Raw genomic sequence first — 72089 nt, 5'->3', positions numbered from 1 at the left:
ATGAAGATCGTGTGTTGATGGTTCTTTCTGGAATTGGAGCAAGCGAGAGAAAGCTTCGTTCAAAAGCATCTTTTGAAATTCTTGGCAGACAAGTGGAGCTGATGGTGGAATGTGGTTTGTTATATACTATCGTGACAAAGTGGATGTGAAAGAAAGAGTGGCCACTGTTTTCACTATTACCCAAAGACATTGATCTTAGGGGGTACCAGGGTGAGAGAATTGATGTGTTAGGTTATTTTTCTTCCCCCATTGAGTAAAAATCCAGGAAAGTGGCGGGGAAGATCTACGTGGCTGAAGATGGTCCATCAATTTTGGGATGGGGCATCAATTTGGTTGTGACATTATTAATGACACTCGTGCTCCTGGCCAGGTATTGTGAACAGTCACCTGGGGCGACAGGCGTTTCCTGGTTGCCGCCCCTAGACTCTGGAACACCCTTCCTGCACATATCCGAGCAAGTCCCTCCCTGTTCACATTCCGCAAACAGCTAAAGACGTGGTTATTTGACCAATAGCCTTGTATATCTTCTTTACCCCAGTTGCTGATCCATCCCTTAATTAGCGCCGCGCTCTACAAATGTCAATAAATAAATAAATAAATAAATAAATACCACCAAAACAGGTTTTGGGGAGATGGAAGATGTGTATAGTGAGAAGGCTGGAGAAATGAAGGGATATAGTCATAAAATTGTGTTAGACGATGGCACCATCCTGGTTAAATACAAATTGAGAAGAGTACCAGTAATTGCGAGGGATGAGGTAAAAAGAAATGTTAGAGGGCATGCACAGAGTAGGGGTCATTGAGCCTGCCAAGGCTTCCGAATGGGTCTCTCCCATGGTAATTACAAAGAAGAGTGATGGCAAACTTAGGTTCTGTGTGGACCTGTGCAGCTTAAACCAGCATGTAGTAACAGATACTTTTCCACTCCCCACTATCAACAAACTGTTGTTGTTGCTAACAGGTTGTAAGTACTTCTCCAAACTTGATTTGAAAAGTGCTTATCACTAAATTAAGTTGCACAAGGAGACTAAAAATCTCACTGCTTTTATCACCATGAAGAGTACCTTTCGCTTCACGAGGATAATCTTTGGACTGTCCTCCGCAGCCAGCATTTTTCTACGGATTATGTCTGCAATATTCAGGGGATTGGATAACATAAAATAAATCCTGGAGGAAATGTTTTTGGGGGGTTGATCCAGGAACACAACAACACTTTGTAGGAGGTCTTAGGTAGATTTAGGGAGGCAGGTCTTACATTGAGAAAGGATAAATGTAAGTTCCTGGTAGAAGAAATAGACTACCTTCTAGGCATGGTGTTCATCCCAGAATTAACTTGTTGGAAGTAATCAGAGCTGCACCTGTTCCCCATGATAAAGCCCAGTTGCGATCCTTCACGGATTGATTGAAGAAATATGCAAAATTTATAAATAATTTTGCAGGCAAAATGGGAGCTCTCAGAATGCTGTTGAGGAAGGAGTACACGTTTGGGTGGTGCATTGTTCAACAAAAATCATTTGATTTGATTAGGAAGGACATTCATGAAGCAGGTATTCTTGCACCTTTTGACACAAACATCTTAAAACATTTTTGACAGTTGATGCAAGTGCATGTGGTTTGGGGGCAGTTTTATCCCAGGTGCATGCACATTCTGAAAAAAATTGTAGTATTTGCCTCGCGCTCTTTGACCGAATGTGAGAGCAACTATTCTGTCAATGAGTGCAAAGCTCTGTCATTCGAGCATTTTAGGACCTTTCATGGGTTGTGAACGTCTGTATTTGTACTGACCACGAACCCTTGAGTATGGAGTGCTGGCGTTGCTGCTAAGGGCTCTGCTATGTTGGACAGTCTAGCTTCTAGGTTACAAGAATACTGTTACCAGGTCACACACATACCGGGGTGGAAGAATGCACAAGCTGACTGTCTTATCATGTTTGTCTATGAAGGATTCCAGGGAGAATAGGCATGGTGTTTCAGCTTGGGATCAGGATGGACCAGTGGCTTCTTTGGGGAATGTGAAAGAGTGCATTGACAGCTCATTTTCAGCGGATGAGTGGCACAAGTTCGTGGATCAGGATGTTGTTCTTAAGAGTGTTGAGCATGTGTTGGTATTCATATTAGACATTCCCCGCCCAGACCACATCACCGGACACCTAAAAGACCTCCACTGGCTTCCCGTCAACAAAAGAATTACATTCCGCCTTCTCACCCACACACACAAGGCCCTTTACAATCTAGGACCCGAATGCCTCAACACTCGACTGTCCTTCTACAAACCCACCAGACAACTAATATCGTCCAATCAAGCCCTCGCCGCTGTCCCGCGCATCCGAAAATCCACCATGGGTGGCAGATCCTTTTCCTTCCTTGCTGCCAAGACCTGGAACTCACTCCCCACTCACCTCCGATTTACTCAAAACCACATCTCCTTCAGAAAAGAATTTAAAACCTGGCTATTCGACAAATAATGAACCCCTTCTCCAAGCGCCTTGAGACCCTCTGGGTGAGCAGTGCGCTATACTAATGCCTGAACTTGAACTTGAACTTGAGCGGAGGGAGAGCACAGTAGAGTGAGACCCTTTGTGAAGATCTTGGATGAGTTGAGTCTGAGTGACACTAAAGTTCTCATGAGAAATGACAAATTTGTACCACCTGAAGGCTACAGGCCCAAGATTATTAAGTGGCTCATGAGGGTACTTGTTAAAACTATGAGGAGGGAACCGGTGAGAGAGAATTTTTGGTGGCCATGTATGGATGAGCAGATCACGTCCTGGGTGGTGGATTGCGAAGTGTGCAGGGAGAGCGAAAAAGGACTTAAGACTGGTTCCCATGCCATTCAGGGGCACATGGAGGATCCGGGTGCATCTTGGAGCACAGTGTGTTTAGATTTCATTGGGCCCATGCAGGGGGTTGAGGAAGAATAAAGAAACACACTGGTTTTAATGGATGTACACTCTAAATGGCTGATTGTCAAATTCATGCATGATGTAACTAAAAGGATTGTTGACCAGTTAAAGGTCATCCTTCAACAGGAAAGGTTACCTCGTGTCCTGGTTACCGAAAATGGCACACAACTCGTTTTGCATGAAATGAGATATTTTCTGGATAAGTGTGGTATTACCAACCATCGCACGGCAATATACAACCCTCTAGCCAATGGTATGGTGGAGCATACCAACCACTTAGTGAAGGGCAGCATGTTGATGGCTATACAGATAGGAAGAATATGCAGGCAATGGTGAGTGATATGGTGTGGGCCCCCTTCGTACTACTGTCCATAGTGTGACTGGGTTTTCTCCATTTGAGAAAATGTGTGGGAGGAAGCCAGGCACCAAACTGATACCAGCATGGCTCACATGTCCTAGTCATGAAGAAAACCAAGTAGAATTGGTCAGGGTTGATGATAAAGGTGTGTGTCCTTGTGACTAGGTCAAAGTTAGACATGGACGGCCTTGCAAGGGTTTACCTAAGTTCTGGGGCAGAAAATGTTTGACAAATATATGCTCCTGGATAACGGTAATAAATAGAACAAGCACAAACAGTTATTGTATTTGAAAGGGAAGTAGTGGGCAGTAAAGTGATCAAGCACGTGTGTGTCAGTCCTCGTGAAGGTTTGAATGGGTTCATGTGGAAGAGTGATGAGAAGTTGATTAGCAATAGGCATGGGGCCGTGGTGGGCTTGAAGAATGTGGAGCTGATGATGCTCCCACTCCTTTTCCTGATGACCTTTCTTCTCACAAGGGAGCCAGAGGTCTTCCCTCTTCTAGGTTTCGCAGACCTCCTCACTATTTGGAGGATTTTGTGAAAACGTGGTGAGGGCTATCATCTTTTTTTGTGTGAGTTTTTAGGCAGTGTAACTCCTTTTTGTTATAACTTTAGTAGAACTGTTGATGGTCATTTACTGCAATGTGTTTTGCTTCTGTGTTCTACCTTCTCCTTTTTGTTTTTCCTTGCCTTATTTATTTTGTTCTTTGTTGTTGGGTAGAAGGGAGGGGAATGTGTTATACTTGGTTTCTGTTTTGATTATGTTCTATTCAGGGCTACACGGTCCTTTCTTCATCTAATGTGCAATAGAACGTCGAAGATGCGTGATTCTACTGGAGTCAGTTACTCTGTGGCTGTCTCCGTATTGCTATGTGTTAATAAAGCATACTTTATTCCTTCAATGGCGTGAGAGTGTCACTACTACATACTGTCATCAATTTCCTATTAGCGAATTGTGAAGGTGAGTGCATCTCTAGCATTAAAGTTTGTTTTAAATTATGACACATACAGTTGGCATAAAGAGAACATAGTGGCAATGCCAACTATCCTTAATGGCAATGTGTGAAGAGCTCTATTGAGAGTTACCCAGGGAGATCTCCCTTCAGGGTAAACAGGGCAGGGCAAGTGCAGTTTGCTGGGTTGCGAACCTAATGTGTGAAGCTCCTCCCGGGACCGGAGGAAATGGTGGTGCTGCTGGCTGTGGTGGAATTGCAACTATTTTTCACATCACCCAAATCATAAGTCAATCAGTGGCATAGCAAGATGAGGCGGGGGTGCAATCTCCTATGCGGGCTGCGGTACCTGCAGTCTCGGTCGGGGTGCACACTCCAATCCCCTCTTCCATCAGCTGCCGCGGGGCAGAAAACAAAACAGAGATCTTGCTAGCACCCCGGCACTCATCAGTCCAGCCAAAATCAGTGACCGCTACGGGTGGCCAAAGGGTATGTAAAATTAAGATTTTCTTTTAGAGGCCTATGGTAAGTCTGTAATAAAAAAGATGATTTTGTTACCAACTCAATTTTACTTGATTTACCCCCATAAAAATAGAAGGCTCAGTCTGTGACCAGTTTTACCTCACATGAGCCATCTTGCCATGAAGATATACCACACAAATATAAGCATCTTGCTTGGAGAAACACTCCATGAGCTTCGAATGATAATTGGTCAACTAGCATTTACTGGCACTTAGACTGCCAGGTTTATGTATCCTTATGATTAGTCTCTTGCAACTCTAGAAATATGTTTGCAGAAACACAGTATAAACACAATCTGGAAAGAGGGGTGACTAGGAGCTCTTCAGAAAAACGAAAAGTCCTGTACCAATGCTCCCAAGGACATCGTCACTAACACTAAATGGTATCAGTTCCTAAAAGAGAAAGAAAGAGAACACTCTACAATCCGCTATGGTGTGAGTGAGTGCGATGATAGTCTCCAGAGAGAGATTGAGTGTATGTGAGTGGGAAAATTCCTCCTGTTCGTTCTTGTGCCCTCACACACCCTTGCGAGTGTAAAGCATCATCATCGGGCTATGCTCCTCATGGGGTGGTGCTGCAGTCACTCAAGGGCCCCACAAGAGGGCTCTCTGGCAGAGATCTTTTTAGGAGATGCCACACTTTTGCATGTGGGTGTGTGGGCCAGATGAGTGAGTGAAAGTGTTGATAAAATTACCTATTGGTACCCCGACAAATTTTAATGAGGAGTCCTCTAGGTAAGATTAAAAATGGGCGGAGCTGGAGATTCTCCTTAAACAAATAAAGGTAGGAACAAGTATGTTCCCGCTGCTCTCAACCCATAGAAAAATGTGCAGTGTTCACACATGTTTTGCGCAACAAGTGGGTCCCTAGTCGATCCCTGTTCACTTCATTAGGACCGTGAATCCGTTTTGTGAATATGGGAATCAGGGAAAGACACCCTATAAAACCACCATACCTATTATGAGGTCAGAAAAATGTCTCAGCGTGTGAGACACGTATTGTTCGTGTGCTCAAAACCCAAACCCTCCCCAAGGTGAAGTAGGCCTACGCCGACGAGTAACCGGGCTGAGAGTGGAAAGTGTGTAACCCTTGGTAAGGAGCCTGTAAACCTATCAGCCGATCAGGTTCGTCAGAAACACAGTACCATTACTTGCCAAATTCGGCATTCAGTTCTTTGTTTATTTTCAAACTCACTTACAAAGAATGAGAGGGACCCTCAAATGCCCAAAGGACTAGGGTTCTAGCAGAAAAACACAAAAGGTTGTCCTTTGGAAATAACCTGACAATAATTACACCTTGTCATCTCATTCACATCAGCATTCATCCACCCATGGAGATTGCTGTTCTGGTACGAAAAAAACATGCACTAGCACATAGACCTTATTTATAAATCTGCAAATTGGTTTAATAAAAAATATTTCTTCACAAAATTTCCGGATTTATACCATCTTTTTTAAGACTAAAAGGTTTTGTACTCTCAGCTCGTAGTCTATCTCCAATGCAACTACCCTCTGTTATGGGGAAACCATCGAAACGCGGCGACGCCTACATACCATAATACATCTAGTTTGGTGATGACAAATAGTAGTGTCTTTTTTATAACTCTCACTATTTTTGTTTATGGTGTTTTAATTTGTCAAATTTGCATATTAAATTGTCGAAGATTCTTTTGAATTTTGGTGTTACCACATACCATATCTTTCTTGAAGAAATATTTTTATTAAACTAATTTGCAGATTTATAAATAAGGTCTATGTGCTAGTGCATTGCTTTTTTGACCAGAACATCAATCTCCATGGGTGGATGAATGTTAATGTGAATGAGGTGACAAGGTGTAGTAATTGTCAGGTTATTCCCAAAGGACAACCGTTTGTGTTTTTCTACTTTCAAACTCCTCCTGAAGAAGGGTCTTATGACCAGTGCCTTACTTAAACCCGTCAACAACTGACAAAATGGCATAACTGGAAATTTTGTTTCTTACAAGAATAATGCACTTTTCTCTACTTCTCCTATTCACAGCCAACCATAAACAATAGTTATATATTGGTTCGCAGAAGACCTTAGAAATGGGTAATGGAAATAGAGAGAAAACGTCACTGTGCTGGACAAAGATGTCCACTCTGCAGGTTTTGACACCTGCTGGTTCATAGTTGATATCGGAAGACAAGATAGATGCCTTCAATGCATCTATTTGAATAGGGTCATCTACCATTCCCAGTGCCAGGAACCATGGTCCTCCGGGCTCCCACCACTACCTCGATCTAACCGACCACTTCCCTCAACTACAGCCATCACTCCACATGCTGCTGCCTCAACTCACTGCATCACATAACACAGAGGTAGAGTTCTACGGCACTTGCCCACACCCGCCCTGACAGCACTGTTGTGTCGTTCCTATAAATCTAAATAGGATCTGCATGTTTAGACAACATAAACTATGGGATTGGTGTCCAAACTGGTTCCAGAGACCCCCAACGGATATGCTCGCCGGTAGACCAGCTAGCTCACAGTACCACTATGAACTCCTCTTACCAAGGATCGAATAGTTTCTGGCAACTATCAAACATGACAACCCTGACCCCTCAGGGATCATGGAAACAGTACAGTACTTTTCGCTCAGTCACTCGTGCTTACTTTGTCTCAGAGAGATACACAGAATAATTGATGGGGATGCTTTCAATAAGTATTTATTGAACCAGCGTCATTCTAGTATAAAATAAATGTGCTGCAACAACCTTGAGACAGAAACAGATATATAAGCACCAGCAGAGTAAAGAAAAGGTAAAATTCTTCCATGGTGTTAAAACAATGAATATATGCAGGTATATGGATACATGACAGTAATAATGTGTACTCTTACAGTGCAAACCCTAACTACTTAAGTGTACCTATCATGTATGTAGGTGTAAAGCCAAAAATCCCCTGAGGATAAAGCCAACCTCATTACCTGATGTGGGAGAGGAAGGACCCCATGTTGGTGTCAAGAAGGACACACCGCGAGGGATGTCAGACCACTGCGTGGTGGAGTGTCTGCCTGCAGGAACCTCAGCGTCTCGCGTCATTGTGTCAGCATGGAAATCTTTTTCTCCTCTGGTTTGTCCAGAGAAGATGTAATGCTTATATACCCAAAAGGTACCCTCAGGGCTTCTACCAAGTAGTGTACTATGGGCTTGTCGGGCAAGGGTGGTGATAGAGGGGACCCTTATACAGAGTTATTATGCAGAGGATGATAATCCTGCTGTGATACTAAGAATCCTCATGCATAATACATGAGGCTAGTTTTCGGGAAAAAACACACAACAGTCATGTAGCACCAAACTACGTAAAAGGTCAGCACCAGACCCGTTATATAAAACAATAGTAGGACAGATGTAGGTAAAAGGTCGAGTAACTACCAAGGCCTATAATAGGAAATTCTCCTCATCCACCTGGACAGCATAATAATACATTCTAAAATATGTCTGTTTAAAAAAGGATAAAAAGCATTGCTAAAATGTGGGTATAAAAACATCTAAAAACACGGTATATGTTTAAAAAAAAAGTAAATGATGTAGCTGTAACAAAGCCTTGTGAGTCCTCTAGAAGGTCAATACACTGTGAGACCAACTGAGCATGCTGAAAGCCATAGTGCTCAGTGAGAGCAGGAGAGGAAAAATAAAACAAAAAAAATTATGTTTTTGAATTCCAGTTTTAGTTGTTTTCGAACACGGGCCAAATAGTTCCCAGCACACGGACAGCCAAATGTTTATGTTTTTTGCTGTGCGGCAGATGCAACATCACTGTTGCCTTCCTTCACCGACGACGGTCCCTGTAACACGTCTTGGATCAGGTCAACGGAGCAAAGGTAATCTTCTCCAGTTCTCACTGACATAGCTGAGGAAGCACTTGATGCCTGTAAGCCAGGTACAGAGCCAGTCTCCATTCCAACACAAGCTGAAGGATGCCGTCATCAGGATTGGAATACGTTGAGGATACTGCCCGACATGGGCCATTTCCAATTCCATCTCCTTGGAATTGGGGATGCCGATTGTGTAGCAGAAAAATTAAAATCAGGATACTCACTGCAGTAGCAAGATCAGCAGAAGCCCTCCAAAAATGCTTCCAAACAGGTAGTGCATTAAAGATTGAATAACTCTAAAAACTGAAATTTGCTTACTAGCCCAGAACCTATGGTCTTAATAGGTATACTATCCCACTGGTATCAGACATGTTAAAGATATGATGTACCATTTCTCCAAAATGGAGCGGGAAGTAAGTTCGGACTAGGGCCTATGGGCCAGATGCATCAAGCATCCATTTTGCGATTCCTTATTAGCGAAAAATAAGGAATCGCTAATAAGGAATAGCAAAATGGAATGCATCAAGCAATCACTATAAAAATAGCGATTCCTTAGAATTCCTTAATTGCGACTCGCAAAATGCGAGTCGCAATTAATGAATACCTCCCAATTCATTCCTATGGGCCTAGAGGCCCATAGGAATGAATGGGAAGACAATCTCAATTTGCGAATCGCAATTACTGAATTGCAAATTGAGATTGCGAGTTCAAGGCTGTAGGGGTGTCCAAAGGACACCCTGTTACACCCCTGAATTTGATCTGTGCACATATGTTGCGCACACACATGCCCTTAGGGCACGTGTGTGCGCAACATGAAACTTTGAAAAATGCACATAAGTGCATTTTTCAAAGTTTTTGCAAATTACCATGAAGTTGTACTTCGTGGTAATTTGCGTGCCCTATTAGCGAATTCGCTATTTTTGATACTTTCATGCATTGCATTTAAGGAATCTCAATTTGAGATTCCTTAAATGCAAACAATCGCAATTTAGCGAATTCTCTATTTGCGATTTTTGCATTTGGGATGATGCATCCCAAATGCAAAAATTGCACTCGCAAAGGGTCAGATTCTGAGAATCTGGCCCTTTTGCGAGCGCATTTCGCTTGATGCATCTGGACCTATATCTCAGCGGAAGACCTTACCACCTCGAGATCAAAAGTCTGAGTTAAGGTTAAGGCCGCCTCCTTATGAAAAAGTATGGCTTACAGTCTGCTCAGAGAATCAAACCATATAAGGGAAATTTTCAATGAAGGCCATGGCGCCTCCCAGACTGTGTGGGTCGGTGGAAACAATACTTGCATACAACAAATAACCCTGGAACTTACTGTGGTCAGATATGCGATGCCCGGATGCATCCCACAACAACCTTGATCATTCAAAATCAAATAACTCCAGTTTGAGAGTAGTTTAAACACTGGGGGGCATATTATCAAGAAACAGAGTTAAAATTATCGCTGCTTTAGCTGCTAAAGCGGCGATAATGGGCTTGATTATATGCCCTTGTGAATTCCAACAGAAGCCCATGCTCTGGTGTGAACATGGGCTTCTATGGGAATTCTCAGGCACAAAGCCCTACACACTGGAAAACCAGACTATCTGGTCGCCAAACTCAAGAGGGCCGGCCAGACAAGAAACCTCAGGAGCTCCAACTCCCTCCTTCTCATCCCCATGAGAACACGTAAACAAAAAACCGCTGCGAGGTCATTCGCTGGAAACGCGTCAAAAATCTGGAACTCCATCCCAGCAGATATCAGAACTATTCCATCCTTCACAAAATTAAAAAAAGACCTAAAAGCCCTCCTCCTCAACTGCTCGGTCCCGAATAGATAGGCGCCGCCTTCACGCTAAGCCTGACTCCATTGCTCTCGGACTTTACATCACGCAGATCAACCTCAGCCTGCTTCCAGACAAGTGTACATAAAATAAGGCTGCCTCAAGATTCTCGGACTACCTCAATAAAGCATTCAACGAGGCTACCTCAGAACTCAACCAGTACCTCAAGAAGCCTCAGCACTCTTGGACTGCCGAACTTTATGTTTAAGACTGCTCTACTATGTAACTAGTATGAAACACTGTTGTAAAGCGCTCCGATACCCCCGTCAGGTCAGCACTATATAAAACTCCAAAAATAAATAAATAAAGAAAACTGTGATTGCCCATGTTGTAGGATGGACAGATCCTGTTCCATTATATCAATAACAGAAGACACAATGTTGCCCAGTGAAAAAATCCTGGATGTTAGTGTGGTCATGCCATTGTCAACCACTGCCAAAGCCTTTTCAAGGTTAACACTGTCAATTTCATGCAACCTCTCCGCAGCCAAATTCATGTCATCTGATAGGGACAAGTGTTGTTTCACCTGGGACAGTGTTGAGGTTCTTAGTCACTCTGGGCATAGCTTCCTAACACTGTAGGATGTCACCATCCACGGATGTTCTCGTTGTACATAGCGTGGGTCAGGACTATGGATATTAAACCCTTCAGAGACACTCTTGAATCTTGATTGACACCTATTTGTGTCAATAGACCAAGCCAACCATCCCTTCCAATTGGGGTCTGAAGAATTGTATAAACCCCAATGTATATTATCATCAAATGTATTCTCACTACATGATGTATAATTTTGCCATCCCTCTAAGTGTGAAAGCATGGGAATCCGAGGTGGGTTCAAGTCCTTAATCCTGCTAGTCCAAGACAGGAAATTTGTTGCACTGTATCGTTCAGGAAGATAATTTGCTGTTGTATGATGCATGCTCTAAATAATGCCTCAGCTCCCTGAATTTGCAAATCTTTAGTCCCTCAGACAGATTTTGTGTCTACAGAGTCCCTCCAAAAGTTGAAACCTTGTAAAGATAGTAGGGAAATAAAGGAAGGTGTATATATCTGTTTCATGTTGGTGAGCATATTTTCTTCGCAGATGTAGTTGCAACCGTATAATAATATGAGATGAAGCTCGTAATATGGTCTGAAGCATTAAACCCAGAAAAATAAGCAAACGTTTGTGCAAATGTTTGCAAACTACCTTTTGGTGGTATTGAGCAATGTTCCCATTGATGGTTAGTAAAAACATTACATGGAATATTTGTGTTGTGCAAGAAACGAAGATAACAATACATGGTGTCAAAATCTAATGTGTCATCATACAATTCATTTTTTTTAAAAGCAGCACATTGTTGTAAATCAGACAGCATGCTATTCAAAGTTTCAAAGTCCCAATCATCAGAGAATGTACTGGAGGTGATGATATCAATTAAAGAAATTGTAAATACATGTGGTTTTTTCAAATGTTCAGTGGGACCAAATAAATCATAGGAAACGCTGTCCCAAACTATTCCTTCAAGAACCGGAGCTGCGGTAATATTAACAGAGGACAGGTCTCTCTTTCACGATGAGATGATGTATGACGTTTTAGGAGCAAGTTCATATGGCATACTGCGGAGTGTTCTGGGAGATAATGTCCATTCAGAAGCAGGAAAAAGACAGTCACTCCCCTATCCAGAGGTCAAGGAACAATACACCAATTGCAATCCAGAGCTTTAGCCAAGGGAGAAACAAAGTAAGTCATGTTCAGCCAAAGGTAGATGTTAGATACTTTTTCTTTGCAGGAAACAGAAGCTGGTTGTGACTCAGGTTCACTCGGATCCAGAGAGAATGTATTAAAATTGATAAAGTAGCCAGACACTGTTCGATCTATCTTTGGTAGCTCAGCAGGTTTTGTTGAACTGGCAGACAACTCGTTGTGAGACATATTCATAGAGATGTCTGTATTAGGTCGAATTGAAATCCCCGTTTCATTTTTATTTTGTTGTTTTTCAATTTCCACTGGTAGGAGTACCATTCCATTGTTGGCACTTTGTACATTCAAATCTTCAAACATTACTAGTCTTTCAGTCTGAACATCCTGTATGGTAGCAAGAGAAGATCGGTGACTACACAGTAGCCCACGCGTCCTGCTATTCAATATCGGCCACATAGTGTGGTTTGATCAGATCAATATAGACAAATCTCTTTTCTTTTTTTGCCGGCAAGAGGCAGAAGAAGTACTGTTCTTGTTCCTTCGACAGTCAGGACAGGTACAGGCAGTCCACAATTGAAGAACCGGGTTTTAGAACCCAGCGGCGCCAGGGGCACGCCCAATGTCTTCGGGTTCACCTGTCTTAGAATACAGAGACAGGGGTTACTTCTTGGTGACGTCAAAGATCAAATTTATTGGCTGCAACCAGGAACAGAAGTCTGCGAAGCACAACACGGGTGGTTCGTCAGAGACTGTACAATTTTAGTATTGCGAGACATCGTCTTTTATGCCAAAAATCACATTCCTGACTAGCATCAATTACTTACAAACTATCCAATCACACAGTGACATTGCAAAAAGTATCGCATAACGACAAGCCCACTTTCAGTTGTCCAGCCCACCATCAATTACAGGGTAAACCCAACAATCTTGCTCGGACAAGCCAGACAAACCCATAATAAAAGGACCTCAACCCAAACCATAAATAGGCCATAAAAGAAGGAACAGAAACAGATGAGAAGCAAGATAGAAGGGTGTGTGCATGTACCATAAACTCAGCAATGTCCTGCTCTTTGATCTCTATCTGACCAGCTGCCGAACAAGGAACTGGCTCAACAAGGTTAGCTTCGGGCAATGGAGTCATTTCACTCAGGTCACACAGAAGTCTTCTAAATGTGTATGTGTCCCAAAGACTCGCTCGGCCGTAGTCATTGGCCTATGTGAGGGCAACCACAAAATGGCTGCCAAACACAAAATGGAACCCGAAGGTTCAGAACGAAATCCCTGAATACGCAGTGAATCCATCAATCGAACATGATGAAAACACTCGTACATACCGCACTCATCATTTGCGGTCCGCTGATACCAAAATCGTCACGATACGACGACCTTTATTAAACGGGTTCAGAATCACGGAACCTCAGACCCTCCTTTTGCCCTTACATAGGCAATAAACTCAAACTCACGTCAGTCTGGATCAAGGTCTATATTCATCAGATCATCAAGATGTTTCTGTAGCATCATCCTATTAGTCAGTAACTCTCTCTGGACAGGTCTCCTTACACGAAGTAGCACAGAGGCCACATATAGCAGGAGCACACTGTACACAAAGACAGAACAGGAAAAGGATAGCTAAGATCATCCCAATGACCATCAGAATCTTCCATCCCCAGGTGGATAACAATCCCCAAAACCATCCCATTAACGACCAATCTCCTTCGTCCACATGTACAGACTCGGAGATCTTATGTAGCTTGGAAATGGCTTGGTAGACTGTCGGAGCGTTGTCTGGAATGAAAACGCCGCAGCTCGATTGAATCAATTTACATACCCCTCCTCTATCTGCAAGTATGATATCTAACGCAACTCTGTTCTGAAGAGTCATAAGGCGATCCGACTGGAGCTCAGCAGTCAAGTTACTAAGGGCACCGACAGTTTCGACTATGGTGGACTCAACCACTCTCGTCAGCTGTCGGATGTTCCTGCTGTTAGCCATAGGTCCCCAAAACGGCAGAAAACCCTTCAAGAAATCTCCTAATTCTTGTCCTGCAGTATCTTCCTTACTGAAGACACCTCTAACAACTCTCGTCTTGTGGTAATCTGCCGCAGCTGCATACGTAGGAGGCAACAGGAACGAGACAAAACATGTGCCAGAGAAATCAGGGGGCAACAATGTGTACGCTCTATCATAGCAGACAAAATAGGTACCCTTAGCTGCTAGAAACGATGGGGAAGTTTGGGACGCAAAAACATACGTCTCAGTGCAAACACTCTTCCCTAACTGAGCTCTCGGATTCTTGCCATTACCTTGCAGACAGTAATGACCCTGATGGGGTGCAATCTAAATTGGAGAGGATCTTTTCGCTCGCTGGTTTCCACTCAGACTAACTCCATATCCAGTAACGTTCCATCCAATATACGCTTGTGTCTCATCTCTTGGGATAGTCTCATAGGAATTAATTCCTCTAATCATATTGACTATACCCTTAACTAGAGCACTATTCTTTGGATTGTCCTTCACAGAACGTAGGGGGTAAACTTCACGAGCATAGATGAACATCGTTCTGTATGCCAACACAGAACCATTGTAGCTGAATGGCAGGACCAGGTAAGGAATACCTTTATCAGTAGTATGAGGCATAAGACCACACACCCAACAATTAGTCGTGTTCACTACTAGCTGGTGTTGGTGCAGAAGCTGAACAAAGGAGTTATTGACAAATTCCAATCTTCTAATGGCAGAGGGTGAAAAGAATGCGAAGAAACAGTAGGAGGAGGCATAGGTTGTGTAGTGGGTGTAAACGTCACTTTGAAAGAAAATATAATATATCCCATCAGAAACATCATTAAACTAAGTAGCATAAAAAGACATAATATTAAAAAACACTTTCTGCTCATTATTGTACACATTTTGCTCTTAAAGCTCATTCTTTCAACAGGTCTCTCCATCTCGAAACACTCCATCCTCTAACCATGCTGTTCGCTGCAGTTGGTTCGATTCACTCGGTGTACCTCTGAATGTCCTAGGGAATGCCCTAGAACAAACCAGAACCGTCGACCTTGTGTCTACACGGCAGTACGTTCTAAGTCTTTATACCGCGACCCTACAGCTGCACCCGGATGCGGTTCGAAAAACAAAAATCGGTCAAAACAGTTCCTTGGAGGAGAGAGCATAAATTCAAAAACAGCAAAGAAAAGAATTATTGTTTTATTAGTCCCACGACTCTTGGTCGCAAATTATAACGGCCTTTGCCAGGAAATGTCTGATCACGGAACAAAAGTTCAGGTTCAGTTGTATCCAGTCGAACTGACGGTGGCACAGCTTCTTGCAGAAGATCGTCACTTTCACGCTCAGAGTTTGTCCCAATTAAACGTGCATCTCTAAAAGGCAGAAAACGAGGCACGGTTTCAGTTTCAGAGTCTGGAATACCTTTCTGGACCCACTGGTCGTACGGCAGAGGCAAACGGGCCCTCTTACAATGTACGCCGTGGATTCAGTTCTTTTTACCGCGCACTCGCACTGCGGATCGCGTAGATAATAGCACCAAGTAAGGTCCGGTCCAGCTGAAAATTCTTAACCAGAACCCAGGAACCAGGATCGATGGCGTGTCCTGAATCTTCAGAAGCCTAAGGCAATGTATCATGAACCTGTTGGTGTAAAACACGCAATTTAGCCGTCAATTCGTAAAGATAGTCAAGCAATACAGGGTGCTCAATTTCGCTGAATTTGGTCGGCCTCGGCACTCCCCATATGTTTGCCGGGCAACCAAAAACAACTTCATAAGGACTAAGTCCCACTCGTGAATGTACAGTCATCCTTGTTGACAAAAGTGCTAACGGCAAAGCATCGGGCCATTGTAGACCGGAGCTCGCCTGAATCTTGGCTAGTTTTAACTTAAGGTTGCCATTATAGCATTCTACCAAACCAGCTGATTGGGGGTAATTTGCAGCATGGAACTTCTGTCGGATTCCTAAACCTTCACACACTCTCTTCATCACTTGACCCACAAATTCACTCCCATTGTCACTGCGGACCATTCTCGGCAAACCGAACCTAGGGACTAATTCCTTAACAAGGGCTTTAGCTGTGGACAAGGCAGTATTATCTTTCAGGGGATATGCTTCTACCCTTCTCGAAAAGGCACAACAACGACGAGCACGTATTTTAAGTTGTTGCACCTCTCCATGTGGATGAAATCTAATTGCAAAGCCTCAAACGGATACGTCGGAGGTGCAAAATGACCAGCTGGAGTTGGAGTTCCCTTACCGTGATTGTACATCAGACAAACCATACAATTCTTAACCAGATTCTCGGCACATTTAGGAATACCAGTATTTTGCCATACTGGAGCCAACAACTTACAAATCCCTTTCGCACTGATATGAGCCATTCCATGAGCCATCGTAACCACTGGAAGCACATACGCATCAGGTAACAACCATCGCTGATGCTCTGACAACTCAACCCAACAACCATTCAAATCCAATTTACCCATACTCTCTCTCCATTCATTCAACTCTTTCTCTGTAGCTTCAGCTTGAATTGACTTCACACTCTCTATCGTATCTTCACACATGCTTCTATGCGGAACCCATCTCGCCGGACCCGCAACATACATTCGACTCATCACATCTCTCGCCGTTTCTTTCGCAACTTCATCTGCAAATGCATTACCACGACCAACATCATCAGTAACTTTCTTATGTGCACTGCATTTCACGATCGCAACGGCAAAGTAAGTGACTCAAGAAGTTCATTCACCAACTGACCATGCTGAATCTTAGTTGCATGCGAAGTCAGGAACTCACGCTCTTTCCACAAACGTCCAAAACTATGAGCCACACCAAACGCAAACTGGCTATCAGTGTACACAGTCACTCATTTCCCTTTCGACAACACACACGCTCTTGTCAATGCAATCAACTCCGCTGCTTGCGCTGAATTATGTGGGATACGTGCAGCTTCAACAATCGTATGCAAAGTCGTAACAGCATATGCCGCAGTTATATCACCATTCGGAAGCTTGAAGCACGAACCATCAACCCATAAGGTACACTCACACTTTGGAAGAGGAGTGTCCCTAGGATCAATTCTCCCTTTCGTTTCCTCCTCTGTCCTAAGAAAGCAATCATGCTGTTCAGAAACATCTGTCTCTACTTAAATCGGCAACAACGTAGCTGGATTCAACATATTGCATCTCTTTATGTGCACAAGACTCGCTAAGAGTGTCAACTTGTAACCTGACAACCGAGCACTAGTTAAGTGCTGTGTCTTTGTCCTGTTCAACAAGGTATCCACTGCACGTGGAACCATTACAATCAACGTATTATCCATCACCAAACCAGCAGACTGTCGAATAGAGACAGCCGCTGCCGCTGTAGCTCTCAAACAACTCGGCAACGCTCTAGCTACCGGATCCAAAGTCGACGAGAAATATGCACATGGACGTTGCTTATCGCCAAACTGCTGTATCAAAACCGACAATGCACATCCCTCTCTCTCGTGAACATAGAGTGTAAAAGGCTTACTGTAGTCGGGAGTACCCAACACAGGAGCCGAACACAACGCATAACGCAATTCTGAAAAACTCTTCTGACATTCGTCAGTCCAAGGAATAGGATTCGGAGTATCCTTAACAGTAAGAGCTATCAAAGGTTTCGTAAGAAGCGAAAAATTTGGAATCCACTGTCTACAATACGATGTAAAACCCAGGAAAGCACGCACTTCTCTCTGTGTCGTTGGCACACTCATTTTTGCAATCGCTTGAATTAGTTCTGGGGTCAATCTTTTTCCCTCCTTCGATAAGAGATGACCTAAGTAGGTCAATTCTTGTCGACAATACTGCAACTTCGAAAGAGACACCTTATGATGGAAATCAGACAAATGACGTAATAACGACAAAGTAGCCTCTTTACAAATCTCTTCATTGTCAGCAGCAACTAACAAATCATCGACATACTGAATAAGAGCAGCACCATCAGGTAAGACAATCGTATCAAGCTGTGTTTTCAAAGCCTGACTATAAATGGATGGACTCTCACAATAGCCTTGAGGAGCGCGCTTGAACCGGAAATTTCGGCCTCCTAAAGAGAAGCCAAAAATATCTCTACTCTCCTCGGCAATCGGGATGCTGAAGAAAGCATTCTTCAAGTCAATCACCGAAAACCAGGTAGCAGAAGCTGGAATCAGAGTCAGTAAAGCAGTGATGTCTGGCACAACAGGGAAATGCGGAACTACAATCTTATTCACCTCACGTAGATCGATCACAAACCTATACACAGGCGGTTGAGAAGAATCAGTGCGTTTCAGAACAGGCAAAACCGGACTATTGCACACTTTACCTCTCGTTTCTTCAATCACACCTTTCTCAATCAGATCATAGATGATCGCTAAAAGCGCTCTTTCACCATCACTAGAAATCCGATATTGGGGAATACGTGGCAATCTAGCATTTGCTTTCAGCGTCACAACGTATGGCGGGATCTCCAAAAGACCCACATCATTAGGACCAGTAGCCCAAAGAGAATCAGGTAGAGAAGACAATTCTACTGGAAGTCGATCTTTAGACGACTACATCGGAGAGATCACTCTCTTAGCTAATGTAAGCTGTACTCCTGAAGGAGAACAATGTAGCGTTGCATACAATCTTTTCAACAAGTCTAATCCCAACAAGTTCTCACCACAACCTGTTGTCAGAATAAGGGGTGCTTCAAATTCACAAGGTCCAACAGACAGAGACAAAGGACTAGAAATCGGATTACTAACTGGGGCGCCAGAAAAACCTACTGAAACATTTGTGAAGCCAGACAAAGGTGCGCCAGGGAGTTTAGAGTGCATAATAGAACTCTTCGCAGCACCAGTATCCAACAGAAAAGGCTCTGACACACCTGATGTAATCACTTCAACATAAGGTTCACTCTGATCTACTGGAACTGAAACAACTCCCTCTCTTTGTCTATGGCTGTCCTAGCAATCATTACCATCCATATTCTCACCTTCGACATAGTAATCGTCCGCATAGTACTGAGTCGTCCTACCAGACGCACCATTCTGCTGATCAAAACTATTCATCGAATTCTGTGGAGGCAAGGAACGCGCATTCTGGGGGAACACACCACGTCCTCTACCTCTAGGAGCTTGCTGAACACCTCGACCTCTCACACCAGAAGCACCATTCGTGTGCTGCAACAGAACCGGACAACTATTCTTGAAATGACCCTCTTCTTTACAATACGCACACTGATTAGGGCATACAGGAAAACGCTGTTGAGAAGACTCGAACCTTTGCGAGTTTCTCTGATACTGCTGAGGTTGCTGATAATCACGCTGATTATTACGAGGCGGATACGCTTGCTGCAAAAGAACCTTCGTTTTCAACTCTTTAGTCTTCTTGTCGGCTCTATCTTTCTCATCCTTATCTCTATTCTCGTAGTCCTGTGCAGTAGCCAATATCTGTGCCAATGAAGAAACAGCCCAAGAACTCTCAGAATCCTTCAACTTAGTACACAAATCTGGAAGCAAGTTATGCACAAACTTATCTACAAACAATTGTTGACCACCTTCCGTACTCATGTCCTGACCACTATGGTCGATAAACGTCTCTTCAAACCTAGTGAAGAAATCAGACACACTTTTCGTCTTTCTTCTGCTTACATGCAGACAATTTGTGCCAGTTTAAACGCATAGACGAGGTACCTTCACGCTGCATTGCGCTCTGCGCTTTAATTGCCGCGCTGCTGGCTTTTAAACCTACCTATTTGCTATTTTAGTTTGAATCAGTTGTTTTTCCCTTGCTTTTAATCGGGACTTATTCTCCCCCTCACTCGCACTCTAATAGTTTGTGCACCGCTGTTTAGCGGGTTCGGTTCCTGGGGTGGGGAACTTTAGGCGCCATCTTAGGGTGGTTTGGGACAATCAGCGGGCGCCATTTGCGAGCGGTCTAGCGCTCGGGCTGCTTAGAGGGACGCTTACTTAAGGCGACCAGTTTAGTGGACAGCCGTGACGAGGTACCTTCACGCTGCATTGCGCTCTGCGCTTTAATTGCCGCGCTGCTGGCTTTTAAACCTACCTATTTGCTATTTTAGTTTGAATCAGTTGTTTTTCCCTTGCTTTTAATCGGGACTTATTCTCCCCCTAACTCGCACTCTAATCGTTTGTGCACCGCTGTTTAGCGGGTCCGGTTCCTGGGGTGGGGAACTTTAGGCGCCATCTTAGGGTTTTTTGGGACAATCAGCGGGCGCCATTTGCGAGCGGTCTAGCACTCCGGCTGCTTAGAGGGACGCTTACTTAAAGCTCCCCTCAACGCGCAGCGGTATCGCGCAGCGGGCGCGCCTTCCCTGCGTCGTGCCAGAGTCCTGCCCGTCTGCGCCCATCATCGCTAAGGAGGCGCGGGTCGCGGCAGGACTCTAAGCAATAGCCTTATCGCCATGACTTCGCCTATTATTACATATCAAAGGGAGGATCTGCTGGCCATTCGGGGTCGGACTATAAATTGTGAGCACCCGCCTGTGGACCCGTTATGTGGTCCTTACCGATGCATATGTGGAGGATGGACCTTAGATACCCCTTCCCTTATTCGATCGTTGGAGTTGCCATCTCAACATAAAAGAACGGTGGGACTGCGTGATCTTAGCATATGGAATTTAAATGTTAGATCACTGGTAAAGCATCATCAGGAGATATATGATCTCTTCAAAGATGAGTCTCCTGACCTGGTTTTCTTGACTAAAACTTGGCTGCAGGATACGGATACTTCCATCCTCAATTTTGCCTTCCCCCCAGAATACTCCATCTTCACACTTAATTGTGCTACGAGCGGGGGAGGCATTGTGATGGCCATCAAGTCGTGCTATCCGAGCGAGTGGACGGTCTAAAAACTCCCAGGATGTGAAAGTGCTCTTTTTAAAGTCTCGATCAGCCATCACTTTACCTTTTCTGGCTTGCTGGTATATCGCCCTCCGGGATGTGATTCTGCTTTCAGGGCTGCTCTCCCGGACTTAATTAGCACGGAGGCACTGGGATGTGCTAATTTTAATGTTCTCGGAGACCTCAATCTTCATTTTGATTGCCCGACCTCCCCTTCTATCAGTAGCATTTTGGCTGATTTTGACGCCTTGCAACTCTCCCAGCTGGTCATATCTCCTACTCACAGGGGTGGGCATATCCTTGACCCTTTTTTCACTAACTTAGAGGGAGTTAGGGCTCTATGCCCCACCCAGATTGCTTGGACAGACCATATGCTGGTGAAAATGATATGCCCCATATACGAACCTCCTTTTATACCTCAGGACAGAATAGCTCTCAGGCGACACTGGAACAAACTGAGACTGGAGGACTTTTACCATCTGTTGGAGGAGGCACCATTGGGGCCCTTCACTGATGTTGATCGCGGATATGATCTCTTCTGCGAGTGGATCACCCATGCCCTTGATTCTTTGATCCCCTTGGTATGGTCTAAGTGTCGATCGAAAGAGCCTAGCCCATGGTATGACAGTTCTCTAGCGCATCTCAAAAAAGCCTGTAGACAGGCTGAGAGGGTGTGGAGGAAATCGTTTGATCCTGAAATGAAGGCCTGCTACCTTGCTAAAATCAAAATTTACCATAGGGCGGTGTGTAGAACACGAGCAGCATTTTATGCCCAAGAGTTTCAGAATAGCTCGAATCCTTCGAAACTCATCTTTAAGGTGCTAAAGGGCCTGATGGCTAAGAGGGCAACGGCAGTGGAAATCTGTTCGGACTCCCATTGTGAGGGCCTGGCCTCCTTCTTCCTCGAGAAAGTCCAAGCCATCTATCGAACTTTCCCGCTGGGCTCCCCTATCTCGGAGCGGGTCAGTTGTACCTTGGGAGGATGTGAGTCTCTCACTACCCTGCCCTCCCTATCAATGGAGGCCTTTGATTCCTTGAGCCTCAAAATTAAGTCAGGATCTCCTGCTGATCCGATGAAACCGGCTCAGCTTAGGTGCTCTCTCTGATTAACCTGTCTCTTTCTTCAGGTGTAGTTCCCATTAGGTGGAAACAGGCTGTAGCTACACCTATCTTGAAGAAGGCTACCCTTGACCCCCTTAAACCCGAGAACTACTGCCCTATTTCCTTGCTTCCTTGGGCTACGAAAGTTGCTGAGGCCCATGTGAACGGAATTCTTGCAGACCATCTTACCAGGGCTAACATTCTTGATCCCACCCAGAATGGTTTCCGTGCAGGCCACAGCATGGAGACGGCCCTACTCTCTATGGTCGAGCCTCTGCGTTCTGTGCTTGATGCGGGTCGGACGGCGGCACTACTGCTATTAGATCTTAGTGCCGCGTTCGACAGTATCTCGCACAGGATCTTGCTCCAGCGCCTAGAAGAAGTAGGTGTCACGGGCTCCGCCTTATGTTGGTTTTGTTCCTTTCTTGCTGAACGGTCCTTTAAGGTTGCGATCCCGCCTGGCAAGTCTAAATCTTATCCGTTGGACCTGGGTGTCCCACAGGGCTCATCGTTAAGTCCCACTCTATTCAACCTTTACGTGAGGCCGCTGGCTGCGGTCGTCAAGCAATGGGGCTTGACAATGGTATCATACACAGACGATACGCAGCTGGCGGTCACGTTGAGTGGGAACTCAGATATGGAGGCTCCCAGGTTCCGTGATGGATTACGGGCAGTGGCCAACTGGATGAATTCCAACTGTCTCCAGTTAATTGCCAAGAAGACCGAGGTTATGGTGGTCGGCAAGCAGGCGGAGTTGTGGGGTGACAGGTGGTGGCCCCCTGAACTGGGTGTGACCCCCTCTCCAGCATCGGAGATAAAAAACCTAGGGGTTTGGCTCAATCCGACCCTCAGTTTCATTTGTCACACCAAGAAGGTGGCGGCTACCTGCTATGGCATCATCAGAGGCCTAAGACCTATCCTTAAATTTTTTGACGCACCCACCAGGCAACTGGTGGTTCAAGCGTCTGTGTTGTCCCGGCTGGATTATGCTAGCTCGCTCGGAACTCACCCGGCTGCAGCGAGTCCAAAATGCTGCAGCCAGAGTGGTGATAGGTCTGCCAAGGCGGTGTTCGGTCTCTAAATTGCTGCATTCTCTCCATTGGCTTCCTGTAAACCAGAGGATCAAATTCAAGGTACTATGCCTTGCGTTTAAAATCCTCAAGGGCACGTCTCCTCAAATTCTGGAGAACTTGCTGGTACCGTATGTACCCCCGCGAACCCTCAGATCTCTGGGCCAGAATTTGGCAGTGGTTCCGAGCTTCAGGCTGAGTAGAGCTGGTGGCCTCTCTTTTCGCTTGTTAGCGGCGAAGTGGTGGAACTCTCTTCCTCTTCACATCCGGGTTCTTGATGATCTTCTCCAGTTTAGACGCGCCTTCAAGACTATTTTATTTGTTTAGTTCTCTAATGTTTTCTGCTATTTCTCCTTTCTGGCCTTTTATCGGTGTTGTGTTTTGTGTACCTTGTTAAAGCGCCAGGACGCCCCTTTCGCTGGGGCAGCTGTGCGCGGTATATGTGTGAATAACATAACATAACATAACATAACATAACATAACATAACATAGCAGGCATGAAAGTCTTCATGTAATTAAGGATCCTACCAGGGAGTTCTGCAACTAAAGGCTCAGGTTTAGCACCACCAACTTGTCGGGTATCCCCGGCACCAATATTATTCCATGTATCACCTAACTCTTGCGCATGATCCGTATGACGAATCAATCCCCATAAAGGCTGTGGAACCACATTTCCAAACAACATGTCTATATCGGCTAGATTCATAACACATGAGTCTGCAGTCTGTGTTAATTCCTTATAGGACCCTGCAGGATTTTTATGTGGATCAGGCAAAGTCTGCTTAAAGGCCAAAACTTCAGCTCGCTTCCATGGAACATGTACCCAAACACGCTGAAAAAGAGCTGGTGCAGCTACAATACCAGCTTGAGCATTGGCCTGGACTACCGCAACTCCCTCTACGCCGGAACCACTGCCAAACTCCAGAAGAGACTCCAGCGGATCCAGAACGCCTCAGCAAGACTCATCCTCGACATCCCCCGACACAGCCACATCTCCGGACACCTGAGAGACCTGCACTGGCTCCCGGTCAACAAGAGAATCACCTTCCGTCTCCTCACCCACGCACACAAAGCCCTACACAACCAAGGCCCAAGATACCTCAACAGCCGCCTCAACTTCTACACTCTCACACGCCAGCTTCGATCGACCAGCCACGCCCTCGCCGCCATCACCCGCATCCGAAGAGCCACCACAGGAGGATGGTCCTTCTCCTACCTGCCCGCCAAGACTTGGAACTCCCTCCCGACTCACCTCCGCCTGACCCAAGACCACCTCGCCTTCAGGAGGCAGCTCAAGACCTGGCTGTTCGAGCAGCGGCGGACCCCCCCCCCCCCCCCAAGCTCCTTTAGACCCTCTGGGTGAGTAGTGCGCTATATAAATGCATTGATTGATTGATTGATTGATTGGCCTGAACGGCCTCTTTCCACACCCGAGGAACCTCTCTCATTGGGTATTGTCGTACTTTTCTCCTAACAGAAGGATCAGGTTCAAACAACGACTGAGAAGGAGACTTGCTCCTAAACGACAACAGTGTCGCAACTGCTCTTTCAACCTCGAAACCCACTATAGTTCCCGTCGCAAACTCGGACTTTACACGGAACAACTCAGACGGAGTCTGTCCCAAATCACCATCTTCCCATTCTTCACGAAGGAAAGTACACATCTTATCGAAAACATACCTCTGCTTCGGTGCCTCCCATTGACGGAAGACATCCATGACAGACTCTAAATTATATCTTAAAGAATGAGTAACCAATTTACGCGCTAAATGATCCAATACTTCCCGCTCATCGGGACCAGGCAGTTGGCTACGCAACCGGTTACGCGCTGAAATAGGGGTCATACTCAAGACCCAAAGAGAGGTGATAAAAGACCAGTAACAGTATCAGTCATTCTCTGTCAAACAGAAGGAGAAGTTGACAAAAGAACAGGAGACAAAGCAGACTGAGAGGAAACCAATGTAGGAACAGTAGCAGAAGAAGTAGCAAGTATAGGAGACAAAGTCGTAGGAATTGGAGACGAAACAGGTAGCAAAGTCGGCGGCCCTTGAGAAGGCTGCACCAGAGGAATAGGAGCCAACTGAAGAGGAGCTGGCTATTGTAGAATAACAGGAGGCAAAGCAACCGGAGGTTGCGCAACTAACGGTTGAGGAGGTACTGTAGCACTTTGCACATAAGGGGGTGGCGAACTCAACAAATGTGACATCAAAGGATCTTTCTCAAGGTCCTTCGTTGCACCTTGCTGATGAGGTGGCAAAGCTGAATAAAACGTATCAATCGCCATTTTACGTTGCCTGTGCAACTGCTCACTCGCTTGTTCTTCTTCATTATCTTTAAACTGTATAGCAGCTTGCATTATCGAGATACCTTTCTCTCTTTTATTTCTCTTTGCTAATTTAATTTCTTTCTGTTTGGCTTCCTTTCACTAAAGGCGGAAAGAGTCAAACATTGACAGCCGGGCTTTCTTCTTGAAAAGTTTAACTTCTAGATTATCTAAAATCTCCGTGTCATAACTACCATATTGGGGACACTTTAGGACACCGTCCTTCCTAGTGTATCTAATCCATACTTCATTATACGTAATGGGGCCCACGCCATGTTTCAAATAGAGCTCATAGGTCGGAGTTCCAATCGGAGGTACCGGACACGAGTCCTCCAATCGGGAATCCCTATTACAACCAAAACACAATATCTTTCCAAGTCTGCTAAGACCAGGCATCTTCGCTAACTAGACTAGCTTCAAACTTCAAAGGAATATCGAATACGATAGCCTCGCGAACACACGAGTCCCTCGGCTTTGGAGCTTGCAAGTCCCAAATCAAAGATCCCAAGGGATACCCAAAAACTAAGGACTGGGAGACGCTCCACTCATTCTTAACTGAAATATCGATGACGTCGCCAGAAGACCCGTCTATTGTCTCGCTCTACAAATCGTCAAAGGGCTCCAAGACAGGGCGACAGTCAGGGCAGCAGTCCTTCGTAGCCGTCAGAAAGCGGGGAACCTCGCAGCAAAGACTTTCGGACCACAATGACATACAGGGGTCGATGAAGTGGCAGGCCTTCCTCCAGAATTTTCACACGAAGCTCCTCACGATCTTCAGGCTTGGACCGGTACCGCTGAAGAACCGGGTTTTAGAACCCAGCGGCGCCAGGGGCACGCCCAATGTCTTCGGGTTCACCTGTCTTAGAATACAGAGACACGGTATACTTCTCGGTGACGTCAAAGATCAAATTTATTGGCTGCAACCAGGAACAGAAGTCTACGAAGCACAACACGGGTGGTTCGTCAGAGACTGTACAATTTTAGTATTGCGAGACATCGTCTTTTATGCCAAAAATCACATTCCTGACTAGCATCAATTACTTACAAACTATCCAATCACACAGTGACATTGCAAAAAGTATCGCATAACGACAAGCCCACTTTCAGTTGTCCAGCCCACCATCAATTCCAAGGAAAACCCAACAATCTTGCTCGGACAGGCCGGACAAACCCATAATAAAAGGACCTCAACCCAAACCATAAATAGGCCATAAAAGAAGGAACAGAAACAGATGAGAAGCAAGATAGAAGGGTGTGTGCATGTACCATAAACTCAGCAATGTCCTGCTCTTTGATCTCTATCTGACCAGCTGCCGAACAAGGAACTGGCTCAACAAGGTTAGCTTCGGGCAATGGAGTCAGTTCGCTCAGGTCACACAGAAGTCAGCTAAAGGTGTACGTGTCCCAAAGACTCGCTCAGCCATAGTCATCGGCCTATGTGAGGGCAACCACAAAATGGCTGCCGTACACAAAATGGAACCCGAAGGTTCAGAACAAAATCCCTGAATACGCAGTAAATCCATCAATCGAACATGATGAAAACACTCGTACATACCGCACTCATCATTTGCGGTCCGCTGATACCAAAATCGTCACGATACGACGACCTTTATTGAAAGGGTTCAGAATCACGGAACCTCACAATCTTTTCTCTGACCAGATCCCCACTCTTTGGGACCCATGCAGGTCTTTCCGAAACTGAGCTAACTTCCCCAGTGGCGGTGCGTTTTACTTGGACAGTGCTTTGTAGTACCCGGGATTCATTGAGTTCCTGAAAAACAACCAAACAATCATTGATGTCAAATGCTTTTTCATCTGCCACCGTGTTGCCACCATCAAGGTCAGGTACCCACATTCTCGTCCCAAACAGGACCTCATATGGAGTATGGCCTCCCAGGGAGCTTCTTGGCATGGTATTAAGTGCCTTCTGGAGCCCATATAGGTGATGGACCAACTGCCACCCGAGCCTAATACCCTTGCTGTTAAGGATTGCTTTAAGTCCCGGTTTTTCCTTTCCACAATCAAATTTCCCTTGGGATGATACAGAGAGGAGTACCACAACGCCACTCCCAAACTTTTCATGCTTCCTTATAAGCCCGAGAGCTGAACACAGGGCCACGGTCAGAATGTAATGTGCAAATTCAAGGTCTAATTAAGTTATAGAAAGGTTTCACTCTTTCTGCGTAATCCAATATGGTTTTTGAAGGTTGGAGCAGTGCACACTTTTCTAAAAGTTTGCTGCAAGGCTTTTTCCTTCATTTGAGAGCTAATGCCCCAAAGATAGGACATTGAGATGTGCAATTTTAGATTTTTTAATGTTAAATTTGTAGTCCTCTGAGGTTAACCCCAAAATATTGTCGCCATGGCCAAATGATCCAATAGTTCATCGTCCATCAGATAAATTTCATCTACATAGGACAATTCCTCCTCATAAAAACTTTGAAGTAAATCTGATACTCTTGCTGAGAAACAACCCTAGGCTGTTCTTATACCCTTGGGGGAGTCTACAAAATTGAGCCTGGGAGCCTAGGGCTGAGAATGTTGTCAAGTGTCTGCTCTCAGGTGCTATATTTTAGCAAAAGAATCCATTTAAGATATCTAGTGTTATTTTGTATTTTTTCCGCACAATGTTATTCATTATTGCGGCACTGTTTGCATTTTGCACTGCAAATGTTTTTGTGCATGTGTTCAAATGTCTGCCATCTAAAACTAGATGATATGACTTATCAGGTTTCATTACGGGAAACAAAGGATTATTCATGGAAGAGGTGCAATTCTCTATTACACCTTGGTATTCAAGTTGATCTAAAATATCCCTAACTTGTTTTTTCGCGTCTTGTTTTATAGGGTTTTGTACTTGTGGAGTTGGAGTATTTTTTACTAGGATTTCACGGTGAGGTGACTTGGCATCCCACCCTACACGATTGCGATATAATGCAGTAGCTAATGCTACCACCCACTCCTGCGTGTCTATGAATGTTTTAGTAATTCTGGAACGAGGTTGGAAATTCTGGTAAAATTACTGTTTCTCCCTTTGGGCAGTCCATAACAAACTCTGGCGGCCAATCTTTTTCTGCTAAAAGGATGCCGTATACAAAGGAAAGGTTCTCCCAAAAGAGACCTTTAACCTTCCTGGGTATGTCCCCCTTCATATGGAGTCTTATTTCATATAACAGGTGTCTCCACCGTGCTATGTTCATTCAACACTGCTGTCACAAGACATTCCATCAGGTTCTGGCGAGCTATTGTTACTTCTGCTGCACTGTCTAGCATTGTCAGAGCCCGTTCCCCATTCAGAAGTTGTGTCTTCAGCAGCCTGGGCATTTCTTTTTTTAAGACCTTCTACTTTCAACCATTTTAAATTGAGGTTTACTCTTTTTTTTGTCTTCTCTTTTGATATTATTGTCTGAAGTACAATGTGTGTTTCTTGGCTTGGCTCGCTCATCTGATCTGTGTTCTGCCCGTGCTTCCCTCTCAGAGTTTTTCAATCAACCTTGAAAGGAAAAAGATGAATGTGTGTCAGTATCTGGATACCTGTCAGGTTTTCTAATGTTATCACAGTTTATAAGGTTATACCTCCTGTCAGTAGTCTTTTGTTACGAGACCCACTCCGTGATTGTGATGCATTTTGCTTATTTTCGTTGTTGTTTATTATCCCATTTCTTTTTATAAGGATCTGGTGTTTGCTTAGTATTATCCTTTTCAGAGCACTTTTCAGGATTTCATATTCCTTGTGGTTTTATAGGTCTAGCTCCCAAGTTATCTCTACCTAATTCGGCGTATATCTCTTCAATAATTTTGATAAATCTTGCTTCTGTTGAGCAGGAGTACATTCCCTGAGGCATTGGCCGATAGCTACTGCTGCTGCCTTCCCTTTTATTTTTGCCAACATAATTGTAGATACCTGGGAAAATGTGCCTATTAATTTTATCCCTAAGTTTAGAGCAGGTTTTGCTCCATACTCATTCTGTATTTGGCAAACTACTTCGGGCGCTATTGAAAGGGTGCCATGAGTCCTGGTATGGATGGCAGCGAAGTCTGTACGCCAAGTGGTACAATCCTCTATTGTGGGAGCTATCCCCATTGGCAAGCAGATTGTCAATATTCTGTGTTTTTATGTGTGGCTCTGTGTGCAAACACTGCCTCTAATTGTGCCATTTTCTGTGCTATGCAGAATGGCATTCACTCACTTTTAGTGGGTGTTCTTTCCATATAACTGTGTTCAATGTTTGTGGGGTAGTTTTAGATGCAGTCCCTTGTAGTTGACATACTGGGGTCAACCTTGTGGGCTGAAGTGTGAGTGTTCTCATAACGAACTGTGTCAGATTTCTGTAAAATGTTATTATTTCTTTATGGTATGGACGTATTTGAAGTTGAAGTTAAAATATTTATTAAGCGCACATTTACCAAGCGGTTCCTTGGCGCTGTGGATGCAGACCCAAGTGGGCAGAGGGTGGCTGCTTACGACGGGAATGCTTGCAAGAAGAGTAGGGTCTTCAAGGCTTTGCGGAAGTCGAGGTAGGAGGGTGTGGATCTGATAGTGTAGGGGAGGGTGTTCCAGAAGGTGGGGGTGAGGAGGGAATACTTCACGCCCCCAGATTTTTTCTTCCTGAAGCGGGGTATGGTCAGGAGGGACTGGGTAGAAGAGCGCAACTCTCTACTGGGAGTATAAATATTGATTGCCGAATTGATGAAGGCTGGAGCAGTTCCAGCACGAGCTTGGAAGGTCGTGCAACCCATTTTAAATAGGGCGCGTTCCCGGATAGGGAGCCAGTGCAAGAATTTAAGTAGGGGGTGTCATGGTGGAATTTCGGGAGACCAAAAATAAGACGGGCTGCATGGTTTTGAACCATTTGAAGGCGTCGCAAGTCATAGGCGGGGACGCTGTTGTACAGGATGTTGCTGTAGTCGAGGCGTGACAAAACCATAGCCAGTAAAATCAGTTTGAGAGCAGAAAAGGAAAAGAACCGAGAGATCTTGTGAATAGTGCGGAGGACTAAAAAACAAGATGACGCCACTGAGCTGATCTGAGAGTGGAGGGTGAGGTGATTGTTGAGAGTGATCCCTAGTGCCTTAACTGAGGAAGAAGGTGAAGGGGGGGCACCCAGGGAGGAAGGCCAAAATATAGGGGTCCAGGGACTGGAGTTGCCACCTGTAAGAAGTAGTTCAGTTTTGTCTGGGTTTCATTTAAGGTGGTTACAGTTCATCCAGTCCCTGATGAAAATCATAACCGATTGAAAATTGTGAATAGACTCGGTAGAGAAAGAAAGTTTAAAAATAAGCTGGAGGTCATCGGCATAATTGAAGACCGTGACCTCCATCTGCTGTAAACCAAAAATGAGAGGAAAGATGTAAATATTAAAAAGGAGAGGGGAAAGGGAGGAGCCTTGAGGAATGCCACATTGGACCTTGTGAGGGAGTGCGGAAAAATTGGCCAGGTGGAAGGCCTGTGTGCGGCCGCTCAGAAAGGAGGTAAGCCAAGCCAGAGCATGTCCCCCGATGCCAGCCGCCTCGAAACGGGAAAGAAGGATGGAATGATCGACCGTGTCGAAGGCGGCGGACAAATCGGGGAGGACCAATGCCTGGGGCGTGTTGACATCCAGCCCCTCTCTGAGCTTGTCCATGACAGACAGAACTACCTTTTCCTTAGAATGAGATGGACGAAAGCCCGCCTGGCAGGGGGATAAGCAGCCGCTATCCTTCATAAAATCACTCAGGACTTTAGTGACGTGACTTTCAAGGACTTTACCCAAGTATGGGAGAAGGGAGATGGGGCGGTAATTAGGAAGGGAAGTAGGGTCAGCGCCAGGCTTCTTAAGGATGGGGATAATGATTGCTGATTTGTGGAGGGCAGGTACCGTGCACTGGGTCAGAGAGTCATTGAGGCAAGTGAGAGGGGGCAGGGGACAAGCCATAAATATCTCCCTTAAGATGTAAGCCGGGCAAATATCGGAGGGAGATCCTGATTTGATTATAGTGAGCAGGGCCAAAAAAGATTCTCTGGTCAGAGGAGGAATGTGATCCAGGTGGAACTGATTGAAAGGGGTTTGAGGGTCGATAAAGGATGGGGGGGGGGGGTGTAATGTTGGATTTAATGACAACTATTTTCTCAATGAAATACTCATTGAGAGAGTCGCAGAGGGTTTGGGAAGGGGAGGGTTTGAGGGTGGTTCTGTCTGAGGAAGCCAGCTCGTGGACAGTAGCAAATATTTCCCTGGGTTGATTTTCGGCTGAGAGGATTTTTGAGGAGAAATAGTTGGTCGCAAGCAATAGCAAACGTAAGTTTGCTATTAGCAATATGCCAACTTCTGGATGTGGTGTGTAAGCAGGCAGAATCGGAGAAGTCGCTCTGCCTCTGCTGAGTGGACTGAGTCTCACCTTTTCTGTGGTGTGTGGGACAGCACCTTGAAACCAATTTATATGATCTTGGTACGTGAGCGGAACTACTATGTTATCGTATGGACAGTATTCTTCTGGTATTTCATCTGGAGTATATGAATTAAATGTATTTGTGTGTGCATCTACAGATGGGAATTTAATCCATGAATAGAATACCTCTGTTCTGAATGACTAGTGCCTGAATCACAAATATTATGGCCCTACTAGTGCTGGGAGAACAAAATTGTCTAATTTTGCGGCAAGTGCATCTGAGACATTTTCTGAATGTATGTAGGTGTAAAGCCAAGAATCTCCTTAGGATAAAGACAACCCAATTACCTGATGTGGGAGAGCGAGGAACCACGTCTTGGTCTCGAGATGGACAACTCGTGAGGGATGTCAGATCACTGCGTGTTGGAATGTCTGCATGCAGGAACCTCAGTATCTCGTGTCAGCATGGAAGTCTTTTTTCTTTCTCCTCTGGTTTGCCCAGTGAAGATGTAGTGTTTATATACCCGAAAGTAACCGTCAGGGGTTCTACCTAGAAGGATACTATGGGCATGTCAGGCAAGGATGACGATACAGGTGAACCTTATACAGAGTTATTATGCAGAAGATGGTAATCTTGCTGTGATACTGAGAATCCTCATGCGTATTACATGAGGGCAGTTTTTTGAGAAAACCACACGGCAATCATGTCACCTAACTGGGTAAAAGGTCAGTGCCAGACCCGTTATGTAGAACAATGGTAGGACAGATGTAGGTAGAAGGTTGTGTAACTACTAGCCTATATTGGGATACATTGGGGTTCAGAACAGCACCCAACACCCCACTCTCTTGCACTCACACAGTCCCGCAACCTCTCACACAACACTCCTCAGTCGCATGCATGCCCCTCACTCTCGCTTACTCGCCAGAAATGCCACATGCTGTACGACACTACTTCAGACCTGCTTTTCCTCACAGAAACCTGGCTGAGCCCTGTATCAGCACCAGACATTACCACAACCCTCACCCAACTACAAGATCACCAGGTAAGACAGAGTTCACAAGCCCGTAGGCAGAAATGCCATCATCCACAAGAACACCATCAGCTGCACAATCTCCACAGACACATCCTCCTCCATCATGGAACACCCGTAGATGTGTTTTTCTCATCTACAGACCACCAGGACCACGCACCAACTTCACCAACTTCACTGACTTCATCATTGACTTTGTCACATCTCTTACCTTCAACTAGCTACTAATTCCTACCTAGAGACCTGAACTTAAGGTTGAAAGACCACACTGACACCAAATCAAAAGCACTTGGTTGCCTGAGCCTCACCCAGTGAGTGAAGGGACCTACCCATGTCGCTGCACACATCCTGGACTCTATTTTCACCACCTTCAACATCAGAAATGATGAGCCCACACCAGTCTCCTGGACAGACCATGCCCTTATCATGTTGAGTATCCCCATCCTGGTCAAATGCTCATGCACCACCCCAGATCAGCCCTCCAAAATTAAAATAGTATCATAGGCAGGGACTGAAACACATACCACCGACCCAAACACAGCAACAGCCTACTAAAGTTATCAAGAATTTCAACAATTGGATCACCTATTGCACCGACACACTGATCCCCTCAAACACAGTAATACAACAAAATCTAGACCCCAGGCTAGTTGATATACAGAGGAACTCAAACTGATGAAACACCACTGCAAATAACTTGAGCATGAATGGAGAATGAGCCAGGACAATACAGACAGCATCTTCAAATTTGCACTGAGACACTGCCATCAATTGATCCGCACCACCAAATGCTCAACTCTGGCAGATCGCATTGATGCCAGCACCACAAAAGCAAAGAGATCTTTGTCATTGGGAAGACTTTCATATCACTAGTGATCACCTCCAAATGGATCAACCACTCGCAGGACCGCTGCAATTATCTCTCTCAATTCTTTAACAACAAAATCACTGCCACTTACAGCAGCTTCAACCCACAACTGGACCGAACAGACCCCACCAAATGCCTCCCGATCTCATCTAAAAAACAATTGCTAACCACACTGCCCATCATCACTCCAGAAGAAAATGCTCCCACCATGAAGTCCATCCTCTGAGGACTCTCTATCCTCATTCTTCCACAACAAAATCGCCGACATACATAACAGTTCTGAAAACCAGTCCGAAGACCAGTCCACTCCACCCACCTCCGAACCAAAACCGCACTCTAACAACCTTTGCGCCTGGAACCCAATCACCACCGAAGACACTATCCGCCTGATGAACTCCATCCACTCAGGATCGCCAACCGACTCATGTCCCCACCACATTTTCAACAAAGCAGACTCCATCATCGCACCCCATCTCCGCGATGTCATCAACTGCTCCTTCAACTCCGCTACCTTACCGGAAAGCTGGAAACATGCCGAACTCAGCGCCCTTCTGAAGAAACCCACAGCAGACCCCACTGAACTTCAGAACTACCGCCCCATCTCGCTCCTCCCATTCCCTGCCATAGTCATTGAGAAAGCCGTCAATAGTCAGCTCGCCGCCTTCCTTGAATCCAACAAATCCCTCGACCTCTCACAGTCCGGCTTCCGAGCCAAACACAGCACCGAAACTGCCCTCATCGCAGCACCAGACGACATTCGAACTCTACTGGACAACGGAGAAACAGCCGCCCTCATCCTACTTGACATCTCCGCAGAATTCGACACAGTCTGTCATAGCACCCTCATACAACGCCTCAGCAATGTCGGAATACAAGGGAAAGCGTTGGACTGGATCATCTAGTTCCTCGCTGGAAGAACCCAAAGAGTCCACCTCCCCCCTTTTAGATCAGAGGCCACTGAAGTCATCTGCGGCGTACCACAAGTATCATCACTCAGTCCCACCCTCTTCAACGTATACATGAGTCCCCTCGCATCCATTGCGCGCCAACACAACCTCAACATCATCTCCTATGCAGACGACACCCAGCTGATCCTCTCCCTCACCAAAGACCCAAACACCGCCAAAACCAACTTACACGAAGGAATGAAAGAAGTAGCCGAGTGGATGAAGAACAGCCCTTTAAAACTAAACTCGGACAAAACGGAAGTCCTCATCCTAGGGTCATCCCCCTCTGCCTGGGACGACTCATGGTGGCCACCGGCCCTGGGAACCGCACCCATACCTACGGATCACGCACGTAACCTGGGCTTCATCCTGGACTCCTCCCTCTCGATGACCAGACAAGCCAACGCCGTCTCATCATCATGCTTGAACATACTTCGCATGCTCAAAAAAATCTTCCGGTGGATCCCCACCGAAACAAGAAAGACGGTCACCCACGCACTGGTCACCAGCCGACTGGATTACGGAAACACCCTCTACACCGGAACCACAGCCAACCTACAGAAAAAACTCCAACGCATCCAAAACGCCTCAGCCAGACTCATATTGGACATCCCTCGGCAAGCTCACATTTCCGGCCACCTGAAAGACCTCCATTGGCTCCCCGTCAACAAGAGAATAACGTTCCGTCTCTTCACCCACGCACACAAAGCCCTCTACGACCTAGGACCCGAATGCCTCAACACGCGACTGTCCTTCTACACCCCCTCCCGCCAACTACGATCGTCCAATCAAGCCCTCGCCGCAATTCCGCGCATCCATAAATCCACCATGGGGGGAAGATCCTTCTCCTACTTAGCGGCCAAAACCTGGAATTCTCTCCCCACCCACCTCCGCCTTACACAGAATCACCTCTCCTTCAGAAAGCAACTAAAAACGTGGATATTCGATAAGTAAAGCACCCCCCCTCCCTCAAGCGCCTTGAGACCCTCTGGGTGAGTAGAGCGCTATACAAATCTTTGAACTTGAACTTGAACTTGTCCCTACCATGCATACCTTGCCTACTCTAGAGGACTACACTCATTCAGCGCCATGCTCACACCCATTCTGAATGCCTCCACCTCTTTCATAACCTACCCAGGTACTTGGAACCATGAATCTGTCCTCTCGTTGCTGAAGAAACCCTCCGCTGACTTTTCCACACTTTCCAACTACAGGCCAATTGCCCTGTTACCATTCTAAGGTCTTAGAGAAAATCACCAACAGGCATCTCACTGAAGTCCTCAATGCCCACCAACTCCTCAACACCACTCAGTGTGGTTTTAGACCCAAACACAGCACAAAAATTGCCCTCATGGTTGCCATGGTTGACATTTGCATGACCTTAGACATAGAGGACATGATGGCCCTCCTCCTTTTAGACCTCTCTGCAGCATTTGACATGGTCTCCCACCCCATCCTCATCCAACATCAGAAGGATTTCAAAATCCAATGACGTACTCTGATGGATCTACTCCTTCTATACTGGAAGGACACAGTCAGTCAGACTGGTACCGTACACCTTCAATACCCAGACCTCATCTGCAGATTTCTGTAAGGATCCTATCTGAGTCTAACCCTCTTCAACACATACATAATCCCTCTAGTCAGCATTGTTCACTTTCACAATTTCAACATCCTCACCTATACTTACACCATGCAACTCATTCTTCCCCTATGAAAAAGACTCCCAGTATCTAGATCAAGTTCAATGTCTGCATGACTGACTGAAATCACTCACTTGCTGAGACCAACTGTCTGAAGTTTAACACTGACAAGAACAAAATTGTAATCTTCATGAAAAGAATTTCTCCATGGGACTCCACCTGGAGGGCAAGTGACCTAGGACCAACATCCCTGCACAACACCCACACCAAGAACCTCAGGTTCGTCATTCATCGACAGCAAACTCATCATGGTCACCCTAGCCAACCCCGTCTCTGCCTCATACTTTCATACCCTGATGATGCAGAGGCACATTTTAAAATGACTACCTATCATCAGCACCCACAAAACCATCACACAAACCCTGGTCAGAGGCAAGCTAGTCCACAGTAACACTCTCTATGCTGGGATCAACATCAAAAAATTTTCAGAAGGCTGCAGACCATTCAGAACTTGGCAGCCAAAATCACTCTAAACTTCCCATGCCGCACTGACATCACACCACACCTTTAGGCACTCCACTAGCTTCCCAGACACAGATGAGCAAAATTCAAACTCCTCACCCACATTTTCAAGGCACTGCAAAACACTGCCTCAGCATACCTCAGCAATCGCATCTACATCCACAAACCTTCCAGACAACTCTGCTCTTCTGGTCTCCTATTTGCACACACCCACATAAACGGAAAAACAGATCCTCCGATTGTCGAGCCTTCTCCTAGATCACTCCTAAATTGTAGAATTACCTACAGCCACTACACAAAAGAGCCTCCTCCTCACTTGAATTCCACAAGATGCTGAAGACATGTCTTTTCCAGCAGTCCCAAAATGCCATAGGTTTGGCTAGGCTTACACCTGCACAGCAACAGGATACCTTCCTGGGTTGCACTCTAGAAAATTATATCACATAAAGTAATGTAACATAACATAGCATAACACACAACACAATATAACATAACATTACATACCCCAGCTATAGCAATGCTATATATCCGCAGAATATCTATGTGCCTTAGACACTCTGGTTATTGATGGATCTCTCGTGTTCATGGAACTGAAACACAATTAGAATCTTTGTTAATTGTACGTACATTTTGTCATAAATTCAATCCCTTTACTGAAAATGTAAGTACCTTCTGTTGCATGAGTATACATTCTCTGTTTCTACTATTTATTAAAGTTGTTCCTTAACCCCTTCCATGCTGGTGACGAACCCCAGCCGTCATGCACTACGGTGCTCGTGTGCTGATGACGGCTGGGGTTCGTCATGACCCGCCCCTGTTCGTTTGTTTACCGCAGGGGGGCGGAATCGGGCCAGCAGGGAAGGGGTTAAACTGAATTATAAATAATGATTCATCAGTATTACATATTTCACACTGATCTCAATGAATATTCTTTTCCCTAAACAGATACCACTATCTTAAATACAATATATGCAATGTAAACATGTCAAGTCTTTATGACGGGGACATTTCCCATTCCTCACGGAACTTAGTACCCACAGTGCAACAAAAATATGGAAGACGCTCCATCAAGAAACGGTAAAATAGTATTTTATATATTGAAGTTTGTTTCCAAGATATAAGTAAATTCCTGAAAATATGCCTCTGTATTCAAAATATGCTTCCATAAGAAAATAAACAGTTCTTCAAGGTGTTCACAAAGCCTGACAACAAGGTCCAGGAAGCAGCAACATAGAGGCGTATTTATGGGCCCCTTATTAACCACTTATTTATGAGTTTTGGGCTGCCGGTGCGTCACATTTTGTGACGCACCAGTGGTGTAAAAAATTTGCCTTGTTGCACCATATTTACAAAGTGTCGCATCTAAGCAAATGTGTCACTTTGTAAACCCCTGTGCCACATTATACCTGCGCCAGGTATAATGTATGCAGGGGGGCGTTCCGATGCAAGAAAGGGTCATAGAAGAGACACAGTGAAATTTTTAGGATTTCACTGCGCCACTTCTAGGACTCAAATGTGTAAATATCTTATGCCTGCAGGCGTAAAACTGACGCAGGCACATTTCACATGGGACTTGCCCGTGTGTAATGACCCATTGCTAGAGTTGCGTCACTTTTGTGACACACTACAGTAATGCGTCATTTTTGCGCCTACAGATACATCAGAAATACTGATGTATCTGTAACTCCTTGCGACACGATGCATCATGCTGCAAATATTATGCATCATTGGTGTCGCAAGGAGGGCTCAATGACAGCGATGTGTCACTTTTCATAAATGAGACCCAAAGTGTCTTGATTGCTCACAAAGATCCTTTGAACCACAAGGAAACTTATAATTAATAATTTTTCAACCACAGTGAAAGTTCAGTGGACTCTTGGGGAGTGTAGTTTGCATTTGTTCCCCTTTATGAAGGATGCCCTTCCGAGATGCAAAGCCTTTCACCAAATGGCTATGACATTCCTTCGGAGAGCATTGCCAGCCTTTTGGACAAGAGGGTGTGGTTTGAAATAAGAAATTAACGGTAAATGGCAGCAGTAAATTGGGGGAAAATCCTACCCCAAGAGTACACTGAGCAAGGGTGAGCAGCTGTTCAAGCTTGCTATTCGTATTCTTTTGCATTTAACTTCATTTCTTAATGTGAAATGCAAGCCCTGTGTCCATTTTGGACACAAGGGGGCATTTTTATGAAAAGCAATAGTGCTAAACACAGGGGGGCATATTACCAACAACTAGCGATAATTATCGCTATGTTGGTTTGTCGGCCATATTTTTATCGCCGAGCTGCGGCGATTTTTATCGCTTAGGAACCTTGCTATTATCAAGGTTTATCTCCTAGGCGATAAAAATCGGCTGAAATGCATGAATATCGCTGAAAAGTCATCGATATTCATGCATTACCGAGCTAATGCTCTTAGCCATGTTATCCACCTACCATTGGATAACATGGCTAAGAACTGCTCTGGGGCAGGTGTTAGCTTTTGGAGATATTCTCGCTTAGCGCGAACATCTCCAAAAGTTGGTAATAGGAGATAGCGATGTTAGCGACTGTTTCCAGTCGCCAACATCTTGGCACGCCCACTTTGCATGTCATTAGTGATAAATATCACTGACATGCAAAGCGGGGCCCAAGATGGTCGCTATCTCCTACTAGCTGTCGCTAACTGGTGTTAGCGACAGCTAGGTAATAAGGAGATCATTTTATCTCCGCTTTCTTGGCTTTTAAAGCCAAAAAAGCAGAGATAAACCCCCTTGATTATATGCCCCAGAATTACTCTTCTCGTGTATTTCTGCATGATTAAGCCACACAGAATTACTTGAGTTATGCCTGCCCTTAGTGAAATGTCTATGAAATATTGGCAATGAATTTATCCCTCATTGATTGTTTTCTTTCTTTGCCTCAACATCGTCAATGCTTTATTGTTTTCCCATTAAATGAATGTCAAGCATGAATATTATGCCTGGGGTTTGAAGTAGTAATACATTGGATATAGGCCTTCTGTTTTACTTTTGAACATGGATACTTTTGCAAAAATCATTCACTGTGTCTGTCTTGTGTTTCGAAGTAAATACTGAGTGTAATTAAATATGATTAATTTATTAGTGAGCATTATGTGATCTTTACTCAAGCATCACGCCCTTTGATGAAGGTTACTTTTTAAAAAATGATCATGTCTGCTTCCACTTTAGATAAATCATGAACCTGATTTATCATATTTTATTCAAATAGGAGGTTGTTCCTGTACCTTTTCCTATGTGTAATTTGTCAGGATCATTTCATCAGGTTATATTGATATTCTGTTCCGAAGTTATTCTACCTTACCTGAGTAGAACTGCATCATCAATTGTTTTCTATATCGAGGAAGGTGTGGGGTGTTATTTCCAAGAGCAACTCCTCTGTTTCTCACCTGTTGAGATTTCAAGTCATCGCTTTATCTTTCACCTCCCCAGCTCTCACGGACGTCCAGATCTTCCGAGGCTCTGCCGGGAGCAACAACACTACCTGGTGTGGCGCAACCTTGTTTATTTTAAACTCAAAGACTGCTTTTAAAAACTTACTTCCTCCTGCTTTGGGGTCGCGCTCTAAACCTCGCTCACCCCTCGCCGCCACTTCTTGACCTTGGCTCCCGCCGTCGGAGCGCCTACGCTGATCGTTCCCTCCCCCCTCTGACGGGCAGGTCACTGGGGCGGGGACGGGCGTGGTCACCATCTTGGGCTGCTCGGTGGTTGGCGGGCCAGCTCCTCTGTCCCTCCCCCCCTGCCACGCCCCTACTACTTCCGGTGGCCTACTTTATGGCACTTCTATCCCCGTTCGCGACGGGCCGGGACCAGGGGCCATACTCCCTGCCCCTACACAGGCATACACATCTGCGCAATTACTCTCCTGCTCTGCTGATGTGCCCCTAGCTCACTCCCTCACGCAGCACCTCACTTCCTTAGGTATTTACGCCTCCCATCCTAGCCGGCCCACTTCTTTGAGGCCTATCCCTTCCCTGTCCTCCCTGGATTCTATGCACTCTACCACTACACCTTCACCTTCTCACATTGCCTCTGCCTGCCTTCTCAATACTCGCTCCGCAGGCAAGCACCAATTGCAATTATTCAATCTCCTTACCTCAGATTCCCCTGATTTTCTGTTTTTAACAGAAACCTGGTTCTCAGAGGCCTCACTCCCTGATGTCCTGGCCATCCTCCCCGACTCCTACTATGCCCTCCGGGCTGATCGCCCTGACGGCAGGATCGGAGGGGGTGTAGCCATGATTGTTCGGGCCAGTCTCCAATTCCAGCTTCTCCCTCAACCTTCTATAGCTGGAGTGGATTTTTTGGTTGCCCGTTCCACTAATCTTCCTGCCCCTCTGACAGTTGTCCTTGTGTACCGCCCCCCCCTGAGCATGCCTTTGTTTGTGGCCTCCCTGCAGGAACTCCTCGCTACTTTAGTAGTTAACAACTCCTCGGTTCTCCTGCTGGGAGATTTCAATTATTGGCCTGGTGACCCCAGGGAGGACTTGGCGTCCAAGGACTTCACGGCTACCCTCCTGTGCCTTAACCTCCGGTCTCATGTTTCTGCTCCCACCCATATTCTTGGCCATACTCTGGACCAAGTCTGGTCATCTCAGGATATTGTTTCTCCCCCTAGCATTCTTCCCTGCACCTGGTCCGATCACTCTCTTATTAATTTCACAATTAATCTCGGTTCCCTTCACAAGCCCTCTCGCCCCAAAAACGTTTCTGCTCGCAGCTGGAACCGCGTGGACCTCCTCTACCTCTCTCTTGCCCTTGCATCCTCCCCTCCTGATCTTAATGGTCTTCCTCTCGATTTCAAGGCCACCGCAGTCAGCAATTGGCTAGCTTCTGGATGCGATCAAGTTGCCCCTCTGAAAATAGTCAAGTCTATTCGCCCACACGAGGCCCACAGATGGTTCAACTCTGAACTTAGGGCTTTTAAATTGGAACTCAGACGCTCTGAGCGTCTTTGGCGTCGCAGTTACTGCCCCGATCTTAAGGCCAAATACAAACGTCTCCTCAACAACTATAAAAAAAGCCATTCTTGTGTCCAAGACGAAGTACTTCTCTGAGCAGGTAGCATTATCTGCCAATAAATCTAAAGAGATCTTTGCCTTGGTCTCTAATTTGGCTACCTCTGATCGTGCCTGCCCCAAGCTTATTCCCTCCCAGGCCCTCTGCTCTTCTCTAAACGACTTCTTTATCGAGAAGATCGTTAAAATAAATCCAACATTCCAATCACTCCCTTCTCTCCTCCTCATCCTGCCCCTTTTGTGTTCAATTCCTCCTTTTCTTCCTTCCCACCTATCACCGTGGATTCCTTCTTAGCTTTGCTTATTAAAGTCAAGTCTGGCTCCCCTTCCGATTGTGCCCCTGCTCGCGTTCTGAGAACCCTCTTTACCTCTTGCCCTACCACTCCTCTTTCCCTCCTTAATGCTTCTCTTTCAACTGGCTTGGTCCCTTCTTCATTTAAATCTGCGATTGTTTTTCCCATCCTTAAAAAACCTGGTCTTGACTCTTCTCTCCCTTCCAATTTCCGACCTATTTCTCTTCTTCCCTATCTTGCCAAAATTCTTGAAAGTTATGCCACTTCCTGTCTTTCCTCTTACATTGAGCAGAACCATCTCCTTGCTTCCCACCAAGCAGGCTTCCGCTCGGGCCACTCGACCGAGTCAGTGGTCCTTGCGGTTCTCGATGAGTTGAAGGCCAAGGCCGACACTAACTCTCCTCAAGCTTTGGTCCTCCTCGACCTGTCCGCTGCGTTTGACACGGTCGATCATACCATCCTTCTTGACCGTGTCAGTGCAGCGGGCATTTGGGGGCCGCTCTCTCCTGGATTACGTCCTTTCTCACGGGACGCTCACAAGCTGTTCACCTCCCTGGTTTTTCTGCCCCCCCCTTCCGGTGTCCTGTGGGGTTCCCCAAGGTTCCTCCCTTTCCCCTCTTCTCTTTAATCTTTATATTCGTCCCCTTATTGTCTCTCTTCTCGATCTGGGGGTCTCTGTGTATAACTACGCAGATGACCTCCAGCTCGTCTTCGATCTTCGATCTTTCCTCTTCTTCTCATTCTTTATCTTTTTTTCGCTCTACTCTGGTTTTCATTTCGGGGTGGATGGGCGCCAATCACCTCAAGCTCAATCCAGACAAGACTGAGCTTGTCTTGACCGGCGGCACATCCAGCCCTTGGTCCTCTGCTTTCTGGCCCCCTATTTTTGGTCCCCCTCCTACCCCTGTCCCCTCTGTCAAAACGCTGGGCATTAAGGTCAGCCATGACCTGTCTATGCACGGCCAGGTCAGTTCTGTAGTGTCCTCTTGCTTTCTCTCCCTCCGTCTTATTCGAAAAATCTCCCGCTTCTTTTCCCTTGATTCTCTCAAAATTATTATTTCGGCCCTCATCACTTCCCGCCTTGATTATGGAAATAGCTTGTTCGTGGGTATCCCTGCCTACGAAACCCGTCGCCTTCAAGCAATCCAAAATCAGGCTGCCCGACTTATTTTTCACTTTCCCAAAACTTACCATATCACTCCTGTCCTCAAATCCCTCCACTGGCTACCTGTTTTGCAGAGATCCCTGTTTAAACTAGGTTGCCTAGTCTTCCGGGCTGTTGATCGCTCTGCTCCGGCGTTCATCACCTCCCTGATCTCCTCTCACACCCCTGCCCGCACCCTCCGTTCATCTTCCTCTGCCCTCCTCACTGTTCCCCGCTTCCGTAAATCCCGCACTGGTGGAACCAGATTCTCTGTCCTTGCCCCCCGCTTTTGGAATTCCCTTCCTCTCTCCATTCGTTCTATCCCCATTTTTTCACACTTCCGTAAAGCGCTCAAAACATTCTTGTTTGCCCAGGCCTACCCCGCTTAACTTCCTCGGCCCTGTTGGTTCTGTTCAGTAGAGCTCAGCGCCAGGAAGCCGTTTGGCCACCGTGCGCTCTATAAATACCTTATTCATTCATTCATTCATTCATTCATTCATTCATTCATTCATTCACCTGTCCATACTTAATTTGAGCCCACAATTGCCTAGAAGGGGGTTGGGGGTCATAAACACAATTTTCCTCATCAAACTTTGACCCAAATCAAGAGAATGATAACACAAAAAGGGGAAAGAAGGAGCAAGAGAAAGACAGAAAACACTGAAAAAGAAAGTAGTGATCAGGAACAACATGAAAGGGTGAGATAAAGTGTCAGGGCGAGGGTTATTGGGGACTAAAGAGACATGATGGGGATTCAATATAATAAAGCTTGGTAAATAGCACCCCCGATATTCAATTATGCCTGCTGTGAGTTTCTGAGCAAAACTTTGGGCCCTGACACTTATTCTTTTAAAACATGAGCACTTCCCCTAATATATGTGTTGCTTTTCCTCAATTACACAAGCTAACCTGACCACTGACCCTGAATATCACTTCATGAATTGGACTCAAAAGGTTTGAATGCTTTCCATAATTATGCACTGATCCCAGTATTCATGAACAGAGACAGTCCAAATTTGCAGAAAGAAATGTGAAACTCCTCAGAAATCATGTATCTTTCTGTAAGGAATATGAGGTAAAATTTGCAATACTGATATTTTATGGTACTCTGATTGATTCTTTAAACACTTGCAAAAATAATTAGAAAAATACTGAATATTTAGGGAGCATTCTTATTGAAATATAAAGGGCTTTTTGTACTCCTCATACAGGTCTCTCCTCATCTACATTTTGTGAGTACTGATGTCAACATCTCCATCTCCACCGTACATCTCTCCTCACACACACCTATCAGGAGCCTTTCTATACCCTGATGCGAGGTTACCTGCGGCATCACATATCTTCTCCCAGAGTCTCCTGACATATTTGTACCTCAGAGAGCACATATGCTTGCTACATTCAGCTATAAGGGTACTGTGCTACTGGGTGACTAAGTTGGGTCACTTCCCTGGAACGCCGAAAAGGGGTTTCAGGGAATGGATCAGACTTTTTGTAATTTACTGGCCTCCTTTTTTCAAGATAAGGTTAAGTCGGTCTTTGATCTTGTTTCCTCAATCCTTTGGCTGATCATAAGGACTCCCAAAATAAGACCATAGAATGTCACGTTGATTCCCAACCCAGCAATAATGAAAGCAGTCCCATTTAACCTCTTTTTCTGAACTCTCCCAGGACCAAATTAAAATCATCCTCCTTCAAACTAAATCAGGCTCTCCACAGGAACCATGCCCACCGAAAATCACTCATCTAGTGGCTGACACTATTGCAGACTACCTAACAGATATTTTGAATCTCATGGTTATGTCAGGAAGATACCTTAGCATCTAGAAGATAGCGCATATTCTCCCTTTAATCAAAAAAGCCAACCTAAACCCGCTAGATCCAGGAAATCATCGTCCTATTTCCAGGTTCGCCCCTACCGGCGAAAATAATTGAGAAAGCTCTTAACTCATAACTGTCAGCTTTCATCGAGGACCAGAGTCATTTAGATATTTGCCAATTCGTATTTAGGAAGCATCTAAGCACTGAATTGGCCTTGATTAGTGCCTCAGACAGATTAGATGGACACTGGATGCAGGGGGTAGTGAAGTGCTGATCCTACTGAATCTCTCAGCGGCATTTGACACCGTAAACACCAAGTCCTGTTGAAGAGACTGGAAGATATTGGGATATAGGATAAAGCCTTTTCTTTAGTCAAATCATTTCTATCAGACAGAATCCAGTTTGTTGCAGCTGATAACTTCAAATACCCATCCTTCTCTCTCTCTTGAGGCTTCCCCCAGGGTTCGTCTCTGAGTCCGACCCTTTTAAATATCTACCCGGCCCCTTTGGCCAAGCTAATTAGATCATTCGGGTACTCGGCAGTTACCTATGCAGGCGACACAACTAGTGATCTCCGTATCATCTAATATCTCAGAGACAGCAAAGCGCTTTTACAACTGTATGCAAGAGATTGGAAAATGGATAACCCTAAATTGCTTAAAGCTGAACCCAGGAAAGACTGAGGTGATGCTCTTTGGGAAGGACACTTCCTTCTGGTCCCATGACTGGTGGCCACCTGAACTTGGACAACTTCTGCAGCCAGTCACAAATGTGTAAAACCTTGCACTTGTCTTTGATAACCAGTTAACCTTTGAAGGGTATGTGAATACTATCATGTCTGCCTCCTTTTTTACAATGAAACTCTTACGGAAAATCTTTCCTTTCATTCCAAAGGACCTGCAAAAAACAGTAGCCTCTGCCTTGATACTTTTAAAGACTGACTACGCAAATGCTCTTTTTGTAAGTGTAAGAAAAGAAAGTCTAAACAAGCTGCAGATCCTACAGAACTCAGCGGCTCACCTGTTATTAGGTCTACCCAAAAGAGAATCAGTCTCAACTGCCCTTCTGGTTCTCCATTATTTAACTATTGAGAAGCGTATACATTTAAGGCCCTATGTATTGCTTTTAGGGCTCTCCATGGAAAAGGACCACAAGTTTTTAAGCTGTTGTTTAAATGGTACCCCCCGCCACAATCCCTTTCGCTCAGAAACAGCTTGTAATATAACTATTCCAATAGTAAAAAAAGTAAAAATGGGATAGGAACAATTTTCTGGTAGCATCTCCCGTCTCTGGAATAGTCTCCCTTTATTCCTGAAAAAGGAATCAGACTTTCTCTGCTTTAAGAAAATATCTAAACACATGGCTTTTTAAAGTCTAAGAGTCTATAGCCATTGGCCTCATACTTGGAATGCGCTGTTTTGCCAGCTTGCGCGCCTAGACAACTCAGTGTAGTAGAGTGCGTTTATTATACATTTTTATTTCATTTCATTATACAGGGGATTGGTGCTCTACAAGAACTTCCAGTTCAGCGTCAGTGAAATCTGAACTCCCATCTCATCTAATTACATCATGACTCTCTTATGGTCTCCCACCACACCCTTTGCGCAAGACTCCTTGGCGCCGGCATTAAGACAAAGCCCTAGAACAGATCTGCTCCTTCATCACCAGCCGAACCCAGAGAGTCAGACTCCCACCGTTCGACTCAGAACCCACAGAGATCATCTGCAGAATGCCTAAGGGATCCTCCCTGAACCCCACCCTCTTCAACATCTACATGGCCCCACTTGCAGCCACTATCAGAAGCCACAGACTCAACATTGTTTCCTACGCCGATGAAGGCCAGTTGAGTCTCTCCCTCACAGAACAAACCATAGCCTCCAAGAGCAACTTCCACAACGGGATGAAGGCATTTGTCATCTGGATGAATGGCAGCTGCCTCAAGTTCAACTCAGACATGACCGAAGTCCTCATCTTGGACTCCACCCCCTCCGCCTGGGATGTCTCCTGATTGCCTGAAGCGCTTGGAACCCCCCAAAAACCATGCACAAAACCCTGGCATCATCCTGGACTACACGCTCTCAATGAACTGCCACATCAACACTGTCTCGTCCGCCTGCTTCCACACGCACCACCTGCTTCATAAGATCTTCAAGTGGATCCCAACCGAGTCCAGGAAAACTGTCACCTATACACTCGTTAGGTTCAGACTCAACTACTGCAGCACACTCTATTCCAGCACCACCCAGAAACTCCTCAAGAAACTGCAGAACATCCAGAATGCTTCTGTCAGACTTATACTGAATATCCAACACCACACCCACATCACCGGCCACCTGAGTGACCTTCACTAGCGTCCTATCAACAAAAAACTTACCTTCAAGCTCCTCATGCATGCCTACAAAGCCCTACATTCCCGCTTGACACCTCTGCTCCGCCCAACTTGCCCTGGCCACCATCCCACGGATCCCCAAGACCTCAGCTGGAGAAAGATAATTCCCCTACCTCGCTTCAAAGACCTGGAACTCCTTGCCTCTGCATCTCAGGCAATCAACATCGCTGCCACAGTTTAGGAAGGACCTCAAAACCTGGCTCTTTGACGGAACCACAGACCCATCCCCCCATTCAGTGGCATGAGTCACGCTTTACAAGAAACAAGTTTTTTTGAGCAGAAGATGGAGTCTGACTCTCCCAGAAATGTCAATGACCAATATATATTGATTCAAGTGTGTAATGATACCGGGGGACATCTTTAAATGCCATTTTTTCTGAAAACAATAGCCATCTTAATGAGGAAAAGAGGTTGGTTCACTGAATTCACACTTTAGGGTTCAGAAATCTCGTACCACACAGAATAAACCCATGATATGGTAGTTAACTTTGAAAATATAAGTCACTGTTTTAATAACTGTAGGCACCCCATAGTTCCTAGTAACAACTGTCAAATAATTAATATGAACAGACTTGTGGGATATTCTAGTCACTCGCCCACTTTCTTTTTACTTTTATTGTATTCATTTATTTACACTTTTATAGTGTGCAATGTGTGGCCTAGTTGCTTCTAGCTGCTTGATAGAAAGAGGTAATGAAAAGAAAGAAGCAGGGGAGATTGAGGGTCCATATAGATACAAATCACTTGTATTTAAGATTGAGTACTTCCTCTTTTTGCAGTGAGCATATCCCTGACAAAGCAGGTGGTGTTGCGCCCAGCTATTTGGCAATCATCTGCTCTTTTACCCCTTTCAACTGTTACACAGTACAGACCAGCTGACCATGCCTTGAAATGTAACACATTTCATTTCACAAACATTTGCTCCCGATTGTGCACAGTAAACTACTTCCTCAGTAGTCTATACACTGTATGCACTATTTTTAGGTTGAGCCTAGGCAGCGCACATGCACAGTCTGCAAGACCTGTTGTTATCTCCGACTTTTGGCATGCCCATGAATTGCCACTTGTTCGGTGTTCTGCCACTTAGAAACACAGGGTTTTTATTGGTGCATTGGGTCTGATTCTCCTGCCTTTGAATGCTTGGATGATGCCCAGGTGATTTTACTCACTGTTTGCTTGAGTTGGCCATTCCAATACGTCTAGGGTTCCTCCTGGTCATCCTGATCTGCCTTTTTATTTTGTAGGCTATCAACATCATTTAAGATTTTCAGGCCATTTCACAGAGCAATGCTCTGTTCGGCATCTGCAAAGTGTCAATTTCTGTTTGGTAGCTGTTGAGCTATGTCAATAGCTCTAACTCAAAAAAGTGCGAGACCTATTGCATTTCTAATGCTTGTTTGAAAATCCTATGAGTACCACATTTACCTACCAGACTTAGCATTCCCACCACCTAAGAGCCCAGAATATTTTAACTTTGCTGCGGCCTTCATCCAAACACACCCACTAACCAGCTTTGGTGCAGATGGTTTCAAGACTGATGGACTTAATGAATTCAGAGACAAATGCAGTTTCCCACTGAATGAAATTAAATGAAATTAAAGCAGCATTTGTACAGTGCATGGTTACCCGAGGGCATCCCAGCTCTAGTGCCCGACAAGCTGACACTTCACGCAGAATTTAAGGAAAAATATGAGTTTTTAGTTGTTTGCAGAACTTCATGTAGTTCTGTTCCAGGCGAATGTGGAGGGGAAGATGATTCCACAGCTTTGCGGCATTGTATAAAAAGATACGACCTCCACTTCGTACTCTTCTCATTTTCGGAACTATGACCAGTTGCTTGTTTTCAGATCTTAGGGCTCTGTTAGGATGATATGGCTCATTAATAAGACGCAGTATAAGTGCGCCTTTACCTGAGAGTGCTGTATGTGCAATGCACATAGCTTTAAACTTAACTCTCTCATAGATTGGGAGCCCATGGAGGATGGCGAGAGCAGGTTTAGCCGAAAGACGCTTGGGGATATTCATCAGCAGACGGGCTGCACAATTCTGGACTGTCTGAAGTTGCTTGAACATAGAGGCTAGAGCTCTGAAGTAAAGAGCGTTGGTGTAGTCCAACCTTGACAAGACTAGAGCTTGGACCAGCAGCCTTCTAGCAATAAATGGTAGCCACTGCAGGATCTTTCAAATCAGTCTCAGCTATCCGTAGCAACTGGCTGCCACCTTTCTTGCTTGTTCTTTTAAATCAAAGTTGCGGTCTAGCCATACGCCCAGGCTCTTGATCTGTTCCAATGGGGAAGGGGCTGAGCCCAGACAGTTGGGCCAAAAAGAGACTATGTTCGTGGGGGCCGAATTCCCGAGGAGCAATAGCTCAGTCTTTGCCCCATTAAGTTTCAAGAATGATTCGTCCATACATCTGGATATATTTTTCAGACATGAAGCTAAGCCAGGTCGAGAGGTATCCTACTTATTTATGGAGACCACCAGCTGGGTGTCATCAGCATAGGTAACAATAGCTGCTGCACACTTAGAGTTAAATCAACGGAGGCTGCGGAAACGATGCCATTCGTGCATACTTTCTCCTGATAGCCCCAGGCTTTTAACATCTCTAAGAAATCAACTCTTGCCATGTATTTGGCAGTCCATGAGTTGGTGCATTTGTTGTATGAGAAGACCCAGTATACAGAAATTCCATTGGCCCTATTTGCGCATGAAATCGGTGCCCAGTTCTGAGACATTTGAAACTGGGATCGGTCCTGTCTTTGATTGGGGTTTTGAATCCTATCTGATCCTACATAAATTTACAGGGCGTTTTGTCTTCTTTTGACTAGCAGCACATATGTTCATTGGTACCTTTCCTCCTTCCTTGTCATAGTCCTAACATGTGACTCCTTATCCTGAAGACAGACATTTCACTGCCCCCACAAGTAAAAGGTTTGTTAAACCCTGCCCGGGTACAGCTTCTTTCCAGTGCACAAAGCTGCCTGTTTTGTGTGTCCCCTGCATAGATACTGCTTCATTTCTCCTTTGCTGTGATGAGTGAGAAAGCGTGCTTTAATTGTTTTACGTGCTATGTGGACATATGTTTGTTTCTGTTATCTAATTTGAACTATGTTACAATCCTTACACTCTCCCAGTTTCTGTGATGTACCTGGCACAATGGTCTTGGTGTAGGGTCAGACTATGTAAGGTTGGCCTGTCCTGCTGTTGTTCCTATGCCTTGGTGCCATGCACAATGTCTTTCAATACCTGCTTTCATAGGTGGTTCTTTGGGGCACTGCAGCACATTATTCCACTCTAGCCTGACCCGCCTGTTTTCAATATGGTGGCTTCTCGCATAAACATGACCATACACTGATTGTTTTTTGTCATTGGTAATGTGAGAACATAGGAACTTAAAAGGGATTTTCTTTCTCCAGAGTCCCTCCCCCTTCAATTCTTACAGTTCCTTTTTCATTCTTATTCATAGTGAAATTGCCTAGGATTAGACACTCCACTGATTGGAAGAAACTTCTGATCATTCCAAACCTTGCAGCTAGAACATCAGTACATTATCATTGCAGCTGGACGATTTCCAAAACGCACTGTACCATAGGATGGGTAGAGCAGCTGGAGAAGCTCTCTTTCCTGGAATCCGCCAAAAACAGTTCAGAAGAAGGGCAGTGCGGATAAAAAACATATATATGGGCTAGGGAGGGAGAAAGGCAGAGGAACTGTGCACAGCACAAAACACGATAATCGCCAAGCCTGGCCGCTCCATTTCCTTGATTCCTGGAGAGCTGCGGGCTACTGTGGGAGTGCTGTTACTAGACCTCTTCAAATATATGATGAGACTGAGTTGAGTCTAAAGAGGCTCATTTGCTGGGTGATGATGAGGAGGAGTAAGATGATGATCTCAGGCCAGATGTGTGCACGTCACAGAATCTTTGACTATTCTTCGATACTTTAGGGGTAACCTGGGTTTTCCTTCTGATGTGAAACACGCCATAAAGGGCTCTCTTTTGGCATTTTTGTTCTAGGGAATCTGTGTCCCTGTCTACCCTAAGGCTGTCCAAAACCTTGGGCCTCATTTATGAGGCCATGCGTCACTTTTACGCCACTGGTGCGTCACTTTTTTGTGACGCACCAGCAGCGTAAAAAATGTGCCTTGTTGCACAATATTTACAAAGTGACGCATCTAGGTAGATGCGTCACTTTGTAAACCCTTGCGCCACATTATACCTGCGCCAGGTATAAAGTATGCAAGGGGGGCGTATTGACGCAAGGAAGGGTCGTAGAAGTGATGCAGTGAAATCTATGAGATTTCACTGCGTCACTTTTAAGACGCCGTTGCGTCAAAATCTTGCGCCTGCCTCACAGCAGGCGTAAGACTGACGCAGGCCCTTTCAGATGGGGCTTGCCCCATGTGAAAGGACACATTGCTGGAGTTGCGTCACTTTTGTGACACACTCCAGCAATGGGTCACTTTTGCGCCTACAGATACGTCAGAAATACTGACGTATCTGTAACTCCTTGCGACATGATGCGTCATACTGTAAATATGATGCATCATTAGTGTCGCAAGGAGGCGCAATTAAAAGTGATGCATCGCTGTTTTCACGCAGCGATGCGTCACTTTTCATAAATGAGGCCCCTTGTAGTTAAAGAACTGAAGGACTTTGAGCTTCATACTTTTCCTCATTTTTTGATGAAAAAGAATTGGAGGTCTGTGATGTGGAGTTACCTTAGGACACAAAGGTAAACTCTCCATTTGCAAATAGTTTCTTGCTATCTGTTTTTGGTGTGGAACATGCTGCTCCTGCTGATTTCATGGAGAGGAAGGACAGGTCAGGCTTGAAGCGTACTTTATCTGTATCAATTTAGTTTCCTGATGGGGCCAACATTCTTCGTGACTGCACACCTGTCTGGCAGTGCATGCGTTCAGAGGAAGGGTGGCGGTGTGGGCAGAGTGCGGGTGAAGCTTGAAGAGAGGCTTTGCTTCTTTCCTGGATGCACTACCAGACGTTTAGGTACAGTCAGAGTCAAGGCAATCGAGATACAGTGTTGCTGAAGCCAGGACCTTGATGCCAGAATTATGGACATTTTTGGAAACTATCTGTGATCATCTTTAGAATCAATAAAAGTATGAACTGAGGAAGGAAACTATTCTTAGCAATGCATTTGTGTTTGTGGCGGCAAACCTTATTTACTAAGTACTGTTTCAGAACTTTTCTTTAAGGGATTGGAAATGTATATTTTAGCACACCTTGTGGTCACTCACATGGTTGAAAGAACTCGGTGCCCCAATCTGGCACATGCAAGTGCCCTTTGTCCTCCACACTTACTTCATCAAGGTTTCTCACCCTCTGAAGACCCACGCATGCCCTCCACACTTACTTCACCAAGGTATCTCACCTTCTGAAGACCTAAGCATGTCCTCTACACTTACTTCATCAAGGTATCTCACCCTCTGAAGACCTACGCAGGTCCTCTACACTTACTTCATCAAGGTATCTCACCCTCTGAAGACCTACGCATGCCCTCCACACTTACTTCATCAAGGTATCGCACCTTCTGAAGACCTACGCAGGCCCTCTACACTTACTTCATCAAGGTATCTCCCCCTCTGAAGACCTCTGCATGCCCTCTACACTTACTTCATCAAGGTTTCTCACCCTCTGAAGACCCACGCATGCCCTCCACACTTACTTCACCAAGGTATCTCACCTTCTGAAGACCTAAGCATGTCCTCTACACTTACTTCATCAAGGTATCTCACCCTCTGAAGACCTACGCATGCCCTCCACACTTACTTCATCAAGGTATCGCACCTTCTGAAGACCTACGCAGGCCCTCTACACTTACTTCATCAAGGTATCTCCCCCTCTGAAGACCTCTGCATGCCCTCTACACTTACTTCATCAAGGTATCTCACCCTCTGAAGACCTAAGCATGTCCTCTACACTTACTTCATCAAGGTATCTCACCCTCTGAAGACCTAAGCATGTCCTCTACACTTACTTCATCAAGGTATCTCACCATCTGAAGACCCACGTATGCCCTCTACACTTACTTCATCAAGGTATCTCACCTTCTGAAGGCCTAAGCATGTCCTTTACGCTCTGTATCTTGATTGTGTACTCGCAGAGGCTCATACACTACAGATTGGGGCACAGAGTTCTTTCAACCATATGATTTTGATCCCTGTATTCCCTCCGGAGTGTCACAAAAGGTTTCACCTCTTAGACTCTATGGGGCAATAGAGTCTCGACAAGGAAGTACAGTTGGACAGATAACGAGCGCATGAGAGCTGTTTTTTCACTAACGTTTGTTTTGTTCTCACCCAAACACGAGGCAACCTGAGAACCTTCCTCTTTTTAGGTTAAAGGCAAAACCCACGCAATAAAATAAGACAGTACCTGATCAGACTAGTATCACCTACAGATTTGCGTGCAGAGCTGAGCACGAGTGACCACAACCATATGCTGTTTTACTTTATGAAGAGTAATGGAGTCTCTCCCTTGATATTTCCAGAAGTACCATTGAGGACGTTTCCTATGATGGGTCTTGAACGCAGTTAGCTGTAGCATGGAATGATGAACCCAAACCACTCCAGGGGCTCACCCGAGCAATTTGCAGAAGTGTCAGCTTGCTCATCATCTTTCAGCCCACCTGGTGTCTTGAGAGGGAACCCCTAATCCACGCCCTTGCCGCCTGCCACCAGGCAAGCACCAGCAGCAAGTTGAGCAGCTTTCGCTCAGCACATGGGACATCAAGGAGACCTCGGAATCGGCGCACATAGGAACCAAAGCCAAGAAAGCGGAGATAAAATTATCTCCCTATTACCTAGCTGTCGCTAACACCAGTTAGCGACAGCTAGTAGGAGATAGCGGCCATCTTGGGCCCCACTTTGCATGTCAGTGATATTTATCACTAATGAGATGCAAAGTGGGCGTGCCGAGATGTTAGCGACTGAAAACAGTTGCTAACATCGCTATCTCCTATTACCAACTTTTGGAGATATTCGCGCTAAGCGTGAATATCTCCAAAAGCTAACACCTGCCCTGAGCAGTTCTTAGCCATGTTATCCAATGGGAGGTGGATAACATGGCTAAGAGCATTAGCTCGGTAATGCATGAATATCGCTGACTTTTCAGCGATATTTATGCATTGCGGCGATTTTTATCGCATTTGCGATAAACCTTGGTAATACCAAGCTTTATTTGCGGTAAAAATCGACGCAGCTCAGCGGTAACTTTTGTCTCTAACCAAGCAATAGCGATAATTATCGCTATTGCTTGGTAATATGCCCCTGAAAGACAACATTTCACTGACGTCCTCAATCCAAAATGGCCGGATGTATGGGGGCAACCTGAAGAATGCGTTGGGTCAAACTGGTGTGATTTATTTGGGAATGCAATACACACTGCTAATAACATTAAAGTGAATGAGTCCGTGTCGCTGGTTAGTAGAAACTAGCCTTATCTGTTCACTACAGCTCTTCCATACTTTTTGGGAAATAGGCATCCCCAAATCGGCCTCCCAGCGCACCCTTGGTTCGTTGATAGAGAGAGGGAGTAACATCTTAGTCATCTTGTAAAGCTGTGGGTCCCAGACCCTGGAATTGCCGTAAATCGGGGTGCTTACAGTGTGCCTGTGGAAATTGGTCCACAGTGCCACAGCAGCATGACGCAATCTAAAGGAAGTAAAGAGATCAATTGCATTGACCTCACCCATCGTTCAAAACTCTTCTGCTTAAGGGTCGAGCAGAACGGCTAGAATGAGACAGAACTTCTTTTTAGTAATGAGGGAGTTTTGTGAAATCAAACTTCGCTCGTGAAGGCAATCGTGGCCACTTCAATTGTTTGAATCAAAGTTACTGCTTCTTAAAAGCAATTGCCATTTGAAGGACAGTAGGAACAGATTGCTGCCTACCATCTTGTAAGTGAGGTGATATAGTAGCTCAGAAGCGACTCCATTTTGTCTCTCATGAGTGAGCTATTGGAACTGAGGCTGCAGCTCAGGGGCGAATGAAGGTCGAGACTCAGAGTGAGGTAGTACCTCAAAGTGGACTGGTCAGCACATATGCTGTCCAGATTCATTGTTGTCCAGAAAAATCATCACTTTGAAGATAATTTTATGCATGATTTTTGTGTTGTTCTTGGGCTTAGGAGAAAATAGATAATTGATGTCTATAGCTACCTTACAAGAAGGAAGATTCAATAAAGAGAGCAAGAGTTTTCTTATAAGATACTGATGCAGTTGCAAGAAGACTTCGGGGTTAGTAGGCTCTATGATCCATTATCTAATTATTGATTCTTATATCAATCTTTCAGTTTAAAGAGGTAGAAACTAGTGTGAGTTTTTTCTTGAAAACCGCAGATGACTCCCAATGAGAGCAAGTCTTTCATTTATTGCCACTGGTCCACATTGGAAACTACTTTTTCTCTTTCACCAGTTCCCCTCAGCCCTCATTCAGGAAGTCATCTGACATTGATTGTAATCGATACAGTGTCTAAACCTTGCAAGGGTGCATCCATGACGTCCCTATGGTTCTAGATTTCTCAGTTAAGGTCGGTGGTTTCATAGCTAACTAATTACAGACCCTGACAGCTTGAGGCTGTTGATTGCTTCTTGGTTCAGGTTAGCGGAGTATGCATCGCTCATTTATTTATTTTTATTTATTTATGCATTTTTATATAGCGCGGACTTTACCCGAAGGTGTCAGAGCGCTTCACAATAGGAACAGAACTGATACATGAGAACATTACAAGTGAGCAAAATACAAAAGCAAACGTTACATTAAATGAAGCAAAAATGACAATCGTGCGCCAACAAAATATAAGAGGTAGAAAACGGTGCATTGCAGGAGGAAAAAGTGACGTGTGCAGATTAGAAAAAGCGTACAAAATAAACATAGAGGTATAATACTGCAATATATGGAGAATCCGTTCATGCGGCTGCCTGGTGTAACCTTCCGCCTCATTCGAGTGCTTGCACTGAACTGCATGAGATTGCTTTAAAACAGTTGTCCTCACTGCCCGCTCATGCCGGCTCCTGCCCATGCGTTGCTCTAATGTGCTTATATTGCACAAATTAGCCCACTACAGTCAGACCTATTGGCACTGCCAATGATCAAGTGTTGATTGCTCTTTAATGTTGACCCTGGACAGCGTACATTTGCCTTTCGACTAGTTTTGCACTATATAGATATCACATACGTGTTTTACTTGGGGGGTCTCTCTCTCTCTCTCTCTCTCTCTCTCTCTCTCTCTCTCTCTCTCTCTCTCTCTCTCTCTCTCTCTCTCTCTCTCTCTCTCTCTCTCTCTCTCTCTCTCTCTCTCTCTCTCTCTCTCTCTCTCTCTCTCTCTCAAAAACGGTCTCCAACGGCCCCAGCTCCCTACGAGACATCGGTTTGGATAAATGTCCAGTCCGGCCCTGCTCGCTGGGCTGTTTGTGTTGTCCATGTATCGTTAAAAATTATTTATGTTCTAATCTATGTCTTATAGTAAGCTTGATTGTATTGCTCTATAACAATAAAGTGAGTGGCTAGCTCCATCACCCCTTCTCATGTCAAGTGCAGGATTGGGACGCGGCTTCGTGATACACGTCTTTGCTAACACAGTAAACATATTATTAAATATGTCTGGGACCCGCAAATTTGTTTTTGCCTTTTTAGATGCACAAATGTTTTTATAATTATGTCTGTACTTTATGTTTGTACTTTTTATGATACATGTGTCGAATAAAAGTATAATGACTTGACTGACTTAAGATGCACAAATGTCTTTCCCAGTGTCATTGCCATGAACAGTTTGGAGAGGGCACAGAAGTGATCGGTTAGTTATCGCTGATCTACGCCGAGCTGTACTTTCCCTTCGCCGAGAGATACATACAGAGGGGTGACCGTGAACCGAGTATTATGATGTCCCGTTTTGCTGGTTCCGTCTGTGCTTGTAGAGTACCAGGCCCACGATCGCGGAATTACACTGGATATATAACTGTGGGAACAGCGCCATCTACCGCTCTCCCTCTGATGACGACCTGATGAAAAAAAACGTGTCTTTGAATCTGTTTCCTGGCTGTGTGGTACCAACACTCAGGCTCAGATTCACAAAGGTTACCATCGGGTTAGCGTTACTTTGTAATGCCAACCCAACACTAAATCTATTTGGGGATTAAAACCCAACCATAATTGGTATTAGTTGGTTTGCATGGAAAAGTAACACAAAGCAACATGAAGCGCTGCTTTGCATTGCTTTACGTTAAGGGGGCTACGTAACTTGGATGGTACATGGGCATTCGACAACCACCAATGCTTTTTGACACTAAACCCTATCTACTAACATTAGTAGACAGGGTTTAGCGCCAAAAATTAACGCAGCTGAAATGCAGTTGTTTTCATTTCTCCTTTCTTTTCCGACTTTGCATGTGTGCTGCACTGTGCAGCACGCATACAAAGTAGGAAACAGTTTTAAACTTGTCTAGGCATACTATTTTGTACAAAACCTGTGCTAGAATAAGGCACACACCCTAGCACTATGGCTCTAGGGTGTGTGCCTGGCGCACATCAGCTGTAATCAGCGCCTGCGCAAGGAAGAGAGGGGAGAGAGCCATATCTCTGTGAATCTGGTAATCTCCTGCTCTCTCCCTGTTGTGCAACACAACGCAGACTCTTTGGGTGCTGCGCTGGTTGCATGACACCTTTTTAGAATCTGGGCCTCCGTGCTTAATTTGAGTTGCAGGTGGCACCCACCAGGGCTCCTTTTGGAGACCAGGGGGTCTATTTACTAAGATTTAATGGCGTGTTTGCATCACAAAACTGACACAAAATGGAGCAAAATCTTTTTTCATCTATTTACTTTCCAGCATAAAACCTGTTTTAGGCTGGAAAATAACTTGAAAATAACACAAAGCAGAGTATAGCGCTGCTTTGCATTACTTAACGCCAAGGGGGTGTATCATGGGTGGTGCATGGGAGTCTATATGCAACCTGATGCTAAGCCCTATTTACTTAAGAAAAGTAGACAGGGTAAAGCGTCAGAAGATAGTGCCCATTTCAAATAGGCCCTATGAAGGAGAGATGCTTTCATTTCTCCTTTCTTTTCCAACTTTGTATGTGTGCTACACTGTACCACACACATTCAAAGTGGGAAAAGGTTTAAAATTAGTCTAAGCATGGTATTTTGTAGTGGAAGGGTTCCCCTGTACTAAAAAGAACAGATGTTAAACTCACAGAGACACACTTGCACTATGGTGCAAAGGTGTTTCACTGGCACACAGCAGAATATTTCTGCTCTTGTGTTTGGGAGAGGGGAGGAGAGGGCCATATTTCTATACATTTGGGTCTCTCCTCCTCTGCTTCTCACATAGTGCAGCCCAGCATTTACGGCTGCTGCACTACACTCCGCAAGATTCTCGTAAATCTCCTCCCAGGTGGTATTTTTCATCATCAGACCTTGACCCAAGAGCAAGAGAGGGAATGGCAGAAAAGGAGAAAGAAGAGAAAGGTGATACAACATCGACAAAGAGAGAAAGCTGGGTTGAAAAAATCCTGCACGAGTGAGATAAAGGAGCAGGGAGTTAATGGTGGTGAATGAAAGCAGTATGAGGTGGAATTAAGAGTAGACCGCCTTGGTATTCAAAACCCTGACATTCTGCAGTGCAGAGGGCAGGTTTCTGAGAAGCTCTTTGGGCACTGGCACTCGTTCTTTTACAAATTAAGCACTGCTGCTAGTGTGCTCTGTAACTACTTTGCCCACTGTTAGCAATTTATGTTTATTGATTACAGCGTTCAGTGTAAATCACTATCATATATCATTATATTTTAAAGCTTTATAAGGTTAGAGACATGCTGTTTCTGACAGTCGCAGTCCTACACATAATATTTGTGTTCATTACATTTCGTAAATCACATTTACAATCTTCTACATTGACTCTGTTCACAACTGCTTCAAATAACGGCTCAAACTTCCCCCTCCTTGTAAATTTCCAAAGGTTGCGACATAGCAAGCACTATACATTCTGGTGTGCTGTGGTTTCGTGGACTTGTACTACTCCCGCCAATCCCAGGATGAGATCAATATGCAATGTCTTAAGGAAATGTGCACGACCCATTATCTTATCATTATATCAGATAAGTGCCGGTCATCGTAATGTCCTCTCCCTCCATGATACCCCGCAGCCTCTCAGTTATTACACCTGATGTTTGTGGCTCCTTTCTTAGCTCCCCGTTCTGTCCAATCCCCCCTCTTCTACCTCTTGTTCTTCTTCGTTGCCTATATTCTGTGCCAGAAGAAATGTCACCACGGTTCCCTAGATATCCTTGGGGCGGGTTTTAATAGGTAGTAGGTCCGCATAATTATGTAATTGTTCCTGCCAAGTGGATAAGTCTCGTACCCACTCCTTAAATTTTGGTGTCTGCCCCCGCCCCCACCTGCATGCCACCCTCCTTTTCGCTATCAATACTCCCATTGTGAGGAATTTCTTATGTACTGTCTGTACCGTGTGTGTCAGACCCAGGAGACCTATGAGTGGGGAGATTGTAATCTGCACATCCAACATCGCGGGCAGTCCTTCAAAGAACTCTGTCCAGTAAGCTTCCACTCTCGGACACCACCATGCCAAATGCATGAAATCTGCTCCTTCCCTTCCACACCACTCACATCTATCATCCTCTCTCAGCTGGAATCGATGCAGTTTAACAGGGGTATGATACAGGCGATGCAGAAACTTGAGGTGTATAAGTCGCAACCGACTGCTGCCAGTGACCACTTCAGTCTGCATGCAGCTCATTTCCCACTGGTCATCAGTTAGTGGCTCTCCCAAATCCTAGTCCCATTCTGCCCTAGCCCGCAAGGGCCCAGGAGGGGGGCAACTCCTGACCTGTCTGTATAGCAGGGAGATAACGTGTGTGGGGGCATCAGCCTTTAGTAGTGCATGTAGTGGCGCAAACGTATCGGATTCTGCTGGGAATGCCTGGGTAACTACTCTAATATTCTGCCTAAGTGGGGTGTACAGGAACATGCCCATACAAGTGGGAGTGTGATTTCCAAAAAACTGCTCTACAGTGCAGAATTGACCCCCAGTGTATAGGTCGCCCTTCAGTGCTCGCAACATTCTGCAGCCCATCCCCTCACATGTGACCTGTAACAGTGGATTGCGCAGTAACGCTTACCGGAAGAATACATTAGGGGGGCCTCCATCTTGCGCGCCATCCATCTCCAAGCCGTCACGGTACAGTGCACATGTACCGTACAGTGCACATGCAACGGCTCGATCTCCCCAGAGGAAGGACACTCCCGCTGCCTTAACTGCCCTTTCAGGTTCTGTCCTCAGCCCCCTTTAAAACCAATTTGCCTCAACATGGCCCTGCTAAACTGCAGATCCCTCCCTAAGCATCAAATTGAAATTAATCTACTCCTAAAGGACTCGGATATAGAAGTACTCTTCCTGACGGAAACCTGGCTCACAGCCGGCTCAGAACCCGACATCATCCAATCTCTCCCCCCGGAATACCTCATCAAGTTTCACAATAGACCCGTAGGTATCGGTGGAGGAATAGCGGTCCTATATTGAGACTACCTCTCATGCCAATTCAAAGACAGCCCTATTTTAGACTGCGAAAACGTCTTCTTCTCCGTCCACCGGCCGCCTTCGATCACCCTCTCGGGGTTGCTAGTGTACCGCCCACCGGGACCGGTACGACGCTTTAATGAGTCGCTTATTGACTCCATCTCCTCCCTCGCTTGCCTATCACCGAACTTCACGCTTCTGGGAGATTTAAATCTCCACTTCGATGATGCCTCCAGCAAACCAGCCGCAGACCTCAAAGCAGACTTGGGCTCTCTTAGTCTCGAATTATTAAATAACCTACCTACTCACATCAAAGGACATCTATTGGATCACGTTTTTTCCAACCTCCCGAGACTAACAACTCAATCCCCCATCCCCCTCCCATCGTCAGACCACTTCTTGGTCCCTTTCGAATTACATCTATCAACCAAGGCCCCTGACAGACATCCCCCCCAACCCCCTCTCGCCCATGGAATAAACTGGACATAAACTCCTGGGCCCATGCCTTATCCTCTTCTATACCTGAACTCGACCAAGATCCCTCTAAAGCAGACGCCCATCTACAGGAGTGGATCTATCAATCCCTAGAAACCACTCTGCCACTCAAACAACTGCCCAGCCGCAAGAAAACGGCCAAATCACCATGGTTTACTCAGGAACTTCGAAACCAAAAAAAGATTTGCAAAAAACTTGAGCGCTTATGGAGAAAAACTTGGTCAACGGAATCCAAAAATGAGTACAGAGCTGCTATCAAGCTCTACAAGAATTCTATAAAAATAACACAGGCCACCTTCTTCGAAGGAAAGATTGCAGCAGCAGCAAATTCTGCGAAGGAAAGTTATCGCATTGTACGTCTCCTTACAAAAATCCAAGATCCCCTACCCCCTCCAGATCCAGAGGGCGTTAGATGCAATCAAATGGCCGAATTCTTTTCTGCGAAAATCGAGAAAATACTAACCTCACTCCCGGTCCCCATTTCCCCTCACTCTGCTACCTCACCACCCCTCCATCCGGAGGCTCCATACCTTCGAGCCTTTACTCAGATCACCACGGAGACTTTCTTAGCTACCCTGCAAACTGTGAAAAGTGGCTCCCCATCCGACCCAGCCCCCATCAGTAAGCTAAAACTGGTAGCCCCCACTGTAGCCCCACCCATCACCAACCTCATCAATGCCTCCTTTAAAGAGGGCACCGTTCCAGCCAATTGGAAGAATGCTACCGTCAAGGCCCTCCTGAAAAAACCCCACTTAGACCCCACGGACCCCTCCAACTTCAGACCCATCTCGCTCCTCCCCGGGATCAGCAAAGTGGCCGAACGAATAGCAAACCAGCAACTCTCCAATTTTTTGGAGGCGAATCACCTACTACGCGACTCCCAGACCGATTTCAGACCGGGGCAAGGCACTGACACCGCCCTACTGGCAGTGGTCGAAGAGGCGAGAAGGATCATAGACGCAGGAGGATCAGTGGCAGTGATCCTCCTCGACCTAAGCACCGCCTTCGACACGGTGGACCACGCCATCCTGGTCCACCGGTTAAGTCTAGTGGGAGTCACCGACTCTGCCCTTGCCTGGATTAAATCCTTCCTGGAGGGAAGATCCTTTCAGGTGTCAGATGGTACTTCCACGTCCAAGGCTCTGCCCATGCAGTGTGGGGTTCATCAGGGCTCTTCCCTGAGCCCCACACTTTTTAACGTTTATATGTCCCCTCTTGAGGACGTTATCACCCCCTTCGGCGTCAAAACAGTAATGTACGCTGACGACACACAGCTGGTGGTATCCATCAACCAAACAAACACCAGCCTAGAAAATCTTTCCAGGTGTCTAGAAGGAGTCTCCCAATGGATGTGTGACTCTCGACTAAAACTTAATGGAGACAAATCGGAGATCCTTCTCCTTGGTAACCCAAACAAACTCCCAACAAACCTCTCCTGGCCACCCTGCATGGGAACTCACCCAACCCCAAAAACCGAGGTCAAAAGTCTAGGCATTTGGCTTGACCAGGACCTTAATTTTAAAACCCAGGCCAGAAAAACCTCAGGGACCTGCTTTGGCCTTATCCGCATGTCCCGAAAGATCCTCCACCTGATCCCCTTCCAGTTCAGCAAGCTACTGATGCAGGGGTTGGTTAACTCCAGGTTAGACTATGGTAACGTCTTGTACCTGGGAGCCCCGGCATCAGTCGTTCAGAAACTACAGGTGGCTCAGAACGCGGCAGCTAGAATCCTTACAGGAACCAAAGCAAGATGCTCGGCGAAACCAGCACTCAAAAGCCTGCATTGGCTTCCAGTGAAGGAGCGAATTACCTTCAAGACGCTGTGCATCTTGCACAAAATTATGCACGACAAAGGCCCCCCAATCCTCAGACCCCTGATGAAACCCCACCAGTCTACCAAAAACCTAAGATCCGACTCACTTGCCCTTGCCGGCATCCCAAGAATAAAAAAGTCAAGATCCGGCGGCCGCTTGTTTGCCTACAACGCACCAAAACTTTGGAACACCCTCCCAGTAGCCATGAGGAGAGAACACAACCTCCTCTCCTTCCGGAAACAATTAAAAACCTGGCTCTTCCCTTAAAACCCTGTCTTCCTTACCGCCCCCCCTCCCCTACGGAAAACTAGGTCCTCTTAGCGCTGGGATGCCCAAGGGTAGCTATGCGCTCTACAAATCCAAACTCAAACTCAAACTCAAACAGTCTACCGCGGATGGGTCCCGTCCCCGTTCCAACACCTGTGTGAACAAGTACCCCTCTGTGGGGGGTGGGAGCAATATAACCGTCCTCCACAGCTAAGTGTGCCATGAAGGGGGTTGGATGCAGCCAGTACACAGCAAAAATGTGCCTGTGCGCAGTAATAATATTGCTCACAATTGGGGACATCATATTCAATTGCTAGCGCAAAAAGGACCTGGGACAATGGGCATCCTTGCCTCGTGCCCCTTGAAATGGGGAAGCTGTATGATCTGGTGCTGTTCAGTAATACCGAGGCCCGCCGGTTGCCAAATAGGAGCTTTACCCAATTAAGAAAGGTATACGGCATTCCCATATGACTTAGTGTTCCAAATAAGTAATCCCACTCTACAGAGTCAAAGGCTTTGGTGGCGTCTAGAAAGACTGCCACTGCAGCACTGGTAGGTTCGATATCTTGCATTACTGCCAGCAAGGTTCTGAGGTTATGTGCCGTTGCTCTATTGGGAACAAAGCCCGCCTGATCCGGCAACACAAGTCTCTCCATCAGGAGATTGAGTCGCGTCCCCAGCACCTTAGCCAGTATTTTAGTGTCGCAGTTTAGAAGCAACAGTGGATGGTAGGAGTCGCAAGAGATCGGAGGTTTTCCTGGCTTTAGCAATGTGACAATCTGGGCTTCCCTCATAGTTACTGGTAACATCCCCTCATCCAGCGTGTCATAGCATACTGCCTTCAAAATGGGGGCCAGAATTGTCACATATGTCTTATAAAACTCCACTGGCAATCCGCTGGACCCCGGCGCCCGTCCGGACTTCATATGCATTATCGCCTCAGTGATCTCATCAACCTCCATGTCCAAGTTGAGGAACTTTTGCTGGGTTTATACTAGCCACGCCAGGGCCGTGTCCTCAAAAAAGTGCTGCAGGTCTAAGGGTGGGCCCCTCTTGGAGGTGTAAAGTGACGTGTAGTAATTCACGAACGTATGTAGTTGTTCCGGCAGGTTCCTGTGCATCTGGCCATTCTCATCTCATATTTCTACAATGTAGTTTGCAAATTTGGGGTGGTGCACTGTATTCGCTAATGCCCTCCCTGGTCGGTCCCCCTCTCCAAACATCCGTGCCATATGAGCCTTCCCCCTAAACCTGCATTCCCTATTGGCTGCTTCTTCATATTCAGACATTTTAGTGCATAGTGCAGCTCTAGTGGCTCCTACCTCACCCCCCTTTGACAAATCTCTCTCGAGTGTTTTAAGTTCCCCTTCCAGTGTATCTAAGCTTCTGCGCAGGTCTTTTAGGATACCTCCCCTCTTAGAGACCCACCAGCCGCATACCGACACTGTAGTCAAGCTGGACACCGAGTTCACATTGCGTTCAAAGAATTCCTGTATTTCTTGTTCTATCTCGGTCCTAAACACTGAGTCTTGGAGGTGTTGGGGATTGAGCCACCAGTGAATATATGGGGAGTGGTCGACCGGGGGCTGCAATGTAATCATAACTGACGAGTGATCTGAATATATACGGGCTAGGTGGGATGCCTTCTCTTCCCAATGCGCCATACCCAACGATACCAGCACATAGTCAAGCCTAGCCCAGGACCTGTGTACCACAGAGTAGTGTGTCCCTTCTTTCAGTGTGGGGTGTTTGTACCTCAATGTGTCTAGCAGGTAATTAGTAGATATAATATTTTGAAGTGTCCGCTGCGCGTTGGTGTACTGTATGGGGCAGGCGCGGATCTGTCGTTCGTAGGGTCTACTACAGTATTAAAGTCACCTCCCCAGATCACATAAGTAGTGCCTATCGTCTGAATCCTGCCCCACACTTCAAGTAGGGTGTGTGGGTCATCCGTGTTGGGTCCGTAGTAGTTGGCAAACATTACGTCATGAGAATTCAGCCTCCCCAGAGCAGACAGTATCTTCCATTTACATCCACTTCCATTCCTCCCTGTACAAATTGTACCCCTCGTTTAACCAGAATAGCCACCCCTCTTGAATAGCTCGAGTATGATGTGAAACAACGATGTCGCAAATTGGGGCTGGCTTCTCTGGCCTAGGTGGGTTTTTTGCAACATGGCCACCTGGACATGATGTCTATCCATGTACCCCAGCACTTGTCTCCTCTTCCTTGGGTCATTCAGTCCACGCACATTCCACGATAAAACTGTAGTTCCACTTACAACATTATCACCATCACCCATTATCCCAATTTGTGCTCATATCCAGTATATGCTTGTCTTGACCATTGTCCATCCTTGCAACTAAGAACATTCCCGTGTCCCAACCCCCCGCCCCTGCCCACACCGGCTTCCCCAACTCACCGGGCATGTGACCCTCCTCCCCAAAACAAACTCAATAGACTGATAAGTTCTCCCTCTCTCTAGAGGGAAGTCTGGGGGTATGCCCTCGTATGGGGGACACTAGGGGCCCACAATGCACCCTCTCCCCTCCTTTATTTCACCCACCCACAGCTCAGGCTCTATAAAGCCGGCTGCATTAGTGGGACGAGTTGAGTGTCCGGACGGAACTTAAAAGTTAATAATAACACTGTTAATACATCACCAACGTGGAGTTACTCACATGGCTCATATCTGACTTGTCAGCCTGCAGTACATTGTCCAAGTCCCAGCTCTGAGTCCGGGTTCGAAGTAGGTGAAAGGGACCTGATGCGTCTGCATTCCTCTGTCTCTCTGGATGCTGCTCTACGGTTCCTCCTGAGGTATTCTTCAGCTTGTTGGGGGGTTGTGAAGAAATGCTGTTTCCTTAAATGCATGATACTAGGTTTCGTCGGGTACAGACTGGCGTACTGGATGCTTTGTGCTAGTAGTTTTTTCTTTACTGCTGCGTACTTGCGCCTCGCATCTTGGACCGCCTGCGTGAAATCCGAGAAGAATGTTCTCATAGCGCACCTATTTCATTTCCCGGGCAAGTCTTAGAACTGTGTCCCTATCTCGATAGTTTAAGAAGTCAACTATTACTGGTCGGGGTGGTGCTCCCAGTGGTGGGCGCACAGCTAACGAGCGGTGTGCCCTCTCCACCGTTAGATGGCCGAGAAGGCTTCCCTGCCGAACAGGTCGATGACCATTTTTTCCATGAAGTCCTCCATCCGGCCCATGTTTGTGGACTCCGCCAGGCCTAGGACTCGGGCGTTATTTCATCGGGAGCGCGCCTCCAAATCTTCTTTCTTATCTGCTATCCCTTTCAGCAGTTTATCTAGTTGTAGCACATGTGCACTTGTCGCCGCTGCGCTGTCCTCCAGCTCCGACACCCTGGTTTCAACCTCCTTCAGTCTATGATCATGTTGCTCAAGTTTGATCACCACAGTGTCCATTCTAACATTCATGGTATCTATCTTGGCGTCTATAGATGTGAGGCTTTGCTTCATACCCATCAAAATTGCTTTCAAGTCATCATCTTGCTGTTCTGCTGGGCTCGTGTCTCTTTGCTCCGCCAAGCTCGATCTCTGCCCTCTCCGGGGGTCAAACGAGAGCTTGGCCTGTTTAGCTTCTGTGCGGCCCAAATCGATCGTGTTGTGCCCTGCTATGCTCTGGGGAGGACTTTAGGCGCTCTCACCCACTGGGCAGGTCACCGTACTGTCGTTCACTTTACGGGTTATGCCGTTGTTGTGTTCTCCCCACTCTGTCCGGGGTTGAGGGGGCTCACTGCTTATCCAGGCCTGGAGTTTGCCCTCCCAACCGACCGGACTGTGCAGCTGAGGTCTGGGGGACAGACTGCCGAGCGCTGGATGGCCTTCACGCACCAGCACCCCTCTCTCTGCACAAGTCACTATCCTTGGGCACAGAATGGCCCCCGCTGTGTAGGTGTTCTAGCACAATATGGCGGTGTCGCAGTTGAGATACCGGTTCCCGGCCGTGGCGTCTGTGTCGGGGTACTGCTATCCCTGTCCCGCAGCTTATCTTAGATAGACCTTCTCATTGACCCTTATGGACAGCCTCAGTGTTTGATTACTGTCCGTTTTCTCACAGTGTATGCGTGGACACAAAATGGCGGCTGCCTCTCCCCTCAGTCTTGCCGGTATCAGCGCTCATGGGCAAGGAGCGTCTTGAATGTAGCGTGGTCGTCTACCCAGCAGCGTCTCCACACTGCCTTACGAACGTTCTTAGTTCTACTCCCTCAGATATTGTGCCCCTCACTGCTCCGATCACGTCGCTGTCTCACCGAGCGCCGGAGCTCCGTACTTTGCTTCACTCACTCTTCACATGGTTCCTCCCCTTGCCGGTAGTCTGGGACCCGGGCGCGGGCCACGCAGCAGCAGCCTATGCCCCGTAGCATCTTTCACACAATTGCCGCCTGAGCCAGTGATCGTGGTGGAGCGGATCTTTGATGACCCCGCGGCCCCTACTCCAGCTGGGCCAAGTCTTCCCCAGATTGCCTGAGGCACGCAGCCACCGCGTAGCTCTGGCGTCCCACTCCAGCCACCCGCTCAGAGGTTCCCCGGCTCAAATCTCAGACGTATGTTGCTCCTAGACGCCGGGAGTTGTTTCCTTGCAGGCAGAGGTATTACGGCTCTCCGTTTAGGTGTTTGTAAGGCGAATTTGTTAATACAGGATGGGGGTTATGATTGAAATTCCGCCCGAACTGGCAGGAGCCTCGCTAGTGCGCGGCCATGTTGTCGTGCGCCCTCTAACACCCCCCATCAGTTTGTAGAGTTAATCTGAAAAATAAATAATTGTTACTATAGATGTGAACACCTACGCTGCCGCCTATGATGACCAACAGCACTAAAGGCAACGCTGGTAGTGCTGGCCTCTTACTATCAGGGTCAGACTGAGACAAATATAGGGCCAGGCACCAAAATAAAAGAGGCACCCTTAGTGAATCAGATAGCTAGAACAAATGCCATTATTTGCCAATTGGGCAGTTTTGCAAGTTATGGAAGACTGTATGCATATGTGTTTGTTGAAGGCAATGTCTGTGCTAATATCAGGAAAATCAACGGGAAAATGTAATCCACCAAACCATAAAAAGACCAACAAATAGTCAGAAAATCGTCCCACACACTGACTGACCTGTCAAACCAGCCCTTCTGCCCAGTGGTTAATTTGTAGACCAATAAGTGCCGGAGTTCTCCTCCTGAGGCAGTTTGCACCAGCCCATTTCTCCTGTTAGGGCCACCTAAAACAGAACCAACTACTAACCATGTAAGTGAGGAGAGGATTTGTTGTAATGACCAGAGCCGCCAACTTTGGAACTGGGGACCCAGGTTCGAGTTTCAGGGTTGGCTCAACATCCTGTGATTCTGGACAAATCACTTAACCTCCCTGTGCCTACCATAAATGAATGAGCCCCTAACTGGTGCTCATGTAATGCACAGCTGTTGATGATTAAGTGCCAGTAACGAGCACCGGAAACCAGCAGCTCAAATTAAGCATTGCTTCTGGCAGTGCCAGATTTCCCTAAGGTTAGTTAAATTCTGCTTAGCGTTGCATTGTCCCACAGAGATAAATTTATCGCCCCATTCACAAGCTGTTGCTAACAGCCGATATCACCAGTTTACCTGGGATAGCAGCCGCCAAAAACATCGCCAGAGATGACCCTGGCAACTATCGCTAATGAGATGCAGAGTAGGCGTTCCCGTGCAAAAAGCCACAAGAACACCACTCCCCAACATTCTCAACGACCAGCCAGATCGGCGATAACATCCCAAAACAGGTGATAAGGCATGTTAGCAGCAGGAATTTAACACCTGCTCTGAACTGGTGTGAAGTCGGACGACAACCTGCACCAGCAAAGGGAACCCAGGCCAGAGCCACACCTGAAGAACAACAGATGCCAAGGAGCTACTAATCATGCAGCTTGGAGCCCTAAAAGGGCCACAACACCCACCACCACCAAACCCAGGGCCTCCACCCCCTTGAACCAACCGCTTCCCCGGATACCACAGAGGCAGCGCAGACCAAGACAGCGGACCTTCAGAAAACGCACCAGCCTAACAGACCCAACGCAAGAGGGTGTCATTGCCCAGTACAGGCTCAAAAGGACAACCATCCTGAACATCGTTGCCCACAGGCTGACGGTACCCACACAGCGGACAACTAACATCCTTACGCAGACAAAGTTGCTGGCGGTGCTGCATCTATTGGCCTCAGGTACCTTCCAACTAACAACTGCCAGAGTCAGGGGAGTCTCACAGCAAGCCCTATCAAATTACATCACAACTGTCTTGGATGCTATCATCAGCTTGGTAACCTTGTAACTTCACTTTCCCCACGATGGGCAGGAACAGCTGGAGACCAAGCAAGGCTTTGACGCCATAGGTGGCTTCCCGCACGTGTTGGGGTCAATTGACTGCCCATATCTCCTGGTCGTTACTCGCCTGTTGATGTTGTGTCATGTCATATAGAGCTGTGTCCAGACTCCCAACTCCTTGCACCATCTCCACACTGATGACTGTGGCCAACATTTCCTCCAGCTCCTCCTGTGGCACAGGACTCCCACCTCCAGTCGCTGTGGCTGCCTTCCTGTTGGCAGCGGGTTTCTGCTTGGTTTGGCTTTTCACATCATGTCAGCGCCACTTGACCTCCTCCATTGACCTCCTCGACACTCCGACTGTATTCATGTTGTTCACGATGGACTGGCATGTTTCCGTTTGTGTTGTCAATGACACAGTGGAGGTGACGAACAGTTGTCGTTAGTGTTCTATCTCCTCCGTGACGAATATCCGATTTTCCTGTGGACTGAACCCCGTCTTCCTCTTCCTCTTCTCCTTGGCCTTCCGCGACCCCGGGGTTCCTTGCTGGTGGTCTGTGAGGCTTGTGGGGTTCGTGTTGGCCTCTGCACTCGGTCCGGGTGCACCCATGATGCTACACAGTTTACTTTTTTCTCACTTTTTTTCGTTGTGCTTTTATGGTGCATTTTCCCGCATGACGCGTGGGAATTGCAGGCCTGTCACTGGTTATCTCGGATTTTTGTATTGCGATCGGCCCCATTGCTACAAGTTTCCTGTTCGTGTTTCTCGTTTTTTCGGCATCGCGTTTATATTTACGCGATCATTTGAGACGTTATCGTGAGACTATCGCATGGTACCACCATTTTGAGAATACAACAACGTTAAAACAGTGTTATTTTTCCATGAAAGACTGCGATGTGAAGAGTTGCGTTAAGCTTATTTTGCGATAATTATCACACGTTCTTGATAATATCCCCCATAGTAAGCTCTTCCATATCAGACTTAGAACAGGTGTTGACACACAGCTCTTAAGTAGAGCCATATAAATCAAACAACATCAATCAACTTTCTTGCACTAAAGGATTCTGCAGCGCTAATTTCATTTTCATAGCCCCTGATAATTCATGCAAAATTTGTATAGCAGTGCGAGAAGTAAGCAAAAGCCTTGTGGGTTCTGTGCAAAGCCAAATCAACTGCAGTCACACTAAGTACTGCAACCTGACTTTGATAAACACTATAACCAATTGAAACAAGCATTGGCCATGTCAATTGGTCTCGGCATATTAATGAGCTTAGTGGTGTAGTTGCCATTATAAATGTATTATTATACTGTTTTTAGTATCAGATGAATAAGTTAGCAGGTTAACAATGACTTCAGAAGTAGCAGAATAGTAATGCAGCAGTTTTACTGTGGAGTGGTGTGGCTCACTGGTTAGAGGCGGCAGACCCGAAAGCAGAGAACGGCCCGGGATCAGGGTTCAATTCCCGACGCGGCAGGGTCGTGAACCAGGGTCAGCGGACTCGATAATTCTCGCCTCGGTGCCTACTCTAACCAGGGATCACACTCGGCAACTCTGGGCATTAGCTTGCTTCATCTCTACAATGGCCCCCCACATTCGCTGGGGATGCCTGGTTTCACCTTGGAGATACCCAGTAGGGACCATCTCACAGGGATAGCCAGGACGGGTTCCCCAGCGGTCTACAGCGCCAGGACGCCTCAGGGCAGCAGTGCGCTTTACAAGAACACATACATTACATACATTACATACATTACATTACATTACATTACTAGTAAAGCAGTAAGCATGAGCAATAGAGTAGTGATAGCAATTAAGTTACCAGAAGAGCAGTGATAAAAGTTGGCAAGAGAGCATTAATAGTAGTGTTAGTAAAACAGCAGTTATAGTAGTATGAGGCCGAGGCTGCCCCTGCAGAGGGGGCACAACGGGGGTTATAGAGGTGGGGCCCAAATTCATCATTCGAGTGGGCTTGGCTTCTTGGACCAGCCATCAGCCATTAGCACAATATCCTGGAGTTTGGATTGTTGTAGAAATGAGAAATCATCTTATATGCAGCACTGTCATAACCTGTCAGAAAAACATGCCACAGCTGGTAGGGGCCAATTACAGCTTCTCAGCTTCTCACCGGGCATTTTAAATACT

Source organism: Lissotriton vulgaris, chromosome 2_1 (assembly GCF_964263255.1).
Source record: "Lissotriton vulgaris chromosome 2_1, aLisVul1.2, whole genome shotgun sequence".
NCBI classification, from domain to species: domain Eukaryota; kingdom Metazoa; phylum Chordata; class Amphibia; order Caudata; family Salamandridae; genus Lissotriton; species Lissotriton vulgaris.
The sequence above is the reverse complement of the archived record's forward strand: the minus strand, read 5'-3'. Positions refer to the sequence as shown.